A 72,089-nucleotide genomic window follows, 5' to 3' on the forward strand; every position below is an offset into this window, starting at 1 on the left:
ATGTCCCTGTGACAAACTATTGTTTGAGGACAATGACAAACATTTCAGACCATCTATGGAAGTCACTGGGGGGACTTTTGTTTCTCTCTAATAGCCCCTGAAGGCTTTCTGGCTAATAGTGTGTATAATGAGTCCAGTTTTCCAGCCCCTGAGAGGAGAGGCTTGGTTGCTTTCGTATGCGCAGGGAAGGCCTCTGAAATTTCAGCAGTGGCAAAATTTGGTCTTTTGTAAGGGAGGCACACAACCTCCTCAGCTGGGGAAGCTGAGGAGAGAGGGAGAAAAGGTGAGGGTCATAGGACAAGATGCCAATATAGGGCTTCACATCTGGGGCCCAAGTCAGGATCAGTTCTCAGGTTTACTCAGAGCATCACAGCCGGAGAATGGAGGGCCAGTCCAGTGCCAAGATACTGACTCAGGTTTGGAAGAGGCTTGGCAGATGCTGATGGCTAGGGGACACTCTAGTCACCTTCCCTTCCTTGTCCTCCCCACCCCCCATCCCAGGCTGTCTCTATGGGAGTCTCTACGTCACTGAGGTGAGATTCCAGATCTCCATTTTAATAAACCTCAAACCCCTCAGGTGATTCTGTGGCACACTCAAGCTGGACAGCCCCTGGTTGAGTTCGGGCCTGCCCAGGGCTGGGAAGGTGGCTCTATTCCCATGTCTGCATGGATCGCTGAGCTAGGAATTGGGAGGCCAGAATCGTAGTGCTGGATTCCAATATTTGTTTGTGGAACTTCAACATGCCACTGTTCCAAGTCTTGGTCCATTTATTTGTGAAGTCAGGGTATGGACCTGTGGCTCACAACCCTGGTTGCACGTTGGAATCACCAAGGAAGCTCTTAGAAAATGGAAAAGCCTGGGTCCCCTCCAAGCTCTGTGAATTGGAACTTCTACCTGCAGGTGGAAGCTGGGCATCTATAGATTTATTCCAGCCTGAGGCTCAGAGAAGTAAAGGCATTTGGCCAAATTCTTCCTAAGTAATTATTTATACAGTTGGGCTTGAATTGAGGCTTTCCTGTGCCCTGGAAGAGCACATCATCATCATCAACAATAAAAGATGAATCATCAGTGCAGGTCAAGTTGGCAGCCTCAGATCTGGGCTGCCAGTAGAGAGATGTAACAGAGGGTTGGAACACTATCCTGTTGGTTTGGTTACATAGGATTGGGATCTCAGCATTGGGGCCACAGGGCATGAAGAAATTTGTGGATGGGTGGAAGAAGAACTAAGGGAATTTAACCCAATTCTAGGACACGCACTGAGGTACTAGCAACAACTCAAATCACAGTGTCCTGGAAAGTATGGAGAATTCAGTCTTCAAGGTTGGTGACCATCCTTGTGGTGTCTAAGTAGGGGTCTCACAGTGAACCAGCAGGAGGCTTGAAGATGAATCAGGATCATCCTGTGTCATGATCTTTCTAGTTTTTCCAGCTAGGGTGAAGGCCAAGGTCTAGGCCGAGAAAGAGGAGGGCCTCAACCAAGGAAACTGGGATTCAGGAAGAGGCTGCCAACTCCAGGAGAGCTCTAGAACAGTACTTCTTTTTTTTTTTTTTTTAAACGTTTATTTATTTTTGAAACAGAGAGAGACACAGCATGAGCAGGGGAGGGGCAGAGAGAGAGGGAGACACAGAATCGGAAGCAGGCTCCAGGCTCCGAGCCATCAGCCCAGAGCCCGACGCGGGGCTCGAACTCACGGACCGCGAGATCGTGACCTGAGCCGAAGTCGGACGCCTAACTGACTGAGCCACCCAGGAGCCCCTAGAACAGTACTTCTTAAAGGGTGAGCCTCAGATCAGCAGCGTCAGAATCACCTGGTGAATCATTATACATGCAAGTTCTACTGAATCAGAAGCTCTGAGGGGTAGATCCTGCAACGTGTGATGCAAAGAGCCCTCCAGATGATTCTGATGTACACTGAAGGCTGAGGCCCACTGGTGTAGAGTTTTTGTAAGGAGCAAAGGCAAAGCAAATGTCTTGGGGGAACATATGGTACAATGGGCCTGTCATAACTGATCGCTGACTTAGAGACACAGGAGGAAACTTGCATCCCCTTGTTGGATATGGGCCTCTATTGCTATGATGAGGGTTATCAGGGCCCCCAGCTGACCAGAGCTGGGCACATCAGGGACTACTAGAGGCAGGGGAGGAGATGCCAATGTCCATGGATACACCTGGAGATACTCAGGTGGTACCTCCTCCCTCAGCGCTAGGGCTGAATTCTGCTCACCACACCGTCTGCTTCCCTTGCTGAGTGCTGCTGGGTCCAAGTGAGAATAAAGTCAAATATTTTTGAAAAGTTCTGTGTCCAGCCATATTCAGATGATACTTAGGCCACACAGATAACATCTTCTTCATGGTCAATAAAAGTGATGCACAGCAGACTGTGGAGTTATTCAACACAGTTTTCAAAGATCTCTTTTATTGCCTGTGTATAAAAGCATGCAGAGACTCCTTTTTTTTTCTGAGAGGGCAGCAATGATACACTGATTTGGTAGAAATAAATGATGGACATGTTGTCTCAGGCACAGTGGGTCCTCCATTCATGTGGATTATTTTGCTGCATAAAAAAAACCCATAAGTGAACAGGCTTAAAACAGGCACAACCTCATGTCTGTGAACACCACATGGAAGAAACCTTCACTGCTTTTTTCTAATATGATTGTGATGGCTACTTTTATGCGTCAACTTGACTGAGCTAAGGGATGCCCAGAAAGCTGGTAAAACATTATTCCTGGGTGTATCTGTGAGGGTGTTTCTGGAAGAGGTTAGCATTTGAATCAGTAGACTAAGTAATAAAGATTGCCCTCACAAATGTGGAAGGGCATCATCCAGTTAGTTGAGGGCTTGAGTAGAACAAAAAGATGGAGAAAAGCTGAATTAACTCTCTCTCCTGAAGCTGAGACATTTATCTTCTTCTGCCTTAGGACACTGGCACTCCCGACTCTTGGACATTTGAACTCAGACTGGGACTTATACCATGGCCCTCCAATGATCAGGCCTTTGGACTCAGGCTTAACTACACCGCGGATTTTCCTGGTGCTCCAGCTTGTAGATGGCAGATTGTGGGACCTCACAGCCTCCATGACCATGTGAGCCAGTTCGTATTATTAATCTCTTTTATGTACATCTATGTATATCGTATTGGTTCTATTTCTCTGGAGAACCCCAATACAATGATAATGGATATACTTGAAGTAGTAATGTTTGAGCAGTAGTTATTGGCATTGAAAGCCCCCATTATAGAGACATGGTCCAAACTGACCACTTGAGAAGGAAATAAGTAATTCTTAAGCTGTCTGTGGTTATTGGATATATTCAAGGGGGTGCCTCCAATTGAAACCACACCCTTGTCTTCGCCTCCAGAAGGTGGAGATATGCGTTTTGGCTTAAGCCAGGATGTTACTAAAATTTTTGTTTAGTTTGAGTGTAAGCAGACATATTTCTAGATCTTTGTGGCTTGATGGAACATTACTTTCTTTAACTCACCTTGACATGGTGTTCAGAGTTTGACTTTATTGTATATTTTTGGTGGGAACTAGACATGTGAAAACAGTCTCTACTGTGCAACTGAATTTCCTGCACCCGGGAAATTCTAATGTAGATATAACCACTTCCCTGCAGTGAGGAGACTGCAGAATCACAGCCTCTGGAGATGCCTGGAATTATTTTTTAACTTTCTGTTATGAAAATGTTCAAGTTCAGACAGAAAATGACAGAATGGTGCAATGAAGCCCTATGTAATCATCACCCACCTTCAACAGTCTTCAACAGAAGTGTGTTTTCTGTACCCCCATCCACTTCTCTCCAGTTCTCTTACCATGACTGATTTATTTTGAAGCAATCTCAACTATCATGTCATTTCATCCACATATATGTCAGTGTGTATTTCTAAAAGACAAGAATTCTTTAAAAAAGCATAATCACAATACCATTATCACATGTAAAAAAAATGACAGTATCTACTTATTAACATCAAATATCCAGTGTTTACTTCCCTGATTACATCATAAGTGGTATTTTTATTGTTGGTTTGCATGAATAAGGATACAATACTTAGCATCCTTCGTCTTCTGTTTGGGCTCAGAAATCCTAAATAAATTCTGAGGGACCGAGGCTGTTGTGTCATCCCTCCGTAGCCCAGTGATTGGCCCAGCAAGCACATCGTCTGCCAAATTCTGGCAGCATAAGCCAGAGGGGCAGGTGGTAGAAAAATCACATGAATGTAGGTTGCCAGGATCCCAGCTTGGGTCTAAGCTGTGTTCACTGTAAAATCTGGACATGATTTCAGCACTGGTGGGGAAAGGCCACTATGGAGTCTACCTGATGAGAAGCTAAGGATTCACTTGGGCAAAGGCTGAGATGAAGGATGAAAGAGTTGCTCCAAAGAATAGGTCCCAGGGTGGGGCTGGCTATCCTTGGCTGTCATCCAATGCCAGTAGATCCTACTTGCCTCCTGGAAGCATGCAGTGTGTGTGACCCAGTTTACATTCTGGAAGAATGCAGGGTGATGGCTCTGGGTTTGAAGGCTGGTGATAATAGGTACCTACTAGTCAGGTCCTTTCCTTACCCAAGGTCAGGGGCTCACTAAGATCTCCATGGGACTTTGAGAATTCAAGTTGCTGGCACTGCGAAAGCAAGGCAAAGTAGCTGATGAATTTGATTAAAGCCCATGGTCTATGAGTGGAGTATCAGATTATTTTGGGATACAATTATTGGCATCCCTGTCTCCTCTAAAGGAAGGTAGGGGAGAACTCACCTATTTATCCTTCTGTTCATTTATCCATCTAGTTATCCATCCATCCCCTTTCTGTTCTCTCTACTTTGTGGTTCTCCTCAATAAGCAGACAAGTTCTTTCCATGTGGCTAGGGACAATGTCTGTTGATAGCCCTAGATTATTCATACTAACACAAAGGGAATTTCTCTCTTACATCATCTGTATGTCAATTCCAGTGAGGAAATACCACTGGCCTTTTTGGAATCACATGCCCTCAGTTACTGTGTTCAGTAAAACAGGATACTCCAGTAGGTAAGCTCATATCAGGCACCCACCCTGTGGCCAGAGGAGAAGGGAAAAAGAGGGGAATATCTAGGGCAGGAAAAACAAACTCACTAATAAACTACAATATCTATCACACTCTGTATCACACGTTCCCTCACTCCTCCACTGACATGAGTTCAACTCCCAAGTTAAAGCCTCCAAGATTGATGAAAAGGAAGTATGGATAGATACTGTTCCCACTTGCACATTTTGAACTTTATAGTTTAGCTTATTCAGTTTTATTTAGTGTGACTACCTCATTTCCCACCATATTGATTTATTTATTGAGTCTCTCTCTAATACAAAGGAAGAAGCAGGTAGAGAAAGTTCTGTAGTCAACTGACGGAAAAATGGTTTTCTTCATGGAATCAGCGAATACCAGCCTGTTTCTTCCTCCTTAGTTGCACAAACCATCCCCACGTCGGGGTAAGTATTACCTTGCATCCCTCTCCTCTGTACCTGTCCCCATTTCTCCATGTAGGATTTGTAACAGTGTCATCAGGACAGAGAGAAGTGAGGAGGTGGGCTGGTGGGATGGCGTGTGTGTGAAGGAGTAGAGAGAAGTCAGAAGAGGAGAAAGCAGACTTCTGGTTCTCCTCTGTGTGTGAGCGTGCACGCGCGCACCCACACACACACAAACACACCTGCACGCACAGGCACATTCATGTGGATTAGCTGATCAATGCTTTATTAAAAAAAAAAACAAACTCTGAAGTTGAGGGTAGTTTTGTGATGACTGATAGGACTCTGAACACCATCCCTTGTTCCAGGAAACTCACAAGGGGGGTAATTTGGCACTTGGTCAACAATTCCTGAGAGATTTTAAAAACAAAATAAGAGTGTTTGCAACTTTCTTTACAAGTCTTTCTAAATCTGAAGAAACAAACCCAATTGTTAACTAATAGCCAATAATATATTGGTTTACAGTGGATGCAATAATAATCTGTATATTTGGTGTATTTATGTTCATTCTATAAGTATTATTTGTCTGTTTTTAGTTACCCAGAGGAGTTTATGATTGATCTTTTCTTTTAAAGATATTTGTTAATTTCTGATGCTCATCATTGGTCAGGAACCCTTATCCCTTTACAAAAGTGAGTCCAAGGGAAAAAGAGTACTTTTATGCAATGATCTACTTCAAAACAACATTCAAGAGCATTCTGTAGCAAACAATTGGGAACTGCTGGTACTCTTTAGATTCTAATATAAACATGGTCAAAAAGTCTGGGCATGAGTTAGAAACAACTGAATATTAAAAATGCAAATGGAACAGCTGAACTCCAGGGAAATGCTTCATAAGCAGACAAAAGTACCATCAAAAATGCTGTAGTGGTGTTATGAAATTTTAATTCATGATCAAAAAATTTTCTTGCAAGTCCCAATACTTCTTTCCAATATATCTTTCAAATTATAGTGGGACCCGGTGGATAACTTTTTAAATATCCCTCAAATTGCAAGTAGATGAACATTTGGCCCAAATACTTTAAAATTCTTACTCTGGCTAAGCTTGGGGACTCAGTAGGAAGAGTTACATCAGCACAGACCAGCCCTGCCTCTTATATCTTACATCTTCTAGCAACCAGAATGTGTTTCAGGCACGCATTTTGGAGTTATGTTTAACAATCCCGAGACATCATCTCTATTCAGCCTCACAGCCTCCGGTGGAGACGAAGAGAATATTAAATAATCGAGAGGGCCTGCCATGAAATCTTGCAGCTCTTGAGTGAAGCTCGGCATCAGGGTGACTGCTTTTTAAAAAAATATTATGTTTGCATTTTGTTTCAGAAATAATATGCTTTAAGCTCTTAAAATGAGCATTATTGGGTGCTCAAGGTCAGGCACAACCTTGAGTGTTAATGGAGTGTTAAAAGAAACCGGTTTAAGGTAAATTCCATTGGTCTTATACTGAAAAAATTTATTTAGGTGCAGCTGAGCTTGCAAGCTCAGGTAAATCATCCACACTTGACAGCGGTGTGGAAAGAAAGCGGAAACAAGTAGAAAGCCAGTGTTTTGAGGTTCACAAAGGGCTTGAGGTATGGTGTGACTAGAGGTCTGTTGGATGTCTTAGCTTTCTATGGCTGTGTAACAAATGACCACAAGTTTAGCAGCTTAAACAATTCCCGTTTATTAGCCCACAGTTCTGTAGGTTAGATGTCCAGTACATCATGCCAACTTCTCTGCTCAGGGCCTCACTTAGCAGAAGTCAGGGTGATCGCTGGACTGAGTTCTCACCTGAAGGCTCTAGGGATGAATCCACTTCCAGTCACATCACTGTTGTTGGCAGAATTCAGTTCCTTGTGGTTGCAGGGTTGAGGTTCCCATTTTGTTGCTGACTGTCATCTTGGGCCCACATTCCTAGACCCATGGGCCCCTCCATCTTCAAGTCAGCAATGGCACGTCAAATTCTTCTTGTGCTTTATTTTATTTTATTTTATTTTATTTTATTTTATTTTATTTTTTTAATGTTTATTTATTTTTGAGAGGGAAAGACAGAGCACAACTGGGGGAGGGGCAGAGAAAAAGAAGGAGACACAGAATTCGAAGCAGGGTCCAGGCTCTGAGCTGTCAGCCTGACGTGGGCCTTAAACCCATGAACCGCAAGATGATGACATGAGCCAAAGTTGGACACTTAACCACCTGAGCCACCCAGGCACCCCTCTTCTTGCGCTTTGAAATGTTGATCTCCTCTGTTGTTGACCTTTAGACCCAGATTTATTATTTAAAAAACAATTTTTTTTTAATGTTTATTTATTTTTGAGACAGAGAGAGACAGAGCATGAACAGGGGAGGGTCAGAGAGAGAGAGACACACAGAATCCGAAACAGGCTCCGGGCTCCGAGCTGTCAGCACAGAGCCCGATGTGGGGCTCGAACCCACGGACCGCGAGATCATGACCTGGGCTGAAGTCGGACGCTCAACCGACTGAGCTACCCAGGCGCCCCTAGACCCAGATTTAAAGGGCTCCTGTGATTAGGTCAGGCCCACTCAGGTAATCTCCCTGTCTTAAAGTTAATTGGTTTGGGATGTAATTATATCTGTAAAATCTCTTTATAACATAAATAATTATGGCAGTGATATCATATTCACAGTCCTAGGTTATACAGGGTATGCATACCAGGGGATAGGACCTTGAGGGGCATCTCAGACTCTTTCTACCACCGTGGTGTTTGTTGAGACCCACACCCTGCAACCAGAGGCACTGCCTTTTAGAAGACTGAACTCCTGATGAGTCTGTTGGAAGGAGGGGGACAAAGGAATAATGATTCAGGCGGGGGTGGGGGGTTACCTTGAAACCACATGTGCCTTTTATCGGGTCTGCTTCCTAATGTAGCAGGCACCTTATTATGTCCTTCTTCAGACCTCAAAGAATAACATGAACTATCTAGAAGTCTTGATAAGTGAATACATGAACCTAGCTGGAGATGCAGGAAAGAGGCTGGCCTCCTCTTGTGCCACCACTGGGAAGCCATGAAAATTGGGAAAAGATGTCATTTAATTGGATACAGTTTTGTGGGCACTGCCTGGTCAGTTGGCTATCAGATCCGGGACAGTCCCACTCACCCCTCAGCCAGGCACCTTGTGCACAGTCATGTGCAGTGTCCCTGTGTAGACTCTGGGTCCAATACAAGTGGGCCTGGGCCTGGGCCTGGGCCTGTGTGGGCCTGGGCAGTAGACACAGAATTTTGTTGCATCTAGAGAGGGAGAAATATAAACACTATCAATTTACACAGCAAAGGGCAAAGGGCATAGAGAAGAGCTTCTCACCTCAGCACCATTGACCTTTGGAGCTGGACAGTCCTTTGTGGTAGGGGCTGTCCTGTGCATTGTAGGATGTTAGCAACACCTCTGACCTCAGTAGCATGCCCTCTAAATTGTGACAACCAAAAATGTTTCCAGACATGGTAAAATATCCCATCGGGGGCAAAATCACTCTCAGTTGAGAATGGCCATAGATGTATAAATTCTAGAACATAGGAAATCCCTCTAATATCCCATGGAAGCTTTCTGTCTTTTAGGACTGGAAGTGAGGAATGTAAATATTTTAGAAACCACAAGCAGTTATGTGACTGTAGGGCAGAATGTATGAGAGAGTGAGACACAGAGAGAGAGAGTGATCTCTTTGCTGACGTCCTGATCAAGTGGCATCTGAATACTGGACGTCAGTGCTGGTAGTCAGTGCTATTCCTGAGCTTTTAAATTACATGAGCCAATATATATATATATACATTATATATATAAGCCAATATATATATATATATATACACATTATATATATATAAGATTAGATTATATTATATCTTATATATATATCTTATATATATTATAATCTTATAAGATTATATTATATCAGTTTATTATTAGATTATTATTAGATTATATTATATATAATATATATGTATGTATGTATATATATATGTGTGTATATATGTATGTATATATATATATATAAAACTTAAGCCAATTTATGCCATTACTTTGGCTTTCTGTCACTCATACCTAAAGAGTCCTACTTGACACAAGGGGCATTGCAGAGAGAATAAAAAGGATTAATAATTAGGACACATCAGGGCCTTGTCATGTCCTTCATGCATGGGAGGCTGGTTGGGGTCAGGTGGTCAAAGGGCCTTGTATGCCATCCTGAGAGATTGGAACCAACACCGCAGAGGGTTGGTAGAATAAAGCCATTCAGCATTTCTGAAACTCTGAGTTTGGCTTTTATAGCCAGAAGGTATTGGAAAGCACCCCCATTCTCATTGTCTTAGATGTTTCACTTCCATTGTAGTAAAATAATGGAACTGGTATTAGGAATGAAAATCCATAAACATCAAGAAGAATATGGATCCATGACCCATAAAGCTGATTTATTAAGAAAAATTTGCCGAGAAAACTTGATTGGTTTTATTGATGGAATGGCTAGAGTAGAAGATGAAAGGATTGCAGTAGAAGTCATAGATCTTACTTCAGTAATGCAGCTGATATATTATTTCACAAAATTTTGCTTGACAAATTAATTCAAATTGGGTTGGCAGGGAGCTGTCTGCACAGATTGAGAGCTGGACGAAGATTCAGAAAGCGAGGTAATGACAAACAGTCATGGATGGAGATACTATGAGCTGCCTGATGTGCTCCTGGAAGGGTGATCTGGCTCTGGCTTCACTGAATCTCTTAATTCCTTATTGAGAAGAAGGGGTCTTTTGAGAAGAAGGTGTAAATACAGAATGGTCAGCCTTAGCTGACGGGGTCACTTACTGGATGGGGAGGGAATTGAGTGGCGTGGAGGAGGAATTGGACAGACTGAGCCTACTTAGGTTGAAGCCTCATGGGTAATGTCAGCAAGCCGAGCTCACAGTGGGGCTGCAGAAGAAGCTGGGGATCTTGGCTGGAGTGGTCAGAGTGTGGACCATGATTATGATGATAATTATGTCTCTGTATCAGGGGAGTCGTGTGTCCAGATGTAAAAGCGCAAATCCAAATGCCTATAATAGGGCCAGGTGGAGAGATGACAGAAAGAATGTTTGACCCATGCAGCAATGAAAATAAATGTAATTTGTCAACCTCAGTGAGTCTCCCAACCATGATGTTGAGTAAAGTTAGCTGGACCCAAAACAAGACATTTGGTAAGAGTTCATGTCTATACAGCTCTCCAAACTATGTGCTTAGAGGTACATACATACACAGTAAAAATAAAGTGAAAAGTAAGAAAATGATTATCCCAAAGGTCAGCATGGGGGTGACCTTGGAGGGAGGTCGAGATTGTGATTGGAAGGACAGATAGGTCTTCTGGGGTGCTATGTTCCACTCCTTGACCTGGGACTTGATTATATAGATGTTGGCTTTCTAATTGCTATTTAAACTGTGGTGCATTTTATGCACTTTCCTGAATATATGACGTATTCTACAATGAGAAAAGGAAAGAGAAAAGAGTTCAGGAACCCTCCAAAGGCAGCAGCCACTGGTTAGTTCCAACTCACGGCCATGTGACAATGGGGTCAGTGGTGTCAGATCAAACTTTTCAAAGAAGTAAGATACATGAATTTTTAAAAAAAATGTGAAATAAACTTGTAACTAATTCCAAAATTATTTAGACATCATGTAAGCCAACAATGTGGACCAGATAAAATAGGTCTAAAGGCAAGACTGAGCCCATGACTGCCAGTTTATGACTTTTGTCTCAAAAGTCAAAGATGGAGGGAAGGAGAACATTTTTACCTGGCTGTATTTAGCAGCTTTGTTTGCACTGATTTTTATCTGAGGAACTTTATGATAATTGCTAAGGCACTGGTGGGTCCTCACTAAGCACTTCCCAAACATGTCAGTCTTTCTGCTTGCAACTATTCTATTTTAGCTGGAATTCAGAGAGTTTAAGAATTTTTCACAGTATTAGACAGCTAGTAAGTGGGAGGGCCAATATTTGAACCTAGGCTGATTTGATGGCACAGCCTGTGCCTTTTACTGATTTTGCAGGGTCTGTGAGTAGGCCGCAAACCTGGTGCCTCTTTTCTAGCCCTCTGCTCTGGCAGACATCATTAATCCATCAGTGCTCTTTCCTGCTATTTGGAGACCCGTCTCCTGTGTGCTTCACCCCAGCACTCCAGGAACCCATTCATAATTGATTGGACTTGGTGACTTAGATGAGATGCATTTACTCTTCTGACATCACAGACTACTTCTCCTGTGATTCAGGGTCAGGATAGACAGTTCCTAAATGGTGCTGTTAGCTCAAGTAATGTCTGTTACAGCCTGGTTCTTCAATAAAGAACTTGTCAACCTGTTGCTCTCTCACGGACCTGGATTATTTTTCCTGCTGTTGACATTGGTCCCATCGCATCTGCTCCAGAACCAGGATGCTGGCTATGGGCTCTCCAGAGACTGACATGTCCTCAATTCAGAGAAATCACCTTGAAAGCTGCTCCTCTCACTGTACTTTGAAAGAAGAGCATTATCAAAGGTGACTAAATGGGGTGTTAAATGATCTTTAGAAAAAGGGAAGGACAATGATGTACGTGACATCAGGAGGTTATTGCGGAAAGTAGAAAGGTGATAATGATACATCCATCTCCTGTATCCTGGTTAGAGACGGACCCAACCACAGGGGCTGCTCCAAGAAACTGCAGACCACTGGGTTCTGGTGGAGCCTGAGGGAACACATGGCCCACCACCCTCATTTCACAAATGAGGGCCAGGGGTGTAATGTGATTCATCCAAGGAGCAAGGATGCTCTTTCCTTCGCCTGGCCACTCTCGCCATGATAAGAACAAAATGGAGGGCAGTCGTTAAGAGAACTAGTCTTGAGTTTACATCCTGACTCTGTTAGGTTCTAGCTGTGTGACTTTGGTTTCTTAACCTGTCGTCTATAAGATGCACATAATAGCAGGACATATTTTATAGAGCTGTAGGGATTATAGGAAGAAATGCAGATGAAAGTATGTATGTCTGATGCCTGGTGTGAAGCAAGGACTCAAAGGATATCAAAGGATATACACATGTATACACATTTATATATTTACATAAAACCCTCACATCTAATATTCTGGCAGGTAATATGCTGTAAGACCTGTATTTCTAAGGGCTTCAATAGTTAAAATTGACTCTTACTTTATGAGGTTGGATTTATATGGCCATTTCAGTTCTGGCATGTGATCGTAGAAGGACAGCACTGTATCTTTTATAAGGAAATATTGTGTAAGTGTTGCTGTGAGAGGCCCCTTGGCCCTGTGCTGGCACCGTTGTCTAAGACATAATGCTTCTTAGTATCAGAATGGCGAATATAAGTGACAGTTTTCCTGCATTGGGTATCTTTTAATAATAGTTGAAAGTTATTTGAAATCAGGTCTTTATAAAGAGAAAAGAAAGCTTCATTTAGAACAAAACAGATATGGGGTGCCTGGGTGGCTCAGTTGGTTAAGTGTCTGACTTCCGTTCGGGTCATGATCTCGCGATTTGTGAGTTTGAGCCCCGTGTCGGGCTCTGTGCTGACAGCTCCGAGCCTGGAGCCTGCTTCCGATTCTGTGTCCTGTCTCTCGGCCCCTCCCATGCTCATGCTCTGTCTCTCTCTGTCTCTCAATAATAAATAATTGTTAAACAAAAATGGAACAAAACAGATACTATTCATAGAAGAAAATGAACTATGTCCTGATGACTATCTGGGGTCTTTCTTGGACAGCCATGGCCATATTGGTCCTAGTGGTGGGAGTGACTGAGCCTAGGCTTGTTAAGGATGGGGCAGTTACGGGGTGCCTGGGTGGCGCAGTCGGTTAAGCGTCCGACTTCAGCCAGGTCACGATCTCGCGGTCCGTGAGTTCGAGCCCCGCGTCAGGCTCTGGGCTGATGGCTCGGAGCCTGGAGCCTGTTTCCGATTCTGTGTCTCCCTCTCTCTCTGCCCCTCCCCCGTTCATGCTCTGTCTCTCTCTGTCCCAAAAATAAATAAAAAACGTTGAAAAAAAAATTTTTTAATGTGTAGAGACAGGAGGACCAGAGGGGCCAGCAGAGTGAGAAGTGAAAAAATGGCTCTTATGGCCCCGGCTGGCGTCCTTCTGAGAGTCCTTTATGGGACACCCACAAATGAGCTGTTCTCTGGAAATGAAGGTGAGCTGTTCTCCCAGGAGCCACCCAAGAGCAATGACGGGCCAGTGATTCCTGTCAGATACTTCACCCTTGCTGTCTAAAAATCAAACATCTCTGGGACTCCTGGCTGGCTCATTCAGTTAAGCATCCGATTTCGGCTCAGGTCACGATCTCATGGTTCGTGGGTTCAATCCCCACATCAGGCTCTGTGCTGACAGCTCGGAGCCTGGAGCCTGCTTCGGATTCTCTGTCCTCCTCTCTCTCTGCCCCTCCCCCGTTCATGCTCTGTCTCTCTCTGTCCCAAAAATAAAAAAAAAAAACTTTGAAAAAAAAAAAAAAAAAAAAAAAAAAGGATGGGGCAGTTAGGTAATTACTTACCTGTTGGGAGGAGCTGAGCATCCCAGGGTGGAGTCAGGATCCAGAGCTGAGCAGGCTATTTGCATGAGGGTCAAGGAGAAAGCAGAAGCCAGATGTGAGGCTTTGGGAAGAGACAGGGATTCCAGGGAAGGTGCAGGTCACAGAGCTTCCCATGGCCCGTGGGGTTGCTATCCAAGTTGTCACTGTTTGGTTGTTGTTGTTGGCCTTTCCCAGGAGGAAAACATGTGTGTTTGGGGGTAGAGGTGGGAAGTCAGGGAGAGAAGGCTGCTGTTAAGGGAACTGAGTCAGTTCAGGCAACAAAGATAGACAGATGAATAGATGGAAATACACATAGTAAATATATGCTATTTAGGCAATAGGTAAGTAAAATAGGTAAGGTGATACAATAAGCAATGATATATAAGTGACAGGTATAGACAACATAATAAGTGATAGATGGATAGATGGATAACAGATAAGTGGTAATAGAGAGTAGCTAAATAGTTAATAGAGTGATGGATGGTGCATTGGTTTTCTCTTGTTGCTGTAACATGTTACCACAAACCTAGTGGCTTAAAACAGCACAGATTTTCATCTCATAGTTCTATAGGTCAGAAATCTGGGCAGCTAGATTGGTTTCTCTGATCTCAGCTTCATGTGTCCAAAGTCAAGGCATCAGCCAGGCCTGTTGTCCTTTTCTGGAGGCTCTGAGATGAATCTCCTTCCAAGCTCATTCAGATTGTTGCTCGAATTCAGTTCCTCCTAGTTATAAGACCAAGGTTCCCAGGGAGCAAGGCAACAAGTAAGGGAGTAAGTCTCTCTTACTCTTGGAATGCCTCCTGCTTCCCACTTCTGTCTCATTTCTTGTACTTCCTCTTCTGCTTTAAAGGCACACCTGATTATGTCAGCCCCACCAGGATGATCCAGAATAACCTCCCTCTTTTAAAGGCAGCTGATTAGAACCGTAATTATATCTTCAAATTCCCTTTATAGCAGTAACTAGGTTTGTGTTTGTTCTATAACTAGGCTGTAGGAATCTTGGGGGACATGTTTATAATTTTGCCTATGACAGTTGGATGGATGCGTGAATGCATGGATAAATAGATAGCTAGATAAGCAGGCTATTGATAGGTAATAAATGGATGGGTAGCTAGCTAGAAAATGGATAGGCAGATATGTGAACAGATGGAAATATGACACTGATAAGTTAGGTAAATACCAGTTCATGTCTGTTATATAATTACCAATGCTTCCATGAATAGAGTTTGGGTAGAGTTCTTATCCAGGAGTGAGCATGATGATGCCATCAAGGTCTGGGTCTGATATTTCCTTTTTCATGATCCTATATTTATGACTTACTTATATGGCCACCACTTACCACATCCTGGTCTTGTGACACTTTATAATTGAAGCTGATATCAGAGTTGGATAGATTTTTTAGTGTTTGTAAGTAATTATCCTATTTTCCGTCTCTGCTTATTTATTCTTTTTTAAAAAATGTTTGTTTACTTATTTTTTGAGACAAACACAGAAAGAGAGCATGAGTTTGGGAGGGGCAGAGAGAGAGGGAGACAGAGAATCCCAAGCAGGTTCCACACTGTCAGCATAGAGCCCAGTGTGGGACTCGAACTCACAAACTGTGAGATCATAACCTGAGCCAAAATCAAGAGTTGGATGCTTAACCGACTGAGCCACCCAGGCGCCCCACTACTTATTTATTCTTGATCCACTCAAAAACATTTACTGAGCAACTACTTTGTGCCAGGCACTGTGAGACATACTAGTGATACAATATATAAGGCAGCTCTCACAAAGCCTATAGTCTAGGGGGAGAAACTGAGAAGTAAACTGGCAATACTGATCTCAGGCAGCATGTCCAACCAGAAGGAGAAATACAAGGTGAAACTCATCAGATGGGCACATAGCCTAGACTTTGGGAGTCTGGGAAACTTTGTAGAAAAAGCAACATCTAATCTGAAACCCCAAGAATGCATAGGGATTAGTCATATAAAGGAAACGGCTGCCTTGAACACCAGAATCTCATCAACTCTAATTCAGTTGCGCTGGTTATTTCTGTTCCTAATTGCTACTGCACAGATCTGTGCATACACTGCACATTTAGAATGTGTTGGTACTTTCAAATGCAAATGTGTTCTACAAAAATGTCCTTTGCTTGTACAACTCAGCAAAAGTTCTCTGTGACTTTGGTGGTGGTGTGGGTTTTGAGGATTTTATTTTTAATTTAATTTAATTTTTTCCTCCAAGTGGGGAAAGGATTCAGTGTTTGTCAGACTAGGGGCTGCCTGGATAATTCTTATGCATTACTAAGAGGGTTTTGGGCTCTGTCTACCATTGCTGTATTCCCCAAGTACAGAGGCTGCTCTTAAAGCTCTATTTGTAGAAAAAAATGCTGAGGCCACAGAGGTTTTTGTTTAGTTCTTCTCTGCTCCTTAAATATGGGGTCACACTGTGGGGGATAGAGCTGAAGGGTCTAGAAAATAAAGAACTGGGGATTCAAGCTCTCATTCCTTCTCTCTCCTGCCCGTCAAACTCTGGTTTCTGATCGTTGCCTACCTGACCACAGCATTCCAGTCAGAACTCCAGTGGTGTCCAGGGAGAAGTGGATCCTGAGAAAGGAACTGAGATCATGGGAAATCATCTTTCCCCCCCAGGTGTTGTGTGACCTGATGGGTGATACAGGTTCTTGGAATTAACAGCGTGTGAGCTTGTATAAACCCCTCGCCTCTCTGCACTTCCATGCCCTAATTCTTAACTCAAGGAAAAGAGTGGAATAAAGGGTGGCATGTCGCCCTGGGTCAGAGCATCACTTTTACAGTATTTGAATCACAGCCTCACCCCTGACTGGCTGTGTAGCCTTAGGCATGTTACATAACTCTTGTGAACCTCAGTTTCCTCATGTATAAAATGGAGGCAATATTATGCTTTCTAGCACTCAGAGGAACAATGCACATCAAGTAATTAGCCTAGTGCTTGCTAAAAGCCTCTTGGTTTTAATTATTGCAAATGTTTTACATGGCTCTGATTCCCTAATACAGCCACTTGCTTCACACACACACACACACACACACACACACACACACACACACATCATGATCTTGATTTATTGACCATGAAGAAATAGTGAGCTGTGGAAAAATGTGAAGCATAAAGCGGTGTTAAGAGAAGTTAATAATAAGCAAACAGAAAAGTGTATTTTAGAGGTTTAATTTTTGATCTTATTAACCCACTCTGGAAATTAAAGGTAGATATGGATGTGACATTATTTAATTTTGACAGTGGATTTTAAAATAGGGAGACGTTTCAAAGGCATACTTTCAAATTGTTTTTGAAACAGAATTTAGACTATCAAAATTCTGCCTGTGTGTGCCTTTGTAAAAAATATATTTATGGATAGATAAGCTTTATTCCAATGTCTGCATAAATATGAGTTGATGTTGAACAATAAAAGGTTTCTACAAAGGGCTAACATTTGTTTATTAAACAACAGAACTTGGTCCTGTCCTTCAGTTTGTCTCTGAATTCAGTTGATTGACACCTCATTATTAGTAATCCACTGTCAGAAATCATTTTCACCACATAAAGAATCTGCAGGCTTTGGGTGGCACTTAACCATTTCTCGCCCGTGTATGTTTTTATATTAGCAATGAAATATTGATAGTTTTAGAGTGGAGACTAGAATATGTCTGTAGAAAATGATTACAGATGTTGGCAGTGATGAAAAAGGTGGCAGTTTTTGAAGAGAGAAAGCTTAGTTTTTTTTTTTTTTTTTTTTTTTTTTTCAATATATGAAATCTATTGTCAAATTGGTTTCCATACAACACCCAGTGCTCATCCCAAAAGGTGCCCTCCTCAATACCCATCACCCACCCTCCCCTCCCTCCCACCCCCCATCAACCCTCAGTTTGTTCTCAGTTTTTAACAGTCTCTTATGCTTTGGCTCTCTCCTGCTCTAACCTCTTTTTTTTTTTTCCTTCCCCTCCCCCATGGGTTTCTGTTATGTTTCTCAGGATCCACATAAGAGTGAAACCATATGGTATCTGTCTTTCTCTGTATGGCTTATTTCACTTAGCATCACACTCTCCAGTTCCATCCACGTTGCTACAAAAGGCCATAAGAGAAAGCTTAGTTTTTAGGAAGGCGGCAACCGAGCATGTGGATACCTGAAGGAGTGTCTCTCAAGAAAGAGATTAAGGATAGGCTAGAAATATGATTGATGGAAGAGTGGAAGCGAAAACAAGTGAGATGGTGGCATTAGCCTTGAAGAGAAATAAGAGGCTTTTCTTCTTTGAAACAAAAGTAGAGAAAGTTAGGATGGTGTAAACGTGCAGAAGGAGGAAATTGGGTATGGATGTCCCATTCCTGGATGAATTGAGGTGAGAATTTGGATGTGATCGGCCAAGGATTAGAAAAAGGCAGTCAAGTTTGCTAGTCATTGGAAACAAACAAAGAAACAAAAATGTGGGAAACTAGAGATGATGCATAGAGTCTTAAATTTATTCTTCTAACTATTATTTATTATTTATGTTATGCTGGGAGCTAGAGATAAAGCCGTGAATAAAACAGAGGGTCCCTGATCTCATGGAGCGTGTTAAAGGAAGCTGGTATGTTTAGCCTGAAGATGCGAAGACCAGAGAGAATGCCAAAGATATATCCATATATTTGAAGAGGTGCCAAGCATGTATTGGGAAGAAGTCCTGCCTGTTCTATGTGTTACCAAAACAGATCTAAGACCAGTAGGTACAATTTATAGGAAGCAAGATCTTGACTCAAAATAAGTGAGAAATGGGTGCCGTTGGAGGGAGGGAGTCGCCTGTCATTCTGAAGATATTCAAACAGAGAACAGGTAGCCATTGGCCATGATTAATAGAGGTAGTTTGAGTGTTAGAAGGCAAGTTGCAGTTGATGAGCTTTTAAGACACCTTACAACTCTGTGAGTCTGTGAATCACTGGGTGTCATCGCACGATGTCACTTTCAGAAATTATTGCATAGATTGTCATCCTGCTTGAACTGTTGTCACTGTGCATTTACTTTATTTTAAGGGATGGGAGGAACCCGGTAGAAGGTACAAGTCTATTTCCTTTAAAGTAACTACTCTTCTATTTTCTTGTGATTAAGACATTTATTTAAAACCAGGCTTGCTAGTAAAAAGGCATATAATCACTGGTTCTCTTCAGCCCCTGTCATGACAGATTAGCATTAATAATTTAGAGAACAGCAGCATTAAAAGTAATTACAAACTGTCAGAAAGATACAAGAAATATGACATAGTTCATAGCTTCTTTTCAGACCTCAAATATTATTTGAGGGGAAAAATAATTACATTTTCCTGTTCATTTCCTAATACAAATAACTTAGGAAATCTCATAATTCTTGAAATTTGCAATTAATTCATTGAAAAACTAATGTCAGTTTGAAAAAAAGGCCTCTTTGGTCACAAATTTCCACTGTGGAATGATTCCTTAGGGCATATTCCCAATTTCCTTGTCAAGGCTCATTTTAAATGCATTAACATAGCAACATGAATAAATCAACTAGCATTTAAAAATATAAATCGTCTAAACTTCCTTTAATTGTGCACGCATTTAGCTTTTTCTTCTTTGTCTATCTAAATACTACAATCTCTTGATTTAGATGCAACTCCATACAAATCTAAGATATCAGAATCTAGTAAAATTCTTCCCTGTGAACTTTTGTCCAACCCAAGCCTTTTTTGTTCTATCTGTCCTATCCAGTGCCACATCTCATATGAAAAATGAGAAGGGTGTTAGTATTAATTTCTTAATAAAATCTGTAAGTCCTATTCCACGCCTCTTCTTTCTACAATCCTTTCTTCTTCATTGCATGTACATTTACCCTGAGAAGAAAAAAGACAGAGTGGACACTGTCACTCTGTGCTTCATTATTATTCTAGACATAGAAGGGAATTTGAGTACCATTCACTTAGAACCTAGACGCTAAGACACATATCTTGTGGTAGTCATGTTACTTTATGTTTTGTTGTTTTGTAAAAACAGAAAATTCTTAGTAAAAATAGTTGTTCGGATATCAGTGGAACAGTTTGACCTCAGGAACAGAGTGCATGTGGCCAACAGATCCAAACATATTGCAAGGAGTTGTTGCATTGATGTCCATGATCTTTTTACCCTTAGAGTACCTGGCATATTGCCAGGAGACAACAAATGTCAGGAGACGGCCAAGGATGTCACATGGAAAATGAGGGAGGGAGAAAAGAAAGAATACTACTGCGTTCTTAATATTTGTTGGCTCAAAAAGTCACCATATTATAGGACATATTCTTTAAAAAAAATTTTTTTAATGTTTATTTATTTTTGAGAGAGAGAGAGAGAGAGCATGAACAGGAGAGGGGCAGAGAGAGAGGGAGACACAGAATCAGAAGCAGGCTCCAGGCTCTGGGCTGTCAGCACAGAGCCCAATGCAAGGCTCGAACCCACAGACCTTGAGATCATGACCTGAGCTGAAGTCAGACGCTCAACCGGCTGAGCCACCCAGCCGCCCCAGGACATATTCTTTAGGTAGAAGGTCATATGGGTTAGTTCACATGCTATCTTGTGAAATACTGGTTTAGATTAGTTTTATTTGTATCAAATTATTAGAAGCTTAATTGGGTTAATATTCTTTTGAAAAAGAGAGCTAATTTGACTCCTCAGTATGTACCATAACCTGCACATATGCTCTTACTCTTTCCTGTTCCCTTTGTCTCTTCCATGATAACCTGTACTCTTTGGGAAAGTTACTTTTCATATAATGGTTTATAATGATGTGGATGCATTAGATTATTTGGGGATAAGACTTTATACTACAGCCTTTTTATAAAAAGTCCTGTGTTGACAGAGATGCATATGCACATATATTTTTTTAATTTACATCCAAATTAGTTAGCATATAGTGCAACAAAGATTTCGGGAGTAGATTCCTTAATGCCCCTTACCCATTTAGCCCATCCCCCCTCCCACAACCCCTCCAGCAACCCTCTGTTCTCCATATTTAAGAGCCTCTTATGTTTTGTCCCCCTCCCTGTTTTTATATTATTTTTGCTTCTCTTCCCTTCTGTTCATCAGTTTTGTATCCTAAAGTCCTTATATGAGTGAAGTCGTATGATATTTGTCTTTCTCTGACTGACTGATTTCGCTTAGCATAACACCCTCCAGTTCCATCCATGTAGTTGCAAATGGCAAGATTTCATTCTTTTTGATTGCTGAGTAATACTCCATTGTATAGATGCATATATTTTGAGATAAAAATATGTTACCCTCTTTAAAAATTTTTTTTATTGTTTTATTTATTTTTGAGACAGAGAGAGACAGAGCACGAGCAGGGGAGGGGCAGAGAGAGAGGGAGACACAGAATGCAAAGCAGGCTCCAGGTTCTGAGCTGTCCCAGAGCCCAACACGGGGCTCGAACCCACAAACTGTGAGATCATGACCTGAGCTGAAGTTGGACGCTTAACCAACTGAGCCACCCAGGCACCCCATGTTACCCTCTTTAACAACTGATATAACACAGCTCCCTATGAGGAAAGACTTTAAGAATACTCTTTAATGTTTGCTTATGATACAGGTCATTCATACTCACCATAGAACAGTTAGGATAAAGAAAACCAGATGATCACAAAGAAGAAAATGAAAATTCACTACCAGTGGTAATAACTATTATCAAGTTGTGTTTGGCCTTCTAAAATTTTTTCATGCACTTACATCTTTTAAAACAATGAATCATATTGTACAGCCTCTTTGGGACCAGCTTTGTTCTTTCAACACTATATAATGGATGTCTTCCCTTATTGACAAACACGCAGCTTTATCTCTGTTTCTTATGACTACTTAATTTAAGCCATTGTTCTTTAAGCATGCCCTATCATTGAAAATTCAGATAATTTCTACTCTGTTGCCATTAAAGAATTCTGCGGTGGACATCCTTATAGTTCTCCCCATTCCCGCCTCTGCATTCATTTAAGACACTCTCAGACATCCAGGTCTGTCAGGGAGTGACTGCCATCCCAGACAGAAATAGAGTCAAATCCAATTCTTAGTGCTGTGTGGGCAGGGTCTGACCAAAGGAAAAAGTGAACCTGAAGGATGAAGCTGTGGGCCAAGGAGAGTCTTCATCATATTTTACTCTTTCTGCTGAACATCTTCTCCTTCTGTTAATTCTGTATTAATAATGGTGGCCATCTACATAATCCTTTCCCTAAGAAAGTCATGGATTTCCTCAGCCATAGTTATTGGAGTGGACGTTACATTTACCCTGAAGGGCAGTTGACCTTGTTAAAAAACAAAACTATCTATCTATCTATCTATCTATCTATCTATCTATCTATCTATCTATCTATCATCCAATTATCTATCACCTATTTTATCAATCTATCTGTATGTCTGTCTAGCTGAAATTTGTAAATAAAGCCAAAAGAACCCACCATGTCCTTTCTTCTTTTTCTTGGTGCAGAATTTTATTTTTCTCAGCTTTATTGAGATATAATTGACATATAAAATTATAAGATGTTTATTTATTTTACATGTTTATTTTTATTTTTGAGACTGAGAGAGACAGAGCGTGAGTAGGGGAGGGGCAGAGAGAGAGGGAGTTAGAATCTGAAGCAGGCTCCAGGCTCTCAGCTGTCAGCACAGAGCCTGATGTGGGGCTCAAACTCAGGAACCGCGAGATCATGATCTGAGCCGAGGTCTGACGCTTAACCGACTGAGCCACCCAGGCGCCCTCATACTGTAAGATATTTAAATCACTGTGATGATTTGACATTTGCATATCCTTTCAATGTCATGCTAGAATACTCAGTAGCAAGCCCACCTAAAGTTTATTTGACTATTTAAGGCAGGGGTCGGCAAACTTTTTCTATAGAAAACCAGGTGACAAATATTTTAGGCTCTGAAAGCCATATGGTCTTTGTCACAATTAATCAATTTTGCTGTTGTATTGGAAGCAGCCACAGACAGTACATAAACAAATGTGACTATATTTCAATAAAACTTTATTTACAAAAACATGAGACAGACCAGAATGGCCCATATGCCTTAGTTTGATGTGTCCCTGCTCCTGGGGAATGTAATTTTGTTTGACTTACTATTTACTAATAACTGACAAGGTACAAACTGTTTTTGTCTGGTAGAGATGCAAACGATTTATGTGCAATAGAAAGAAATAACCCCAGTGGTTATGCTTTTATTGCCTTGTAGGACATAGCTAGTTTAGAATCTGATTTAGCAAACTTCACCCAGCAGTCCCCCTCCTCTGTGTATCGATTTCTGTATCCAGCTTTGTCATCCTGCTGGTTCTCTCACTCATAAGTTAAGTAAAACTTTGGCATATGCCCATTATTTATATGGGAATCATGTTATTAACTTCTTGAAAATTGTACTTCGACAGCCTGACAGCCCTTAAGAAAAAGAACTTTGTAAGCAGCACGACCTTCAAAGGTCAGCTCAACCTTGCATCTGCTGTTTTCTGCCAACAGATCTGTCTGGCTTTCTGTTTGTCTCTCCCTTGCTGTGACCAGATTACTTACTGTCCCTGTGGCCTCACCTTTTGTCCCTAAGAAGCTCCACTTTTTGAGGACAGGTCATCCTCATCGACAGAGGGATAGTCTTGTTTCTAAACATTTGTGACAGTTCTGCTAAGTACATGCTGTGGCTGGTGGGATAGTTCCATTAGCAACTCGCTTAGGAAGAGTAACACATTTAGCTAGATTATTAAAAAAAAAGTCTTCACACTTTTTCCTGTTCCAATTTCATCCTGAAAACAGAACCAAGTCTGTTAATACCCTTAGGGTTTGGCAGAGAGCCTTGTATTCAAGGGTCACACTGCAGCATACTGCCTTAGGGGTTCACTGTCCCCTCCAGTGACCAAGCATCAATGCTCAACATCCCCTTCTTGCCCAGAGCTTTGCCATGTTTTTTTTTTTCCTTTTTAATAAGCTGTTCTGTGGTTACTGAATACAGGATGTGATTCTCCACTCTTTCCCTGCAGCATCTCATTTGATTTCCCCCTGCCACGGCCGTCCCAGCTACCCTGTGAGGCTACCACTGTTTGTATTACCACTACCTTGCACCTGCTGCTGTCTACCACTGTTTATAAGAGAGAGATCTGAGAATTCAAAAAAGGCTAGTAACTTGCTCAAGGTCACATGGCCAGTAAATGGTAGAGCTAGGGTTTTGATCTAGTTCTGTCTACCCCCAAAACTCAAGCCCTTCGTCTATATTGTATGGTCTCCCCAACTTCCCTCTCCTAGATCAGCTGCCTGGGCATGTCCTCAGATCAGACCTAGTTTCATTCTTGGGCCTTTATGATGATGACAGATAAGATTATGCTAATACTAAAATTTATTTCTTCTTTTTCTTTTTTAAAAATCAATACTTTAGTTGTTTTTTTTTTTTTATACTTTTAGGTTCACGGCAAAATCAAAGGAAAATTACAGAGGTTTTTCATATACTCCCTGCCCCAAACATGCATAGCATTTCCTATTATCAATATCACCCACCAGATTGGACTGATTACAATTGATGAACCTACAGTGATCCATCATAATCACCCAAAGTCCATAGTTACATCATAGTTCACTCTCAGTGTTGTACATTCTGTGGGTCTGGACAAATGTATAATGACATGTATCTATCATTATGATATCATTCAAGAGTAGTTTTACTGCCCTCATCATCCCTCCCTCTCCTCTAATCTCTGGAAACTACTGATTTTTTTACTGTCTCCACAATTTTATCTTTTTCATAATGTGATATAGTTGGAATCATAAGCATGTAGCCTTATCAGATTGGCTTCTTTCACTTAGTAATATGTATTTAAGGTTCTTCTCTGTCTTCTTATGGCTTAATAATGCATTTCTTTCTTTTATTTTTATGTTTTGTTTATGGAAGTAATGTCTGCACCCCATGTGGGGCTTGGACCCACGACTCTGAGATCAAGAGTGCACACTCTTCCAAATGAGCCAGACAGATGGCCCTGAATTTCTTTTTAGTGATGAATAATATTCCATTGTTTGGATGTACCACAGTTTATTTATCCATTCACCTACTAGAGGACATTTTGCTTGCTTCCAAATTTTGGGAAATAGGAAGATAGCTACTGCAAATATCCATGTGCAGGTTTTTGTGTGGACATAAGTTTTCAACTTCTTTGGGTAAATACCAAGGACTACACTGGCTGGATTGCACGGTAAGAGTGTGTTTAGTTTTGTAAGAATCCACCAGACTGTCTTCTGAAGTGGCTGTGCCATGTTACGTTCCCACCAGCAGTGAATGAGAATTCCTGTTGCTTCACATCTTGCTAGCATTTGGTGTTGTCAGTGTTCTGGATTTGAGCCATCTTAATAGGTCTGTAGGGATATCTCATTGTTGTTTTAACTTGTGTTTCCCTGATGGCATATCACATGGAGCATCTTTTCATGTAATTATTAGCATCTACATATCTTCTTTGGAGTGGTGTCTGTTAAGGTCCTTTGTCCATTTTTAGATTGGGTTGTTTGTTTTTTTACTGTGTAATTTTCAGAGTTCTTTGTATACTTTGGATGAGTCATTTACCAGATAGGTGTTTTTCTTTTTATTTATTTATATTTTTAAAATGTTTATTTATTTATTTATTTTGAGAAGTGAGGGGCAGAGGGAGAGGGAGAGAGAGAATCCCAAGCAGCTCCATGCTGCCAGTGCAGAGTTCGATGAAGGGCTCCATCCCATGAAACAGTTGGACACTTAACTGACTGAGCCACCCAGATGGCCCCAGATGTGTGTTTTTAAAATATGTTTTTTCCCCAGTCTGTATCTTATCTTCTTATTCCCTTGACACTGGTTTTTGGTTTTGTTTTTTTACAGAGCAGAACTTTTTAATTTTAGTGAAGTCCACCTTATTATTTATTTTATGGATTGAGCATTTGATGTTATACATAAAAAGTCATCACTATACCTAAAGTCCTCTATATTTTCTCCTATGTTATCTTCTAGGAGTTTATTTTTCCCAATTAACATTTAGGTCTGTGGTCCATTTTGGGTTAATGTTTGTGAAGGGTATAAGGTCTGTCTCTAGATTCATTTTTCTACCTGTGGATGCTCAGTTGTTCCAGCATGATTTGTTGAAGAGACTATCTTTTTTCCATTGAATTGCTTTTGCTCCTTGGCTCCTGTATTCTGTTCCACTGATCTATTTGTCTGTTCTTTTACCAGTGCCACACTGTCTTGATGACTGTAGCTTTAAAATAAGTCTTGAAGCCAGATAGTGTCAGTCCTGCAACATGTTCTTCTACAATATCATGTTGGCTATTCTGAGTCTCTTGCCTCTGCATATAAACATCTGCAAAATTACCTGCTAAGAATTCAATTTGGATTGCACTGAATATGGATCAAGTTGGGAGGAACGGTCATCTTGCCAATTTTGATGCTTCCTATCCATGAATATGGGATATCTCCTTATTTATTTAGTTCTTTTTTGACTTCTTTCATCAGGGGTTTGTAGTTTTCCTCATATAGACCTTATACATATTTCATTCAATTTATACCTAAGTATTTCATTTCTGGGTGCTAATGTAAATGATACTGTTTTTAGTTTCAGATTCTACTTGTTCATTGTTAGTGTATAGGAAAGGAGTTGACATTTGTATATTAACCTTGTGTCACACAACCTCACTGTAATCACTGATTAGTTTTAACTTTTCTTGTGAATTATTTTGGATTTCCTATAAAGGTGATCATGTCATCTGAGAACAAAGACAGTTTTATTTCTTCCTTCTCAATCCATATACTTTTAATTTCTTTTTCTTGTCCTATTGGACTAGGTAGAACCTCCAGAATAATGTTGAAAAGGAATGTTGAAAGAGGACATACTTGCTTTGTAACTGATCTTAGTGGCAAAGCTTTGAGTTTCTCACCATTGGATATGACATTAGTTATATTTTTATAACTATCCTTTATCAAGTTGAGGAAGTTCCCCTCTTTCTAGTGTGCAGAGAGTTTTTATCATGAAAGAGTATCAAATTTAGTTAAATGCTTTTTTCTGTGTATTGATATGATGATGTGATTTTTCTTTTTTAGTCTCTTGGTGTAATGGATTACATTAATTGACTTCCAAATGTTGAATCAGCCTTGCATACCTGAGATAAATACCACTTGGTCATGATGCATTATCCTTTTTATACATTGTTGGATTTGATTTACTCACATTTTGTTGAGGATTTTTGCATCTGTGTTTATGAGACATAATGGTCTGTTTATTTTTTCTTATAATATATTCCTTTGCCTGGTTTTAGTATCAGGGTAAAGCTGGCCTCATAGAATGTGTTAGGAGATAATCCTTCTGCATATATATTCTGAAAGAGATTATAGACACTTTGTATAATTTCTTCTTTAGATTTTGTTAGAAGTCACTAGTAAACCCATTTGGGCTTGATGCTTTCTTTTCATTTTGCTTTAATTTTTGTGTATGGAGCTAGGTAGGGGTTGAGGGTGTGTGTGTGTGTGTGTGTGTGTGTGTGTGTACAATGTGTGTGTATATATATGTAAATGTGTATGTATATACAAATACATGTATATTTGTATGATTTTTCTAGCATCAGTTTGTTGAAAAGACTATTCTTTCTCAACAAACAAACAAACAAACAAACACAAAGACTATTATCCCTTAAATCACCTTTGGATCTTTGTAAAAACTCAATTGTCCATACATGTGTATTTCTGGGCTCTCTATTCTTTTACATTTGTCTTTTTGTCTACCTGTTCACTAGTACCATACTGTCTTGATTGTTTTCTACAAGTAGTCTCACAGTTGTAGTGTGAATCTTCCCAAGTTTTTCTTCCCATTCAGTTATTTTGGTTATTCTGAGTCTTCTGCATTTCTAAATAAATTTTAGAACCAGATGGTGAATTTCTAAAAAAAAATATCTGCTGGGATTTTTATTAAGAATGGTTTGAATCTACATATCCATTTGAGAAGAAGATTTTACATATTAACAATGTTGAGTCTTTTGATACATAAGCATGGTATCTCTCCATTTACGTAGGCTTTTAATATTTCTGAACAATGTTTTGTAGTTTTCAGCATACATGTCCTGCACCTTTTGGTCAGTTTATCTCTATGTATTTCATAATTTTGATGGTATTGTAAATAGTATTGTTGTTTAATTTTAAATTCTGATTATTTGTTACTAGTATGTAATACAGTTTTTAAATATATTGATCTTATATCCTTAATCATTCCCAAACTCTTGGATTAGTTTCAGAAATTTTTTTGTACGTCATATGAGAATTTTTCTTTTTACATAGTTGATCGTGTCCCTGGTGAATATGGGTAGCATTACTTCAGTCTCAATGTTTTTATTTATTATTATTATTTTTTTTTGGCCTTATTTCACTGGCTGTAACCCCAGGACAATGTTTAATAGAAATGGTGAGATTGTATATTCTTGCTTATTCCTGATTTTAGAGGTAAAATATTTAGCTCTTCACCATTAAGAATTATGTTAGCTACATTATTTTTGTAGATATCCTTATCTGATTGAGGAGTTCTGTTCTTAGTTTGTTGAGATTTTTTTAAAAATCAGAATTAAATGGTGGATTTTGTGGAACACTTTTTGTGAATCAATTGAAATTATTAAATGGCTAAGTTTTAAATTTTTCTATCATTAATTAGTTTAATTTTCAAATGTTAAATCCAACTTCTATTCCTGGGATAATCTCACTTGGTCATGATGTATTATTTTTTTATACATTGTTGGATTCAATGTGCTCATATGTTGTTACTATTTTTTTCATCTATACTCATGAGAGACACTGGCCTGTGGTTTTCTTTTTTTTTATCCTTTTTCTTTTGCAATGCTTCTCTTTCTCTTTTGAAGCAGAGTAAAGGGCCTCATAGAATTAGTTCAGAAGTATTCCCTTCTCTTCAATTCTCTGGAAAAGTTTGCCTAGAATTGGGATTGTTATTCCCTTAAATGTTTGGTAGCAGTTCCTTTGCAACCACCTGAAACTGGAGTTTTCTTTGTGGGAGTTTTTAACAACTAATCTGTTTGCTGTTTTGCTATTTAGGTAATCTAGCTCTTCTTGAGTAAACTTGGAAAGTTTGTGCCTTTTGAGTCATTGGTCCATTTCGTCTAAGTTGTCAAATCTATTGGCATAAATTGTTTACAGTATTTTCTTATTATCCTTTGGCTATATATAGAATCTTTAGTGATGTCACCTGTTTTATTTCTAATATTGGAAATTTGTGTCTCTTTTTTTCCTGATGGCTAGATTTTTTTTTTTTTTTTCAATGTTATTGAGCTTCTCAAGGAACCAAGTTTTGGTCTTATTGTTTTTCTGTGTTGTTTTCTAATTCACTGATTTCCATGCTGATGTTTATTTCCTTCCTTTTGCTTACTTTGGGTCTTATTTGCTCCTCTTTTTCTAGTTTTTGTGGTGGAAGTTGAAGTTGTTGATTTGAGACCTTTCTGTTTTTCTCATATAAGCATTTTAGTGTTATAAATTTTCCTATAAGTACTGCTGTAGCTACATTTAGCAAATTTTGAATAAATTGTGTTTTCATTTTCATTGAATTGAAAATACTCTTGGTTTCTTCTTGACTCATTATTTAGATTTTTTTTTTTTTTAAGTTTTTTTATTTTGAGGTGGGGAGGGGCAGAAAGGGAGAGAGAAAATCCCAAGCAACGTGGGGCTAAAACCCATGAACTGTGAGATCATGACCAGAGCTGAAATCAAGAGATGGACCCTTAACTGACAGACCCACCCTGGCGCCCTGACTCTTGGGTTATTTAGCAGTGTGTTACTTAGTTTCCAAATATCTAGAAGATTTTCGACATCTCTTTCCGTTCTTAATTTGTAATATAATCCCACTGTGGGCAGAGAACACACATTATATGACTTGAATCCTTGTAAATTTGTTGAGACTTATTTTTTGGCCTTTAATATGAGCTGTTTTGATATATATTACATGTACATCTGAAAAGAATGTTTACTGTTGATAAGTGTTAAAGTAATGTCACTTAGATTAAGTTGGTTGAGTGTTGTCTAAGCTTTTTTTCTTTTTTCTTTTTACTGATTTTCTGTGGTTTATTGATAATTAAAAGAGGAGTATTGAAATCTTTGACAAAAATGACACTTTATATATTTCTCATGGAAGTTTCTATCACTTCTGGATTTACTTGGTTTAGGTATGTGAATATTTAGAATTGTTATATATTCCTGATGAATTGACTTCTATCATCTGAAGTGGCTATATTTAATTTTGGTGAAGTTTTTTTTAAACTTTGTCTGATATTAATATAGCCTCCTCATTTTTAAAAAAGATTTTATTTTTAAGTAATCTCTACACCCAACATGGGGCTTAGATTCAAAACCTTGAGATCAAGAGTCACATGCTTTTCTGACTGAGAGCCAGGTGCCCCTAGCCTCTTCCCTTTTAATCTCAAATAGTATTAGCATGATATATATCTTTTCATCAATTTACCTTTAATTTTTATATTTAATATGAGTTTCTTATAGGCAGCATGTAATTGGGTATTACTTTTTTTGTATCCAACTTGACAATTTGATTTTTAATTGAGGGATTTAGGTTATTTACATTTAATTTGAGTATTGTGCTTGGGCTTACATACATATATTTGGGCTACATCCTTTTCTTTGTTTTCTGTTGTCTCCTTTTAAATCCTTTTTTACTATTTTTCCACTTTGTTTTTGGATTAATTTTCCTGATTCCATTTTTTGTCCTTTGTTGGTTTATTAGCTATAACTTTTCATTGTGTTATTTTAGTGGTTGCTTCAGGGTTTAAAACTTTACATATGTGTGCCTATATATGTATGTATGTGTATGTGTGTGAATACTTTAAGCAGTTGTTTTAATAAATATTTAAGTGATAAAATTAAGTGGTGAGAAAAAAATTATTGTATTTATACAGGCAGTTAAAATTTCTGAATCCAGGTTTATATCTGGAATAATTTTTTTCTTCATAAATGACCTTTTAATAATTTTTGAGTTACAAGTCTGCCGTTATAAATTCTTTCACGTGTGGTGTGTCTGAAAAAGTATTTGGCTTAAATTTTTTTTTTTTATTTGATTGTGGTTGTCACACAATGTTACATTAGTTTCAGATGTACAACATAGTGATTCAACAGGTTTATACATGATGCTATGCTCACCACAAGTGTAGCCACCATCTGTTACCATACAATGCTATTATCATATCATTGACGATATTTCTTATGCTGTGCCTTTTATATCTGTGACTGATTCATTCCATAGCTGGAAGCCTGTATCTCCCTCTCCTCTTTACTCATTTTGCCCATCCTCGTAACCCCCTTCCCTCTGGCAGTTATCAGTTTGTTCTCTGTATTTACAGATGTGATTCTGATTTTTATTTGTCTATTCATTTTTTTTTCCTTAGATTCCTTATATAGGTGACCTAATATAGTATTTGTCTTTCCCACACTGATTTGTTTCACTTAGTGTAATACCCTCTAGGCCCATCCATGTTTTCTCAAATGTCATGAGCCCATCCATTTTTTTTAAGTTTATTTATTTATTTTGAGAAAGAGAGAGCACAAGTGGGGGGAGGGGCAGAGACAGGGTGAATCAGAATCCCAAGCACGCTCCCCACCATCAATGCTGAGCCCCACACAGGGCTCAAACACACTAACTGTGAGATCATGACCTGAGCCAATATCAAGAGTCAGATGCTTAACCGACTGAGCCACCCATGTGCCTCCCATGGTATTCCATCTTGGCCAGAAACCGAAATCAAACCAAGATACTATTCAGTTAAAGGAAGCTATACTAACAAATATATCTGGTAGTAGGCATAAACTAGACTGTCTCAGACAAACTGGGATGTGTGGTTACTCTGTATGTATAAAGTACCTAACCTGAATTAATTCAATTAGTTTAAACAGTAACTCTTTGGAATAGGTGATAGCAGTTAGCTTCATCCACCCATGAGATAACGTGAGGTGGGTAGATGTTAACTCAGATTCCACAGGCAAGTTGTAAGTGGTGTAGCAGGGATTTGAACCCAAGAACACTGCTCCTGAGCCCAGGCTGATTGGCCCTTGTCACCATCACTACTGTCAACACACCTTGGGAAGGTTAGAATTAGATGATGTTACCTACAAGACCCAGTTTCCAGTAGACCCTGCATCAGCGCTGGGCCCTGGGAGCCTTCTGAGGTCCAGATCTTTTTTTGTTTCCTTCTTTATTGATTTCATGGAAGCTCTGAGCTGTGTTCCCCTCTCACTTCTTCCATCCAGTGTGGTTTGCTTCTTTCTCCTGCCAGTTAACCTGAGGACTGGGACTCAGCTTAGTGTCTCCATGCTCCTCTGACCTCAAAACTGGCATCCCCTGCTGAATCCTGATCAAACCACGGCAGGATGTGCTGTGCTTATTGAGTTTTGTATCTGTCCTTGGGGTGCTGGTTCCCTTGAACCTATTGGCTACCTGGCCAACCAGCTCTGCCTCACTCACCCTCTCTATCAATCTCTCTGTTGTCCTCCTGTCCCCTCATGCATCATACATATTATGACACCAATTATATCTCATAGACAGACTACTATAGTCGTCCCCTGAGAGATAAGGCCACCTTAGCATTGAACACACTCATGAGACTAAACTCCCCATTTGCATTCAGTCCTGTCTCTTCCATCAGTCCACCAGCTGGGGGGAAAAAGCCACACCAAGCAGGCCGATTTAAAGCAGCACACTGATTATACAAGCTTAAGCACTTTTCCTCCAAGTTTCCCCTACCCTCCTTCCCATCATTCAGCTCTCCTCCTCTCTCCCTGCCCATCACTGTCTCTGGAGGCCACCCACAGTGGTCTCTTCTTTGTTTCCCTATCTCTAGTCAGCCAAGGATATGCCTTTGTTCCCTTATCTTGCCTTGTTCAGGAATGTTATCTGTGTGGAGGCCTAATTTGTTTCATCACCTCCTTCACCTCCCCAAGACCTTCACTCCACTGCTTTCTTACAAAGGTCAACTCTAGTCCCCTCTCTCAGGAATTTGCTCCTTATCTATGTAGCAAGGATGCATTTTATTCCCCAACACCATGGGGCAAGACATGGCACATTCCCGTAGTTGTGTAAATCAAGTTTAATCTGCAGTAGCGGAAAATTCAATCTTTGTCCTTACCTGAGATTCTTCTACTTCCTACCTCATACAGTCCAGCAGAGGCTCAGGAAGTCTTTGCAGGGCAGCATTTCCCAGGAAGGGTCCACTTGCCTTGGCCTACACTGGTCACCACTTACAGGCTCATTTTTCCAGCCTTGAAGTTCACTTGAAGGGAAAACCCTGAGGTTTCCATGCCAAGCTTGGACATGGCTCTGCGGTTCTTGGGACTAAAGTTTCCACTGTTCAGTCACGACCCCAGCCACCAACAGCCACCAGGCGTGGACCAGCTCATGTGGGAACTGCAAAGGCCTTTGTGCTTGTTGTCTTGCTGAATAAATATTTACCTGTCTTCAAATCAAGTTTCCTGAAAAAGCCCAAGCATCTAACTTTCCCTTCTGTCTGTATAGTATAACCTACTGTAACATTTCTCAGAGAGGCAAGGCTTTTGGAAAAAAATAGCTAGGAAGGACATTTTCTTCTCTGCCTGGCAGACCTGCTGTTTTTTTGGTTTTTTTTTTTAAGTTCTGGCCCACTAAACACAACCAAGGCAACATTATACAAAGAAGGGACTACCTTTCTGAGTCTGCAAGAGAAAACTAACCTACAGTAGGGAAGACAAAACACACATTTATATCTTTATATTCTGGTTCCTGTTACTTGTTAGCTACGTGATCTTGGGCAGGTCTGATTTTCTTTATCTATAAACTTGGGATTATAAAAACTCTGCCTTCCTACTTCTTAGGGTTGTTTTTGAGAATTTAATTAATGGAGGTATAAATGTGTAGGGCAGTGCTGTAAAGTGTTAGCCATTGTTACTATTTGCTAGTTATACTGCTTGTGAGATTTTCTGTGCTGTCCATTTTCTGCAAGCCATCACATTTTATTCAAAGTCAGCACTTAAGGTGAATACCTTGTATAGCCCAAATTACCTCCAAATTCCCCTGGAGACTAGCCCTCATATTTTCTGATAAGTCAACCCAGGCGGTTTTCCTGCTAGCACTAAATCCAATTGTGTTGTTGTGGGTTGAGCTCCAGATAAAGGCATTGCTTACAGATTTATACTTCCCTCTCACAGTCAATCTGGAGCAGGCATTCATTTTTTGAAAAATGGTAGGATAATCCACACTGCTTAATTTTGCCCTCTTTCTCTGTACTGAGTGCATATGGTTGAATTCACATAAGTTAAACACGAATAAACTCTAATTCCAAGGCTGCCTGACGTCCATCCTATCCTAAGCACAGACAGGTAAGAAGCTGAAGTCCCTTTCTATTTCAGGGGCGGTCATGATAACATTTGCCAGGCAGGGCAGAAATGAGAAGTTCAAAGACTCATCCTTCAATACCCTCATAATGCTCAAAGGCAGGTGATTTGCTCCTCCATTGGAATCTTCACTGGGGCCTCATCTCTCCCTTGTCACAATATTTAGTGAAATCTTTGGGTGGTTTACACTAGGCATGAAGGGGTGTGTATTAAGCTTCACTATGGTATGTTCTTCATCCTTGGTAGAGAGTGTACAAGGATTATACAACTGTATGTTACTGTTGAGCATAACCTGTAATTTCTGCTCATATCAGGGTAGACTCTTCTTTTTTTTTTAAATATTTATTTATTTTGAGAAAGAGAGTGAGAGGCAGGCAGAGAGAGAGAGATAGAGAGAGAGGGAGAGAGAGAGAAGCAGGCAGAGAGAGAGAGAGAGAGAGAGAGAGAGAGAGAGAGAAACCTAAGCAGGCTCCATGCTATCAGCACCCTATGTGGGGCTTGAGCTCATGAGCCGAAACCGAGTCAGACGCTTGACCGACTGAGCCACCCAGGTGCCCCAAAAATAGACTCTTCTAAAGGGGTTGATGTAGGCAAATATTAGCCACATACACTTGAATGGAGGGAAAAATAAAAACTGAGATAACAATCTACTGGATCAGGCACCCAGAGATTTTTGGTTTCTCCTGCCTTGGTCATTAATTCACCATGTTGTCTCTGGTGAGTCCTTTTTCCTTCCTGAGACACAGTTTTCTCACCTGTGAGATGAGGGAGTTGCACATGATGACTTCCCAGCTCTACTGTCCTATATTCTGTGACTCCACTTAATTAGTATTAGCTATTCTTTGAAGCCTCCCTATGATAGAAAAGACTTTGGGGAATGGACCAGAGAATGTTAATTGTTTCTTGGGAAAAGTCACTCGCTGTAGGCAGCATGGTAGTTTCAGTTTCTCTTGGGGAACCACTCCTGCTCTGATTTTTGTTTATGTAATTGGATGAGGCTCAGTTCACCACTCAGCTGCAAGGTTTATTCCAAGCCTCTTACCACAGTGATTTGTTCATGCATAGGCATGTGACCACTATGATCCAATGAGAGACGCTCCTGGAAATTTTGATGGGGCAGTTAGAAAAGAGATACTCTCTTTTCTCTGATACTAATAAATGGTTAAGCCTGTAGGTGGTGGTGGCCATCTTTGACATAACATAGAGATACCTTGCAGGAAAATGATGCTGACCAGAGGTGCGCACAAATACAGAGACAGAAAGACAGAAACACACAGAGATACAGAGTTAGTATCCTGCTGACATGTTGAATCCCTTGATTCTGCGCCCCTTTCCCCTAGACTTTACAGTTGCAAGAGCCACTAAATAGTCTTTTTGCTTAAATTGTTTTGAGTTAGGATTCTGTTGATTGTCTCCAAATGGCAGTGGACTGAGGCTTGGGAGTGAAGAGAAGTGGGGGGTGTGATTTCAGATCCCAGAGTGTTGTCTGCAAGAGGGGAAGAACTCACAATATGCCAAGCACTGTGCTATGTTATGCTTTTCATTTTTTTTCCGTTTCATCTCATAACTCTATGTAGATGGTGCTATTTTTATTATCCCCATTTTGCAGAAGAGGAAACTGCAGTTCAGATCAAGGACTTGCCTGAGGTCATACGTACAACAGGTGGCAGAGTTGAAGTATAAATTCTTGGTCTCTAGAGCTTGAGCTCTTGACTACTGAACAAAAATTCCCTGAGCAATTTTTCTTTCCTAATTCTCTGCCTAGCTTAGCACTAAACCGTGGTGGAGTTTTTTTTTTTTTTTTTTTTTTTTTTTTTTAACATTTTTTATTTATTTTTGGGACAGAGAGAGACAGAGCATGAACGGGGGAGGGGCAGAGAGAGAGGGAGACACAGAATCGGAAACAGGCTCCAGGCTCCGAGCCATCAGCCCAGAGCCTGACGCGGGGCTCGAACTCACGGACCGCGAGATCGTGACCTGGCTGAAGTCGGACGCTTAACCGACTGCGCCACCCAGGCGCCCCAAACCGTGGTGGAGTTTTAAAGTGAGTCTAGGCTGGCTGAACTCCAGCACATGAGCAAGTGAGTTACAGGAGATAAACAGATGGAGAAGGTCTCTCAGGGGGTGAGTGATGGGGTTAAAATAAAAGCGTGGAAAATAATTACCCCCCTCATGCTCCACCCCCTCACATTCAGGTAGTTCTATTTTAATATTCTAAAGACCAAGAAGGAAAAAGAAGGAAAAAAAATATATCCAAAGAAATTAATTTTTTTAAAAATAGAAACCATTTTTTGCAACTTTGACAAAATTGTGATCTATACACACAGTTTTGAATTGTTAAATAATTTAGCAATAAATTTTGAAATGAGAATATATTACGTATAACCACATCAACATTTTATGAAGCACATTGCAATTTATTTGTTATCAGTGCAATGTGTTTCGGCATATCTGTTTGTGATAGTCAAATATATCATTTTAATATTTCTTTTCACATGCAATATACATGAACCTACAGGATGTTGAGGCTGCCTCTAAGAATTTCTAATATTTCTTTTTTCCTTTTGTTTTCCTCCCCCCCTCCCCACAGTGCTTCATGCTTCATTTACTGTGCATTTATTCTTATATAGTCTCCTCCATTTGACTGTAAAGGAAAGGCCATGAAGGGAAGGCCATGACTGCACATTAGCTCTTGTATATCCATGGTGTGTGGCATATAGAAGGTATTCCATAAAGTTAGTTAAGTGAATACATTATATAATAGTTCAGTTTATTTCAGTTGTAAGTGTTAACAAAGTATGGCTAGGTAATCTTTAAACTAACCTTCCTAATTGAAGTTAGCATCTATCCAGACAATTGTATAATTTATAAATATGCAGGTTGATGGGGCGTCTGGGTAGCTCAGTCGGTTAAGCATCTGACTTCAGCTCAGGTCATGATCTCTCCATTGGTGAGTTCGAGCCCCGCGTTGGGCTCTGTGCTGACCGCTCAGGCCTAGAGCCTACTTTTAGATTCTGTGTTTCCCTCTTTTCTCTGCTCCAGCCCTGCTCTGGCTCTGTCTTTCAAAAATGAATAAACATTAAAATTTTTTTAAAAAAATATGCAGTTTGATGGATTATCACAAACACACTGATAGAACCATCACTGAGACAAAAAATTAACTCATTACTAGCTTCCTAACAGCCCCTTACTTATCTCCTCCAGATGACCACTGTTTTGACTTTTACTTCATGAATCAATTTTGTCTGTTTTTGAACCTAATATAATTGAAATAATTTGGTATATTTTTTCATGTTTGGCTTTTCCTTTTTTCCATTATCATTATTTTTGGGAAATTTATCTATATAGTTCAGTGCAGCAGGAATTCATTCCCTTTTATTATACAGAATTCTAAGTATATACCATAATTTACTTATATATTCTGCTATTGATGGACTTTGGGTGGTTTCCAGTTTTTTTTCCCCTATTATGCATAATGCCACTATGAACATTTTTGTACATTTATTTTTTGTGCACATAGGCACTCACGTATGCTGGGCTTATACCTAGGATTAAAATTTTGGGGTCGCTGGGCATGTATATTTTCAGCTTCAGTAGATCCTGCCAGACAGCTTTCAAAGTAGTTATACCAATTTTTATTGTCAGTGGACAGCGGAGGACCACCAGGAATACCCCTGTAGGCCAACAAAATTAGGTTCACAGATTTGTTGCAACAAATGGGAGAAGGTACACCCTAGGGATTATGAATGTCTCAGGAAACAAGTGTTGTAGTCAGGGTACAAGAGCACCTGTCTCTGGGGGTCCCAAACGTGGTGTGGCCACTCAAAGCTGACAAAATCCAAAGGCAGAGAGACAAGTGGTGGATAGGTAAGAAAGGGATTTATTTCGGTAAGACCAACAACGGGAAGACAGTAGACTAGCGGCTCAAAGACTGTCTCCAAAGTGTCAAAAATACTTCCAGGTTTAGGTAAGGAAAATGTGGGGCAAAGGTGGGTGGATACATGCAGGTGGGCATTGAAGGTCAAATCCATCATTGTCTTGGAATCAGTCCCCAGTGGGGTCTTGTGGGCTCTGGGAAGTCTTTATCGCTTAAGGAGGCAGCTTCTGTTCCCATCAGGGGATGGTTTGCCCACAGGGTCTTTCACCTGAGCCAAGAGACAAGCTGGAAAGAAGAGCTCCAACTAGCGAGATGGGGGTCAAAATGGAGGCAGCCAAAGTCCTGTTTCAAGAGGAGTGAGGACATAGGAAGTTGGAACCTGTTCTGGCTGCCGTGGCTGCACACCAGACCCCCCAATCTAAGGGGTGTGAAAACATCACTGCTTTATTATGCGCACACATTCTGCGGAGCAGGAATCTGAAATAGGCTCAGCAGGGCTAGTCCTTTTCCGCTCCACTGTATCTGGGGCCTCATCAGGGAAGGCTTGAAAACCAGAGGTGACTCCATGGCTAGGGTCATCTGCAGGCTTGCTCGCACACATGTCTGCGGGTTGATGCTGGCTGCTGGCTGGGTCTGGGGCTTTCACTTGGGACATCTTGCATGACCTCTCCATGTGGTCATTCCACATGACCCAGGGGGGATTCCTCACAGCACGATGGCTGGTTCCAGAAGCAGGCCTCTCAGAAGCAGTTGGAAACCATTTCACCTTTGCGACTGATCCTTGTGGAAATAATAGAATATACATACAGGTCTCTGTCCTGGTTCCCGACACAGAACTTCTAAAACCCTTGTAGTTTCCTAGGTAATAAGAGCACTAGGAATATTTTTGGCTCTAATGTTTGGTTTTTCATACAGGTTCCTAACACGTAGCTCCTAAATTTCTTGAAATTTCCTGGGTGATAGGAGTGTCTTTTGTTCTAATGAGGCAATGGTTGATGGGCTCCTGGGTGGGTGCTGTCAGCAGAAAGACCAAGTCATATTAGAAGTTTGGAAATTTCAGCCTCTATTCCTCGGAAGGGGAGAAGGTCTGGAAATTGAATTAATGATCAACCATGCCTATGTGATGAAGGCTCCATAAAAATTCCCAAAGCATAGGGATGTGGGGAGCTTCTGGGTCACCAAACAGGTGGAGATGCTGGGAGAGTGGTGCTCTTGGAGAGAGCGTAGAAGCTCTGTGCCCCTTCCCACATGCTTTGCCCTATGTATCTCTTCCATCTGGATGTTCATCTGTATCTTTTATCATATTCTTTTATAATAAACTGGTGAACATATTTCCCTGAGTTCTGTGAACCATTCTAGTAAATTGTGGAACCCAATGAAAGGGTTGTGGGAACCTTGATTTATAGCCAGTCAGAAGTGTAGGTGACACTGTGAGAGAAATGTCATCTAAAGTGTGTGTGTGTGTGTGTGTGTGTGTGTGTGTGTGTGTGTGTGTGAGAGAGAGAGAGAGAGAGAGAGAGAGAGAGAGAGAGTGTGTGTGTGTGTGTGTGGTGGGGCATTCCTGTGGAATTGAGCCCTTAACCTGTGGAATCTGATGGCAAGTCCGGGTAGGTAGTGTCAGAACTGAATTGAATTGTAGGACACCCAGCTGATGTCCCAGAGATTTGCTTGATGGGGAAAAACCCACACACATTTGGTGGCCAGAAGTGTCAGAAGTGAAGGATTATGTGTCAATAGTAAAGGAGAAACACGGGAGGTGTGTTTTTAGCTACACAATTGTGATCACACACCATCTTTTCCACCACAGTTACAGGCCCATTGAGGTTCAAGGGAAGGGGATTTAGTCTCTGCCACTCAGTTGGAGGGATGTCAAGGTCATTTAACAAAAAGGGTGTGTGGGATAGGATGAGTTGTCATGGTTAGGTTTGGAAAACCTAATCTGCCACAGATCCTAAATCCATCACATACGTCTGTGTGTTTCTGGAAATTCCTTTAGCCTTTTGTATCTTAGTTTTATCAGCTATAAGATGGAGAAAATAAATAGCTTCTTCAAGGACTTTATAAACAGGTAAATGTGGTAGATAATATAGTACTAGTGACCTATAGTCTCTAGAGCTGCAAGGCTGTGGATATTCCATAGTTGCTTGGTTTATGCTACCTCCTGCTTTCCTCGCTGGTCTGTGAGCTACACAGAGCAACATTTTGTGCTGAGGACAACATCTGGTACCTAGTTGGGCCTTAACTATCTGTTGAAGGAATAAACAGGTGATCCCCAACTTTTCTTGCCTTCTCATTGTGCTGACATAAAATCCAAACTCAGCGTTCTCACCTGCATGTCTAGCCCCCGACTCCTGTAACCCAATCCACCATCACGCTTTCTCTTGCTTATCTCCCTCTATCCACATTGTTCTTTCTGACTCACTGACTGTGTTGCCTTTCCTTACGTTACTCCCATCTTTTTGGAAGAGTTCCCTTTCGTTGTTGCCTTTCTTCCTTTCCCTAATTAATGTCTCATCTTTGGGTCTTCACTTAAATGTCTGTCCTCCTAAAAAATCTTCTCTTGGCTTCCCAGACTAGACTACATCTTGAGGTATCCAGTAGTCTCCTTTTTGGCAAAGCTCTTATCTCAATTGAGATCAAGTAGTTATTTGTGTGAGGTCTATCTTCCCCCATTAGACTGTAGGCTCTTCTCCATTATGGTATCATCCAGGCTTAGCCCAAGGACTGACACAGGGTAGGAGCTCAGCAATAGTGGTTGAATGAATGTTGGGACACTGCCTTAAATTTGTTTAATACAATATTTGAAGAACCAGAATGCCCACTTGTTTACATGGGCCAGAGGGATGAAAACATTTTTACCAATGGTATGTTTTAACTTTGTCTATATACCCAGTTTTGGGTAGACACAGACATAGGTCCTACCTGATCCTGCTCACCATTAACTCCCTGACCTCATCTCCTGCTTCTCTACCCAGATCCACCCTGCTCTAGCTAAATACACTACTTCCTTTTCCTCGAATTATCTTTCCTTAGATATCCTCATGGCATGCACACCTCCCAGGTCATTGTCTAAATGTAATTTTTTAATGAGGACTCCCAATGCCATATTTTAGAAACTGCATACTTCACCTCCAGAAATCTCTATCCACCGTTATTTTTCTCCACTCCAATCCTTACCGTCAGACATAATATGTGTATGTGTACTGTCTATCTCCTCCTAATAGAACATGAACTCCATGAGGATGGGAGTTTTTGTTTGTTTTGTTTCCTACTGTATACCAGCTAGCCAGTGAATATCTGTTGATTAAAGGAAGGAAGGAAAGAAGGAAGGAAGGAAGGAAGGAAGGAAGGAAGGAAGGCAGGCAGGCAGGCAGGCAGGCAATCATGTGTTACTGATCTAATGTGGAACTCAAGATCTGATGTGGGGTTTATGGATATCACTTGGAAGCTCTTGTAGGACATTAATCAGGATTATATTCTGAGATTGAAGCCCTAATGTCAACATATAATGTTTCTGAACAACTGGAAAAGAGGAGATGGGGGGCGCCTGGGTGGCGCAGTCGGTTAAGCGTCCGACTTCAGCCAGGTCACGATCTCGCGGTCTGTGAGTTCGAGCCCCGCATCAGGCTCTGGGCTGATGGCTCGGAGCCTGGAGCCTGTTTCCGATTCTGTGTCTCCCTCTCTCTCTGCCCCTCCCCGTTCATGCTCTGTCTCTCTCTGTCCCAAAAATAAATAAAAAAATGTTGAAAAAAAAATTAAAAAAAAAAAAAAAAAAAAGAGGAGATGCCTTCTAGGCTACAAGATTTCTCAGCAATCTGATTGAATGAATAAGCACATTTAGTAAAAAAAACAAAAATGTAAAAAAAAAAAACAAAACATGTTGGTCAAAGGGATTTTAATGTGTTCACAAGAGCAGTGAGAAAGGATTGTCTTGGAGGCAGTTTTTGGTACTGCACATATAGACTCTGCCCTGGGGGAAAAGGGCATTCCCAGCCACCTAGAAGAATTCTACTCCCATTGGCAAGGGCATCCCTTATGGAGGTGATGAGGAAGTACTCAGTTGAATTTGGTCCATTGGCAAGGCCATCTTCAGAGTGCATGGGCTCTATCAGGTTATCTCATGTGATGCTCTTACAGATCCAGTGCCTTTTGATTCCATTAAACTTTCAGATAAAATAGATTTGCCTCCTCCTCATACATTCGGCTCTATGAAGAGACTGGATTAATTGGGAGAACTTTTAAAAGTTCTTATGCCAGTCATTTATCATTTTGCATTAATAAGTTGACATTTCAGTTTTATAACAAGTCCCATGAGCTTCAGTAATATGATTCCATATCTGAAGAAGGAACTGATCCTTCTGTGTTAGAAAAGTCAGCTTTCTGAGCCCCTAAGACTGAGGGATCAGCCCTTGGAGACTAGTAAATTTACCAAGGGAATAAATTCCACTTTGTGAGGTCTTTTGAGGCTTAGACTACTGGCCTGTTTTTTTGGTGCTTGACCCAGATCTGCATTTGAGAGACTGTGTTAATGTTTCTAGAAGTTTCTTCTGTGTGGACCATCTGACTTCCATCTGTAGTCTTACCAGATGCCCTTGCTTGTGAGCTAATGCTCATTTGAGTGTTTTAGGTCTTAGTCTTAGGGATCATCAGGCATGTAACACTCTTTGTAGATGTGCCTTTGGGAAGCTCTAAAATGCTTAGGCCTTGGGTTAACTGCTTCTCCTGACTCAGTGATCCTTATGTAATATTTTTAATATGTTCTTTGACCACTTTATATTTAGATTTCTAATTTACTTATCAGATGCAAAGCTATAGTAAAAAAAAAAAAGCCTTATGTTAGTTATAGTCTAAACTGGAAACTGTGTGATTAAGCCGCCATTTTTAATTAGCAATGCCCATGGAAAGTATGGCTCCTGATTCTCTTCTCACTTTTTCTTGAAATCATCTTTATACTGGAGATTTCTTCTTATTTCACAGCTGGGAATTCTAGGATTTTTTTTTTTTTTTTTTTGCTTTCTGCATATTTTCTACATAATAAGATCTGGTCCTGATACCTTGCTGCATGGCCCAGATAGGGAAAAGGGAGAGAGATAATCAAATTCTACAATATTGGGTGATAAGAACCATCAAGTGCTACAATATTTGGGTGTTAAGAGCCCAGAAATGCACTTAATAGACTGCTTAGGGAAGGTAGAAATCTTGTTCAGTAAGTAAGCTCAGTGGGGGAACTCAGCCTCCCAAGATACATAACTACCATTTGGGGACTGTTAACACTTGAAGTCATTTTATTTATTTGTTTTTTAGATAGGGAGAGAGGGCACAAGTGAGTGAGGGGCAGAGAGAGAGAGAGGGAGGGAGGGAGAGAGACGTGGAGACGTGGGGCTTACTTGGGGCTCCTGTTTTTACCTGATTCGGGGCTGGAGCTCACCTGAAGTGGTGCACAACCTCACCTGAAGCAGGGCTTGTGCTTACCCAATGTGGGACTTGAACTCACCGACTATGAGATCATGACCTGAGCTGAAGTCAGATGCTTAATGACTGAACCATCCGGGAGTCTAACACTTGATGTCATTTTAAAGGTTGTTCAATAAGGTGCACCCACCATATCTATACGTACAATTAAGAAAATTTTTTTTAATGTTTATTTATTTTTGAGAGAGAGAGAGAGAGAGAGAGAGAGACAGAGTGTGAGCAGGGGAGGGGCAGAGAGAGAGGGAGACACAGAATCTGAAGCAGGCTCCAGGGTCTGAGCTGTCAGCACAGAGCCTGATGTGAGGCCTGATCCCATGAGCCATGAGATCATGACCTGAGCCCAAGTCAGATGCTTAACCGACTGAGACACCCAGGTGCCCCCACACAATTTTTAAGGCAGGCATAGGGAGGGTTAAGTTTTATTTAATAGTTCACCTAGAAAGCAAAGAGTTAAATGGTGTATCATTTCAAATGCATTCAGCTGCAAGTAACAAAATGCCTAATGAATAGCAGCTTAAATAATAAAGGTAGCTAAAAATATCACATAATAAGTTTAGCAGCTCAATGAGGTCGGAGTGGGGTTCAGTGTTTCTAAGATTATTTTTGGCCTTTACTTCATGGGGAAAAAATGGTTGCCACTGCTCCAAGCTTCAATCTCTCCATTCCAAGCAGAAAGGAAGGGAAGCAAAGACTTTTTCCCCTGAGGTTCTATTGTTTTGTCAGCAAAGAGAAGCTTCCCAGCAGACTTATTCTGATATCTCATTGGACAGAACTTGGTTACATGCCCAAACGTAAGCCAATGGCTGGCAAAGAGGGAAGGAATTACCATGGTAGTTTAGACCAACCTGAAGCTCAGAAGGGGCCTGATTCCTTTCATGAGATGAAGTTTCTACTGTCTTCAATAATAAAGGGGTTACTAGCTGAGTGGGCGGAAATGAAAATTTATTCCATAAGTATATTTTGATTAATTGTATGAACGAATTAAAAAAATTATCCTTAAATGTGTAGGAATAAATGTCAAAGAAATTCTTCATAGGGGAGGAGGGAAGAGGAGACAGTGGGTGGGGTGGATGCTGGGATGGGCAGGTATCCAGGTAAAAGTTCAGCACAAATTGTCCTGTCTCTAGGAAACCCTGTTGTGTTTCCTCCAGGTAGCCTGTATCTGCGGTATAAAATACATGGAAACTTCAGCCACTATGAGCCACATAGTGTAACTGTCACTTGTCACAGATGACTGCCCCTTGCCGGCTTGCAGTCCAAAGCTGAACCACCCAGTAAAGCTCTTGCCTGTTGTTCTATGAGATGTTGTGGAAGCATGGAACACCAACTTCAAAAATCCCCATGACTCCATCCAGGGAGGCACCCTGCAGACAAATGCGATGTCCAGGGAGTATGAGGCTGAAACAATTTCTGTCGAGTTAAACTAGAACATTAAGTGTTGAGTGGAATTTGGCAGAAGGGAGAAACAATCACATTTTCTGAAAGAACATGAAAAGCCATAGTTATCGGATAAGCCAGGGAAAAAAGTGAAATTACATAGGTATGAAGAGGAGTGTTTGCTTCAAGTGGCTGAAAAATACAGACCTCGTAGATGGGATAGGGTTACTCTGGAGGCAGAGTGATGTTAGCAATAAAGGCAGATGATGAAAGGGAGGCATGGCCAACGTACAGAAATTTGGTTCAGTCGTCTATTCCGTGGAAGTGCTTGACAACATCTTTAAAACGGAGGTGTTGGTGTGAGAATCTGCTGAGAGGTTCCTTCTCTGAGTCTGGAGCCCTTTCTAAAGGAGCTGAATAAAATGTAGCAGTTAATTGAGACACATTGTATGTAAAATTAGTGTAATGCCAGAAGGAAGGAGTCACGTCTGCAGCCTGGTGGAAAGAGCATTGTTTAGGGAGCATCGACATTGTACTGCGAGCATGGTACATTCATTATCTCATTTAATTTTTACAAGCACCATCTGAAGCAGGTGCTTTTATATCTCCATTTGTCAGGTCAAAAGGGTTGTAGTTTAAAAGTCTTAAATGGTGAGTGGAAAGGTCAGGATGTAGACACAAACTGTCTGAATCCAAAAATCTGTGTTCCTAACCTCTGCTCTGTACTGTGAGCTGAAATTAAAAATACTGAAGTGACACAAAGAAGTTAGAACTCTGATTGGATGAACTGAATACAAGGGTTTGTGTGTTCCCCAGAAGTAAAATGATGTGGATTTAGTGACAGATTGCAGCTTAAACTGGCTCAAGCACCAAAAAAAAAAAAAAAAAAGAATGCATTGACTCCTGGGATAGGCTGCACAGTGGCATCTCCAAAGTGTCCACATCTGATCCCTCAGAACCTATGTAGATGTCACCTCCAATGGCAAAAGGAGCTTTGCAGTTCTGATTAAACTAAGGATTTTGAGATGAGAGATTATTTTCGACCATCTGCGTGATCCCAGTGTAATCACCAGGGTCCTTCTAAGGGAAAGATGGAGATTTCACTGCAGAAGTAGGAAATGTGAGGTTGGAAGCAGAAAGGTAGAGGCATGTGAGAAACTGGCCACAAACCCAGGAATTCAGGTGGCCTCCAGAAGCTAGAAAAGGCAAGAAAATGGATTCTCCCCTGAAGCTTCTGGAAGGAACACATTGCTGCCAACACCTTGATTTGACTTCTGACCTCCAGAACTGTAAAAGAGTAAATACATATGTGTTATTTTCAGTCACCAAATTTGTGGTGGTCTATGACAGCAGCCATAGGAAAATAACTCAACTCCTATACCTAAAAAAGTCCAGGGCAACGCTGGCTTCAGGCATGGCTAGGTCCAGGTGCTCTAACAAGGTGGCCATCAAGCTGTTCCTCATCATACTTTAGCTCTATTTTCTTCTGTGATAGACTTGTTCACAGGCAGACTTTCCCTGAGTTGGGGCCCTTCAGTAGCTTACAGGCTTCCACTTTGCCACTTTAGCAATCCTGGTAGGCCAAAGAACACTCTTTTCCAAATAATATCAGCAAATGTTCCTAGAGTGACATGTAGGGGCCTGGCTTTAATCTGAATCCAACACCTTGATTCTGATTGGCTAGGCTTGTGTCACTGACCCTCCCTTGGTGAGGGAAGCCGGGGAGGGGAGGGGGCATGGTGTGGGGTGGAGGGGGTGGTGGGAGATCAAAGTCAGGGACTCACCAGGTGGAGGGTGCTTTCCAAAGTGCTGTAAGTGCCTAGGACAGGATGCGGCAGGTGCACTGGGACATGGGCTTTTGCTGTTTTTAAGGAAAACCCGTAGTAGAAATGGAGGTTTCTCTCTGACCTGCAGAGACAGTTAAAACACACACACACACACACAAAGCTCCTAAAGGAAATCAATTACAGATCACAGTTATGGGGTGAATCCAGGGACTTAGCTGAGATTGACAACGGGGAGGTGTGACAAGAAGAGGAAGTTGAGAGATAGCTAGCAAAGGAGGAAGAAGGTTCTGGGATTTTGGTGTCAGTATATGGTCCTGAGGAGGGAGGACCACTTGCTTGTTGGACGGGAGAAAGACGGCCGTGAGGGGGATGTCTTTGGTTACCTTCTAGCTGATGGCCCCCCCCTTGTCTCTAGCTCCTGCATGGCTGGGCCCTGGTTGCTGAAAAGGGACTTTTCAGAGCAAATCTTCACACCCCGACAAGCTCTGTCTGCCTTGTAAGTCTTTACACACACCAAGAGACCCTGACAGAGAGCTCTGGTCTCTGAGACGACTGTCAGATTGGGGCTAAGATTGGCAGTGCTCACCTTCTAGGCGGCCACTCCTTAACCTCGCATTTATCTTTGAAAATGACCATGACTATAATTAACAATACCGCACATTTAAAAGTTGGTTCCCATCATAAGAGAAAAAGTTTGTAACTGCGTGGGGTGGTGAGATTGATGTTAACTAAGCGTATTGCAGTGATCATTTTGCAATATGTACACATACTGAATTGTTAGGCTGTACACCTTCAGTTAATCCAGTGTTGTATGTCAACTATGTCTCCATAAAACTGGGGTAGAAATGAGCGAGGAGACAGGTGATATCATTGGTGCTATGGCAGCTAAACTCTGAAGTCAGTTGATTTAGAGTACGGTTCAAACTGCTTTTTCTCTACCTGACTCCCAGGGAGAGCCTCAGATACCTGTTTCTTTCATTCTTGCCCTGGGTAAGGGATCATCTCTCTTGGTGCTTATGTAACTGGACAGGATGGACACTAAAGCCCTTAGCTCTCATATCTAGGTGAGTTTTCCTGATTCTTTAAAAACACAAGCCGGATCATGTCGTTCTTTGTTCAGAGCTATCTGATGGCCTTTTATCTTTCTCACAGTCAAGCCAAGCCCTAACAAGGCTCATGCTTGGTCTCATTCTGTCCCCCCTCACCAGCTGCCCTTGACTCTCTGGCTTTCTCACTTTCTACTCTTGCCCTCACTCACTGCACAGCAGCCACCGGGCCTCCTCACTTACTGATTTTATTGTCTGTCTGCCCTGTCCCCCACCATGTGGCCAGCTTCGTAAGCTCAGGACCTTTTTTTCCTGTTCTACTTGCTGCCCCTGGAGAAATATCTACGCATAGTAGGTACTCAGTAACTATCGTCTGAATTGAGTTGGTGCATTAACTCGTGAACGTGTGCATGCATTCATTTCTGCAACATTTAGAATGTGCACAAAGTGCCAGTTAGTGAAGAGGAGCTGCCGTGAGCAAGACAAGCTCCACATGGTCTGGGCCCCCAGTAGCTCATACCCTAGTGAGAAGAGCAGGCAAGCCAACAATAGCAATCCAATGTGATAATTACCACGAGGTTGTGTAAACCCCGGGTGTGAAGGGAGCCTGGGGAGAGGGGAGACCAGCCAGGGGGGCTGAGGGTCCTTCCTGTTTCCGCACGTGATTCCATCTGCAGACCCAACACGTAATTAATTGCTAGTTCATGTTTATTTCCTGTTGGAACTGCCTCCAGGTGTGTGTGCCTCTGTTATGAACGAATGCATTCCAAATCCAGCAGGTTTCCCGGCTCCCATGTTCAGTGTTAACTCCTATGCCATTTAGTCTCCACTTAACTGGGTTTGCTGGTGGAAAATGGCTGTTTCCTCTCTGTGATGAGGAATGAAGGAAAACCGGAGACCACTGTTGCCTCTTGATTCCAAGGAACAGGAGCAGAGAGATGCCGGAGGCACTTCTAACCCCCAGTCCAGCACAGGTGATTGGCTCAGGTGGGGCAGGGAAGCCAGATTCCAGCTTCCGCCTCTGATCTCCGCCCTTGTTCTCCCCCTAGTCACCCTCTTCCTGTTATTCAAGCCTCAATTTATTTATTTATTTATTTATTTATTTATTTATTTATTTATTTATTTATTTTTTTACATTTTTAATTTTATTTTTGGGACAGAGAGAGACAGAGCATGAACGGGGGAGGGGCAGAGAGAGAGGGAGACACAGAATCGGAAACAGGCTCCAGGCTCCGAGCCATCAGCCCAGAGCCTGACGCGGGGCTCGAACTCACGGACCGCGAGATCGTGACCTGGCTGAAGTCGGACGCTTAACCGACTGCGCCACCCAGGCGCCCCTATTCAAGCCTCAATTTAAATGCCACCTCCTGCCTGGAGTGGGGGTGGGGGGTGCCTGGATGGCTCAGTCAGTCAAGTGGCCGACTTCAGCTCAGGTCGTGATGTCACAGTTAGTGAGTTCGAGCCCCACATCGGGCTCTGTGCTGACAGAGCCTGGAGGCTGCTTCGGATTCTGTGTTTCCCCTCTCTCTTTCTGTCCCTTCCCCACTCACGCTGTCTCTCTCTTGCTCACTCAAAAATAAATAACCAAAAAACAAAACAAAAAATTTAAATGCCACCTCCTCAGAAAGGCAGCCCCTGACCACCCTATCTAACATTATCACCTTCCAGGTCCTCCTAATACATTTTCTTCAGATCACTAGCTACCGTTTGAACACATCCTGTTTTCTGTCTCCCTTATGAGAAAGTCAAGTTCTATATAGACAGGAGCCATTTCTGTCTTGTTTGTGGCTGTGTCCCCCATACACATGGTAGGTGCTCCATAAATACTGGACAAACAGTTGATAGCGGAACACTTCAGCTACAGCATCATGAAATCTTGAAATTTATAGGACTAGAAGGAGCCAGTACTGTTTGTTTTTTTTGCTTGTTTGTTTGCTCCTGAGAAGGGCGAGGCCCAGGAAAGGAAGCAGCTCCACTCAAGCTACCCCAGAAGAATCATCCAGGCTGACACGCTGTACTATAAGCCTGTGGGTCTCTACTGAGAAGGCTGCTGACCAGGGTTGTGTCTCCAAAGCCTTCCGGAGCCACAGCTCCTGGGCTGGTCCCAGCAGAGGCTCCCAGGGGTGTCCTCTAGTGGCAGCTCTGTGATAGACGCTCAGCTGTCCCAAGCTCCCCGGAGTCCATGAGGAGAGTTGATGGGACACACCCTTCTCCTTCAGACTCACTCAGTTGGCTCCTTCTGGAGGCTTGTGACAGATTCCACCGGGGCCATGGTTGGCAAACACCAAAACCACAATTAATTCCAAAAATGACCATCAACAGCGATCAATAGTCCTTTTAGAGCCAAAAACAAATTTTGAGTACTAAATCACCTCAGCCTGTATTTTGCTCACTGCTCTTGTGTGTGCTGTTTCAAGAGCTGCTCAGATATTTTAGCCCTGTATTCTTTTTTTAAATGTATTCTGTTTAAATTGAGATATAACCTTCACAAAATAGATGGCAGACATTTAAAATGTGCAGCTCACTATTTTTTTTTTTTCATATGTGTGCGTTTAGAGAACCACCACTCTGGTCCAGACATTTCCACCCCAGATACAGACATTTCCACCCCAGAGGGCAGGCTCGTGTGTACTCTCTCACAGATGATATGCTGCCCCCACCCTGGCCCCCGCACCACCAAATGTAACCACCATTTCCACTCTCATAATTTCATAGATTAGTTTTGCCTTTTCTTGCATTTTTATATAAATATCACTATTCAGTGCTATTTTTTAATAGCTGGATATTTTCAGTCAATATTTTGACTATGCCATTGAATAGTTTATTTTTCTCCATTGCTGTGCACTGTTACATAGTATGAACACATTGCAGTTTCCTTATTCATTCTACATTTAGGACACTTAGCTTGCTTTCAGTTTTTGTCAATTATGAATAATACCACTCAGAACATTTTCATACACGTATTTTCACGGACTAAGCATTCACGTAGACTGTGTCTATGCCCAGGAGAGGAATTGCTAACGTATTTAGTTTTAATAAATATTACCAGACATTTTCCCGAAGGGATCATACCCATTGACCCTGCCATCCACAGTGAAGGAGAGTTCCAGTTCTCATATACCTCTGCCAACTCTTGGTATTGTTCATGCTTTTGAATTTAACCATCTGGTACCTCAGCGTGATTGCATCATGCATTTCCCTCGTGGCATATTTCATTGTTTTCTTACCCCTGCATTCTGAACAACTACACATTCCTTGTCCAGAGCTTGCACACTCCCAGAGTTTACAAACTGCCTTTAAACTCTTTTGACCTTTTCCATGAACTTTTTTCTGTGTCTCCCCTGGAATGCAATGTCATCACCATCTATGTAAGAATGTAGACTGGAAACCTTGACTCTCTTTCTCCTTTACCACCTGTACACATACGATTGCTAAGTCCTAACGCCCCTATTTCTAAAAATATGCCCTGAATTGTTTGCTTCTTTTCATTCCTGTTGTGATCATCCCAGCTCAGTTTTGTCATTTTTTTGGTCCCTACTAGCAGAACATTGCCCTTATTATTCTCTTAGCTGGAGAATGGGCCCCGTCTATCTGAGAAAGTGTCCTCTTTGACTTAGCGTGTAACACACCTGGAATCACAGACAATAATAACAGCAATGGTGACTGCTAACATTTTTATTTTTTAAATATTTATTTATTTATTTATTTATTTATTTATTTATTTATGTTTATTTTTGAGAGAGAGGGAGAGACAGAGTGTGAGCAGGGGAGGGGCAGAGAGAAAGAGGGAGACACAGAATCTGAAGCAGGCTCCAGGCTCTGAGCTCTCGGCACAGAGCCTGATGCCGGGCTCGAACCCACAAACCACGAGATCGTGACTTGAGCCAAAGTCAGACACTTAACTGACTGAGCCACCAAGGTGCCCCAACTGCTAACATTTTTAGAATGTTCAGTGTCTCGCAGGACTTTTAAAGGTTCTGGTTTACTTGTTACAATATCCCTGTGTCCTCTTGCTACCCTTCCCCCTCCCTCCCCCCAGTTTCAGATGAGGGAAACAAATTTACAGAGGTTAGGTAACTGGAGTGAGGGCATGACAGGGTTGAGCTGGGGTTGGAAACCAGAGAGTCCGTCTGCACAGCAGACTGCTTAGCTACTCTATTATAGTTGCCAACAATGTTTAATCGAAAGTTACAAGCTCCTATTTAATAAACAGATTTTGCTTTTCTACACAATTATAGTTTGGGGATTTACAGTAATGTAACTGGGATTGAGGGAGTTCTGACAGCTGCCATCTTGGCTCGAGAGGCACTCTCTTACACTTGAAAATACAGTGGTATCCAGGCCAATATTCAGGTTTGAGCCTCTCCAGAGTCAGCTAGTTTCCCATGGAGGAAAACCATTGATGACAGCAATGAATCACAGGGGAACTAGGTCAAGGAGTGTGCATGCATTCCTGAAAAACATCTCCACTATCAGAGACCTGACTTGTACTGTAGGCACTGCTGATAATAGGGCTCCAGTGCTCTCTTCACATGTGAAGATGGCCTTCTGTATATAACCACGGAGATGGGTATTTCTAGAGCCAGCAGTCTCAACAATAGGTGCAGTAGAATTGGGTACCATTCCGGGCGCCTGGGTGGCGCAGTCGGTTAAGCGTCTGACTTCAGCCAGGTCACGATCTCGCGGTCCGTGAGTTCGAGCCCCGCGTCAGGCTCTGGGCCGATGGCTCGGAGCCTGGAGCCTGTTTCCGATTCTGTGTCTCCCTCTCTCTCTGCCCCTCCCCCGTTCATGCTCTGTCTCTCTCTGTCCCAAAAATAAATAAAAAATGTTGAAAAAAAAAATTTAAAAAAAAAAAAAAAAAAAAAAAAAAAAGAATTGGGTACCATTCCTTCTGTATAGGTTCAAAATGGGGCTCAAAGCAGTCAACAAGCAATGTGACAGTTCCTGGGAGTCCCAGGGGAACTTTCCCTTAGCATCCTGGGTTCTTATGGGGCTTCACAAAGGATGCAGGAATTTCATCCTCTTTAAATTAAACCTTCAGGACCTAGCCCTCTGGTATGATAACCCACCAGGGATTAAATGCAAAAATAAGGTTTATTGAGCAATTACAAAGTCTCAAGCACTGGGCTGAGCACTTTCTTGCCACAAGCTTATTTAAAATTCACAATAATCTTATGAAAGAGTTACTTTTATGATGTCCATTTTGCAGATTGGGTTTCTGAGACCCAGAGAAGTTAACTAATGAGTCCCTAGGGGAGTGCTTCTCAGAATTTTACGGGTTTATGAATCACCAGGGGATCTGGTTGAAATGCAGATTTTGATCTCATGGGGCGGGTTAGGGCCTGAGATTCTGCATTTCTAATAAGCTCCCAGGTGATGCCTAGGCTGCTGGTTAGGGGACAGCACTGAGAGCTGGTAAATGGTGGAGTTGAGATTCTCTTACAGGCCGCAGGACTCTGGGGCTTTGTCTCTTCATCACCATGCTCTCTTGTTTCCTGTTGCAGCTCTTTAACACATTAAGACCCATGAGTGTTCTCCCTTCCTGTCTATACCCCTGTCTCAGTAGCCTATTTGCTCTTCTGCTCACCTCCGGTCCTTCCCCTTCCCCACACATCCACAAGGCATATTCTGTCGTGTGCCTTTCTGGTTTCTCCTCAAATGTCTCCTCCCCAGGGAGGATGCTATCTGAAATAGCTCCCTTTGCCTCTGCAGCAACCTGATGCCTCTCTCCTGTAATCCTCTTGTAAGCTTCTTCATAGCATTTATGACTCCAGATAGAATGTGAAATATATGTATGGTTTATTGTACATTGTCTATCTCCATCACTAGAATAAGAATGTAAGGTCCATGAGGACAGGACTTTGTCAACTTTGTTCACTATTTTATCTTTAGCATCTAGAACAGTATTTGTAACATGGTGAAGCTCAATAATTGTTTGTGAAATAAATGAATGAGAGAATGAATGAATGAATGAGTGAATGGTCTAATTTCCTAATACATAGTAAAAACAGAAGCACCTAACATTTACTGAGCATATTCAATGCCGGAAAACATACCATGCACTTTAACCAGATAGTGTCATTTGATTCTTGTAAAAACTCCTAGGGCTGTTGTTATTATCCACAATTGTCAGAAGAGGAAACTGAGGCTCAGGGAGGTCTACTGATGTGCCCGAGGTCACACAGCTCTTAAATGACAGAATTGGACTTTTCACCTAGATCTAACTCTCCTAAAGTCACCAAGAAGTCACTCTACTGGGTATGTGACCTCACCATTGTTTCCATGGAAACAGATCATGCAGATAACTCAGCAGAAAATCACCTGGATGGGAACATTGAGCTTAGAGAGTGGGACCCCATGCTGGAATCACAGATATTTAAACAAGCTAGAAAAAAAATCAGGTGCCTGGCTTAGTAAATTCATCCTTATTTTCTTCATTTTTTATTTTCATCCTATAAGCCTCCTCCTGGTCAGGAAAAATGATTCCACTTGATGTTTGCTTTTAATTTTACAAAAATGACCTCTGCTATGTGGAAGGATGTATTTTGTCATCAAGAATGTGCATGTTTAACCCCAGTATGGCAGGTCATACTACTTCTTACAGCTGGCATGTTATCTCAGAGTGGAAGGAGAGAATGGGGAGACTGGATTGCATTTTGTACTCGGTGCCCTCAGCAATTTGTGGTGCATTATAAACAGTTAAATAGGAATAACCTCTTCCTAATCTTGGAAGCAGGTTAATGGGTTTATTTAATCACTGACAAAAGAGTGTATTATGTAGGTGGAAGGGAGAACAGACAGAGGTGTGCGATCAGCTAGAATGGCAGAGGCCTGGGATTGAGGCTCTGGGCTTCTCCATGGTTTGACAATGATCCTGAAAATCACACTTTAGAGGGGAGAGCCACATACCCTCTCTTGCCAGTGATCAGAGACGTTCTCTTGCACATAAACAAGTCTGTGATTTTTCAGAAGCTGGGTCAGTCCTGGGTCCCCCCAAGTTCTGTGAGTGTCACCACTTGGCTTAAGAAACTGGGGATCACCAAGGCTTTTCAAAGTATTGTTTTCTTTCTTTTCTTTTTTAAAAAAATTTTAATGTTTATTTATTTTTGAGGGACAGAGAGAGACAGAGAATGAGCAGGGAAGGGACAGAGAGAGGGGGAGACACAGACTCTGAAGCAGTTTCCAGGCTCTAAGCCATCAGCACAGAGCCCAACATGGAACTCGAATTCACAAACCTTGAAATCATGACCTGAGCCAAAGTCAGTTGTTTTTTGTTTTGTTTTGTTTTTAAATTTTTTAACGTTTATTTATTTTTGAGACAGAGAGAGACAGAGCATGAACGGGGGAGGGGCAGAGAGAGAGGGAGACACAGAATCGGAAACGGGCTCCAGGCTCCGAGCCATCGGCCCAGAGCCCGACGCGGGGCTCGAACTCACGGACCGCGAGATCGTGACCCGAGCTGAAGTCGGACGCTTAACCGACTGAGCCACCCAGGCGCCCCCAAAGTCAGTTGTTTAACAGACAGCCACCCAGGAGTCCCAAGGTATTGTTTTTTTCTTCAAAGGAAGGAACCCAAGTTAAGGACTGTGGAGGTTCCTGCAAGAAGCCAGGAGAAGCACAGCTACAGGGCTCAAGGACGCATGTGGTTGTATTCTTGGAGGTCTTTGCATTTGGATTATGTGGGAAATGGAGGTTGACTCTATTGAGAATGGGTAGATGTTTGAATCAATTAATGAAGTTTATAATACTAGTGGTAGTAAGCACAAAGGCAGTAACAGCATCAAAAACCATGTTGAGCTTCCCACCTTTCGGTAGTCCCTTTACCTCCACAGGGGCCCCGGTAGGTATAGGACCAAGGTGCCTCATTTATTAAGAGTCTTTAGCTCCATTCCCTGGCCATGTAAGTTGGTTGGGATCCCAGAAGGATACGGATAATGTATTCAAATTAATTTGAGGAGTATTTAGTGAGGGGAAAATATGTGGGTGGGGTATAGGGACACCAGAGGGATAGTGCTAATGTTCAAGGGTTAGCAACAGCCAGTCTATTAAAACCGTTGGTCCTGAAGGGACAAGAAGAGGGAATTGTTACTAAAACCTGAGAATCCTGCAAAGAGGGTCTCTCTGAATGAAGCTGTTGGCCTTTGGTAGAGGGATGAAGCCAGCCCCAGCTGACTATGAAGGGAGGGAGTCCTGGCCCCATCCACTCCCTTCCCCTAGTGTCCTGCTGTGGCTCCCCATTGGTTGCCCCTAGGCAGAAGCCAAAGTCAAGGAAGGACATGAATGCAATCCTCACAGGGCAGAGGGAAGGCAGCCAGGGCTTGACAGTGGATCTGCAGGGGCCAGTGGAAAAGAGCCAGAAAGCTGAGGGCGACTGGGCCAGCATGGACTCCTCACCAGAATCAGCTCAATCAAGTCTCTTCCGCAGGGATTTAGAGCCAGGGCTGAGGGTCAGCTGGCAAGTGAGGTTGGGTGACTGGGAATTACTATGATTGTAGTATATTCAGGAACTATATTGGGTGATCCACAGTCTACTGTGTGGACAGTAAGACAGAGACAGCCAGTGCTCAGAGAGGGAAGGAGGATGGAAGTGTGCAGAAAGAGGCACAACCAAGAGATGGAGAATGGATACCACCCGGGATCCTGCTTGTGGTCTCTTTCTGAAGATTGTCTACGCATAACTGTCCCCTTTTGCCTAAGCAGCTTTAGTGGGATTCTGATTTCCTAATTAAAATAAATAACCATCATCTTGGAGCATTTACTATGAGCCAGGAAATAGACTAAGTTATTTATTTATTTATTTATTTATTTATTTATTTATTTATTTATTTATTTATTTAGTAGGGGCTCAAACTCATGACCCTGAGATCAAGACCTGAGCTGAGATCAAGAGAGGGACGCTCAACCAACTGAGGCTCACTGGTGTCCCAGGCTAAGTTCTTTATAAACATTATCTGATTTCAAACAATTCTATATGATGCTTCTTTTCCAGAAGTGCAGATGGGGCCTTGGGAAGGTTAAATAGCTTGCTCAAGGTTACACAACAGGAACAAGGCTGAACTGGGACTCGATCCCAGGTCTGTATGACTATAAATCCCAGAATCCTGACTGCTTCTCTCCCCTGTGATGAGAAGAGTCTTCACTGTCCTTCAGGTTGGCTTCAGGACATCAATGGGACATCACTGTGGTGCTGTGATTGACCCGGGAGCACTCATATTCATCTGTCAGCCCTTCACACTTCCCTCACCCTCTCCTCTAACACTCTGAGCCCTTGAGCTGTAGGGGCTGGTTATTAATCTTTGCTGCACCCCCAGATCCACTCTCTGCCTTCTTCTACTATGTGCTAGTCCCAGGAGTCTGACTCCTGTGGGCTTCCTCTGGCTTCCACTGGGGTTCAGCCACTGGGGCAATGGCAGGGGTCAGAGGGATGGAGGAGAGAGAGGGGGGTATTTCTTCACCTGCACCCTCTGTGCTCTGGCTCCTAGTAGGCTCTTGTAGCAGGATTTCCAGCCTGTGTCCCTCCAGTGCTGATGCTGCTAACGCTGCTCTCTGGTACCTGATCATCCCTTCCCAGTCCCCATAACCCTGCCCTTACCTGTAAACAGGCCCTTCTTTAAATTCTTTTCAGGATCTAAATGTGTCTTCTCTTTCCTGAGGGACCTTGTGCTGTAAACCGTGTTCCTTCCTGTCTTCGTGAATGTCCAGTCATGTGGTCAGGATTGCTGGTCTAAAATACGGAAGCCCAGTACCTCAGGGCCACTCCACTGGCACACTGACCCTGCAGTTGCAAACCCAGCAACTCTTTTGGCTCATGACAGCCAGGCCTTTGCCCTGGGTCCCGAGCATTAGGCCTGCAGGGCCATCAGTGATTCTGGCTCAGGACATGCTGGGAGGGGCTTTCCTTCTGTAGTCCTCCTTAATAATGCACATGACAGCCATCAGGACATTTCAAGAAACTCAGTGACAGCTCCCTGGATAGCTGTGTCATTATAGTAATAATTTGAATCAATAGTGTAGTAAAGCTGCCATACATTTATTTCACCCAAGAGATTAAGGGAGCAATTATATAAACATTCTTTAGGAAAAAAACTAAACACCCCAGATGCAAAGGGAGACTGTGTGCTTGTCCTTAACCAAATGCTCTTCCTTTAATACATTTATTTTTTGCTGCTTTGTTACCAGACCCTGAATTCCCACACTCAAAAGGAATCAACATACAAATTTGCTGCACTTTATCTTCCAGCCAGGGAACTTACAGTGTGTGTGTGTGTGTGTGTGTGTGTGTGTGTGTGTGTATCTGCATGTTTTGTCAACATCCCAGAATGCACAATGCCAACCTCACCACCATGTACATGGCAGAAACTCACCAAGTGCTTGTGAACAGTGGCTGCAAGAGTTACTGTCTAAAAGAATCACAGTGGCCTGGCTTCTGAGCACAGTGGTTTCTCCTGGTGATGAGGCTCTCCTTTCTGCCTTCCCCTTTCAGTATACTGGACCACAAACACCACCATAATATGTTTGAAACTTCCATGGTGACAGTTTTATCTTTACATTGGTCTGAGGGAGCTGCAGCTGGGAACATCGCAGGCGCTGGAAACAGCATTAACTTTCGGAGGCCAGATTTTCCTTTCTCCATACTATCTAGAGGATTCTCCAGTGTTCATCTGGTAGTTTGAACTTGGCCATAATTATAGTCTTATTATCCTTTCCAGCTTTACTTATCTCATTATCTCCTCCCTCCTGTGTTAGAGGTCAGTAGAACATCCCTTTTATTAGCCACTTAATCCTTCTATCTAGTAGTTTAACCATGATGGATCCACTTAAGGTCCTTCTTTGTAGTTAACTTTGCTGACCTTTGCGATTCCACCCTCCCTCACCCCCTGAGCCTTTTCACTGGGCACAAGCAGCCTGGTTTTCTAGATCAGAAGTTTATTATCATGAATGTTATTGTAAGGAAGTCAAGTTTCATCATTGGTGAATGAGCACTGCCTTATTTTTATGCTCCTTTCCCCCCTGTACTTTTTCTGAAGGTTGGCTCTTCTCTCTTTGCATATTTGTTTTTGAACTGTTCTAAACTTTTGGTAACAGAAGGGCTAAGACTGATGTCTAAAAATCCACTTTCATAGGAAAGAGCGGGACCTCATGGCCAGTCATAGATAGATTGGAAGAGCCTTGTTAAAGTGTGTGTGTGTGTGTGTGTGTGTGTGTGAAAGAGAGAGAGAGGGAGAGAGAGAGACAGAAGGGGGAAGGGAGGGAGAGGGAGAGACTGAGATGAGACACAGGTGTGACTGTGAATAGTCCATTTTATTGATTCATTCAACAAATAATTATTGGACATCTCTTCAATATTGACTGATAAAGGCACTAAATGATCCCAGATCATCATTTCTGACTACTCCTAACCCTGTACAACCTTTCCCAGGAGAATATGCTCACAATCTGTCTTTGTTTTTAACTTCTATTTCAATAATTTTGCAGTGTATACACTGTTGTGGAACAAACCCCACCATTTTTATTTTGTCTATTTTACAATTTACAAAGTTGCCTTTATAGCCTTTTGATAGTTCTCTCCTATTTCCAACCACCACTGTTGGAAATTCCCCGCCTGAGAATACCGGTGTGGGGGCAGGTAAGACAAATATTATGGCTCTAAGAGACGTTTAGGGCTCAAGGGGTATCGCTGGCATCTGTGTAGCATACCCTGGTCGTGGCGGTGGTGGTGGTGGATTTGGGGGTACAGAGGCACTGAGAGGATTTGGGAGATTAAGATCTCTGTGAACAAACAAAGAATTATTCTGGAGTTATGGTCAGATACTGTCCTACTAAGCGAAATTCACAAGAGATGCACTCATCACCCTAGTTGAGGCTAGTCCACCCCACCAAGGAGGTTTGGAAGAAGTGAGATTGTGGTTTCTCCTGGGCATACTGCTGAACTAGTGCTCCCAGCTTCCCCTGTGCGTAGTTAACAGGGTTATTAGGGAGAGTGGCTATCCCCCCCTGAGGCTGACAAAGACACCCCCGCCAGTGGCAGCATCAGTATCGCAGACGCAGACACTCAGCTGCATAGGTTACTGGAACCTCAGGCCACTGGGTTCTTCACTTGGTTCTGAGTGACAGCCTGGGCACACATCAGAACCCCCTGGAGGGCGTGCAAAACAGGGTGCCTGGCCTCAGCCCCAGAGTCCCCATTCAGTGGGTCAGGGGTGTGGCTTGAGAGTTTGCTCTCCTAACAAATTCCTGGTCCTGCGGCTGCTGGCTCCAGGACCAGACTTTGAGAATTGCTGGCATGTATTTACCCTGTTCTTCTCTTCCTTCTTTGGTGGCTCCAGAAGGTTAATTTCCTTGTGAGCTAGGGAGATAGCCAGAAGGGTATGCCTTTGGTTGGGGAAGTTTTCTTTTTCTTTTCTTTTTTTTAATGTTTATTTATTTTTGACAGAGGGAGAGACAGAGAGAGAGAGAGACAGACAGAGAGACAGAGAGAGAGACAGAGCATGAGAGGGGGAGGGGCAGAGAGAGGGAAACAGAATCTGAAGCAGGCTTCAGGTTCTGAGCTGTCGGCACAGAGCCTGATGTGGAGCTTGAACTCACAGACCGCGAGATCATGACCTGAGCCGAAGTCGGACGCTCAACCGAAACACCCAGGTGCCCTGGAAGTTTTATTTTTCTTAACTGTAATTATTTAAAACCCAAGAAAATTCTACTGAACACCACTGAGCCAACTCCCCTTTTACCAAATGTTAACAGTTTTCCTGATCCCTAACTAAAGGTATTGCTTATGTAGGTGATTTGCATGGCATAAATTACTACTTACTTACTTCTAAGACAACTGTAGGAGAGACGTTTTCTTGCTGACCCATATTGCAGAGGAAGAGATTAAGGCCCGTAGAGGTTTACAGATGCTTGCCAGAGGGCCCACAGCTAGCAAGCAGGATCCTCGATTTGAGCTCAGGGAACCTGTTTTCAGGGAATCCGTGCCCTTCACCAACACAGTAATCTACCCACAGAGATTTAAGAGCTTTCTTTCTCTTTTTAAAAATTTTTTTAAAGGTGAAACATTAGAGATTTAGTCCAAATCCTGTCTGTACCCTATCCCTGACCTCAGTTCCACTTATACAGGCATTGACTCTCCTACAGTTGGTTGAATTCAGGGGGAAAGTTTTTAGAGTCTCATTTGGGTCCTTTGTGGAATTGTCTTGCCATTGCCTGCGAGTCTGGTCATTTTTTCCTCCGGCCACAGAGCAAATGGCCAAACTTTGGTTCTAAGCCTTTAACAGCTCAATTCTCACCCACAGAGACGTTTTCAGGTGTCCTAGAGAATGTGGCCAGCCTCCTGCCCAAGTTTCTGTTCCGTTCCTCTCGGGTGGTCTCTCCAAGCCCCAGCCACTGTCATCCATTTCTCCCCACTGGCTGGTTCCATTCCACTGTCCTGGCCGTAGTGTGCTGCCCGACTGCCTCATCCTTGCATGTGGCCTCTCCCCTGGTCTCTTCCACCCGGTGCTTCGCTCATTCATTTACTAACATTTATTGAGCACCTGCTGTGTGCCAGGTACTCTCATTGGCCCCTGGGGATGCAACAGTGGGGGCCAGATTCACAAATCCCTGCCTTTCTGAGTGCTTATAATCTACTCCCCCTTGGTTCTCTCTCCCCTGCTGTTGATCAGGTTTTTTTCCCCAAGATCTGTGTTCTGCAGTCTAAACATTAGCCTGTTGTCCTCCCACAACCTGCCTCCAGAATCAGACCCTGGTTCTTATATCCTGCTTCCACTTCTCCAGAAAGACACTCAGGGTATCAGTTCCTCTCTGAGCATGAGGGCAGGCATGAACTTCAGACATTGTATAAACCTGGGGGTTTCAAATTTGGTACCTACTTAGGACAACCTTGTCTTGAAGCAAAATTGTAGGAAGTCTGAGCTGCTCGGGTGTAAGCCGGGCAGGACAGCTGGGAGTTCTCTGTCTGGCTCATCTTTTTTTGTGGTGATGCCCAAGGCTCTGGCATGACACAAAACACAGGTTAACAACCACGCCTGCCCAAGTCACCTGCCCACTGAAATTGACATCCTGGGTATACCACCCCACCCCCACCCCGGCGACCCTGGCCAGTTTTCCGAGGCCACTGTCTCAGCCTGCATTTAATTGATTTTTGCTCCCGTTGACCGACATCCTGGGCTGCTGGTTTTGTCATTGTGTTCTTTTGTTATTGTTGTTGTACTTGTCAGGACTTATTTACTTTGAGGAAAAAAGGCTCAACCCACGTACTATGAGAAATTGGCTCTGACGTGTATTTCTGTTCCTTTTCCAGAGAAGTTTCCTTATACATTTTCTCAAAGTGTCATTAAACTCTAATAGGCTTCCACCCAGAACTCCCCCCGCCCAAGACTGACTTAACCAAGCATTTTCTGAAAACAAGGTGACTCTTATTTAAGGATTCTGAATGTATTCCAGTTCGTGGCAGTCTTAAGCACACAGCTGAATGCGTGCTAAGTCTAGCATGGATAATTACACCAGCTGTGACCTTTTAGAAACATGTATTTGGACTAAAGCAGTGTTTAGTCACTTTTGATTGACTTAGGTTTTACCTAGTTTATGTTTGGTAAACTTCAAATATTTGCTCCCGTATAAGCTGGTTAAGCTTCTCAAGAGGAGTGCCGTGTGTGGCCTGCTGGGTGGGACAGCCTCTCTGTCATGTCAGTGACACAGCAGACCGTGTGTGCTTTTGCACGTGCGCGTGCACACCCATGTGTGTGCACACGATTAGAGGCAGGTGGAGTGGAGGATGACATTTGGAAGTAATGTAGCCTGATGCTGCCACGGGTGGGGCATGACCTCCAGAAGGGCACTGGCTGTCTGGAGACAGACTTGAGCTGTTACTGCTTTAAAGACAGTTTGCAGCTGCCCAAGAGGCAGGGGAGAGCTGTCAGAGAGGACCCGCTCTCCCATTTGTGGTCGCTAGCCTCGAGTGATCTCGGACGACCCTGTCAAATTCTCTGAGCCTCAGCATTTCCGTCTGCAAAATGGGAGTGTTGTGACCCCCTACCACCTCCATGTGCTGTTGAAGAATTAGGGATCTTGCAGATCCACTGCTGCACATAGTTGGAATTCAATAATGGTATAAAACCTCCATACTTGGGTTTCTTGACACCTGCTCATCTTTCTGCAGAAACTCTGATTTGGAAATTCTTCTTTAAAAAATTTTAAGAAAACATTTATTTCTTTATTTTGAGAGAGAGAGAGAGAGAGAGAGAGATAGAGAGTAAGCGGGGGAGTGCAGGGAGAGGAAGAGAGAGAGAATCCCGAGCAGGCTGTGCATCATCAGCATGGAGCCCGATGCAGGGCTAGAACTCGTGAAACATGAGATTGTGATCTGAGCTGAAATCAGGAGTGGGAGGCTTAACCCACCGAGCTCCCCTTGTGCCTCTGGGCATTCCTCTTCTGCCACACTCCCTATTCTTGATTGCTTGGTGTAGACTGCAGATGGTGCCAGAATTCTGCCCACATCCCCTTGCCCTCACCATCCCAGTGGAAGCCCTTTTGTCTTCTAACTGCCCCAAACCGCATCTTCCCCCCTGGATTTCCCTGGCCACCGGAACCCACTCCACAGACTGGCAATCTTGAGGAACTCACGTCCTCCTCACCTCCTATGCCAGGGACATTTCTCCCCCAGCGGCGGATGGGACCTGGTGTACACACCCCAGCCTCCTTAGCTCTCAGTGTGGTGAGGCACGTGTTCTACAATGAATGCCAGAGTTTCCTGAAGGGAATAGCTTCAGTGGCCTGCAGTGTAGCTGGCTTGAAAACATTCCCTTTATTGCTTCTTGAGCGTCTTCACAACAGGGTAGTTGGCATCCAGAAGATCCAAGACAGCAAGGTGGAAGAAGCAGTGTCTTCTCAGCCCTGTGTGTTTCCTGTGGCCGCCATAGCAAATGGCTAAAAACTTGGTGATTTAAACAACACACATCTATTCTCTTACAGCTCTCTAGGTCAGAAGTCCAAAATCAATTTCGCTGGGCTAAAAGCAAGGTGTCAGCTGGGCTGTGTTCCCTCCAGAGGCTCAAGGGGAGATTCGTTTACAGATTCTTGAGATCATCCTCATTCCTCAGATCACAGCTGCGTCATATCACCTTCTTTCTCTTTGTTGGTCAGATCCTCACCGCCCTGCTCTTACAAGGTCCAGTGGTTACTTAGGACCTATCTGAATAGTCCAGGAAAATCTCCCCATGTGGAGATCCTTAATCACATCTGTAAAGTCCCTTTTGTCATTTAAGGTAATGTTCAGAGGTTCCAGGGGTTAGGATGTGGACATTACTCAGCTGACCACAACCTACCCTCAGGTTATCTCCTGTCACCTCCTCCTCCTCCTCCTAGTGACTTAGAAATGAGTCACTAGGTCCAGCACATACTCAAAGGAGGGGAATTAGGGTCCTCTTTTTGAAGGGAAGACTATAGACATACTTTGAAACCACAAATTTGAATGACCCCAACTAAGACATCCTGGCACAAGCAAACATACACCCCAGTTTCTCATCCTTTCTCTTCCCCAAAGTTCAGTTGCTAAGAGACCTGAAGTCTTGCACTGGCCTTCCTGCTCTCTCTCTGAGCTGGGTGGGTTATACCCCAACCTAAGGACACTCAGGGTATCTCATTCTCAGCTGCCCTTCCTGGGACAGAGTGCTCATAAGGACACCAAAGTCAAAATAATCTTAAACTCCGCTGTCTGTTGCCTCTTTTGCCTTTGTGTGGGGGGGGTCATGATTCATATGGTTGAAAAATAATTTCCTATATAAAGACTGGAGGCAGCAGGAGAAAAAACAAAGACTGGAATTTTATGTTATCTGCCACTCTTTACTCCTTTGTGTTAATCAGTCGGTATTTATTGAGAGTGTACTACGTACCAGGTGCTGGGACAGCTGGCACAGAGAGATGAGCATGCGGGCATGGGGCGTGCTTCCAGTCCCAGGTGACTTCAGACAGTGACACAATGACCCCCCCAGGTGCATTGTGACCACAAGTGCCCCCCTTTCCCTCCCTCTTCCCCTCCTTTTCCCTTCCTTTTTCTTCTTCCTTTGTGGTCCAAAAGCGTTGGGATTTTCACAAGTAGCCAGGAAAGGGGCCACTAGTATGCTTTTACTATTGGTACTATAAGGCCAACCCCATTTTAACAAGGGCCCTACAGCCCCAATTCCTGAAAAGCAGACAGATTGAGAAGCTGATCGCAGATGAGGGAGGTGTAAGGCGACCCTGCCATGGAATGCATTTGGGCAGTTCCATTTGGAGCCACAACAGGAACTGACCTCCCGTGGTCTCAGAACTGACAAAATCCTAGGGCCCCAAAGAGACCATGCAGATGAACATCTTTGGGCCATTAACTCGGTTTTGTCAGATGCTTCAGATTAGGGAAGAAGCCATTCTGCCTGCTGGGTTTGGCTATCAGCCTTGATGAGGATCTTCAAGTCAGCGACCCCCGGTAGCAAGAGTTGCCCCAGACAAACCTTTGTGGCATCCACTGTCAGCCTGTTTTTGCCTCTGCTCAGGCCTGTTCCTGGCTTGGGTGTCTCATGCTGATCCTGCTTGCAACTTTTTTTATAACAGCTTTATTGAGATATAGTTCACATACTATACAATTTACCAATTTCAAGTGTACAATTCAATGCTTTTTTCTTGATTTATTCACAAAATGGTACAACCATCCCCACAATTAATTTTGGAAAATTTTTATCCTGCTTCAAAGGAGTCCCCTACCCTTAGATATCACCCCCTAATACTCTTATCCTCCCCTTCCGCACAAAGGAACAACTAATGTAGTTTTGGTCTCTGTGGATTTTCCTGTTTAGACATTTCATATACATGGAATCATACAATATGTGGTCTTTTCTGTTGACTTCTTTCTCTTAGCATAATGTTCTCAAGGTTCATCCGCATTACAGCATTTTTCAGTACTTCATTCCTTTTTATGGCTGAGTAATATTCCATTTCATGGATACACCAGATTTTATTTGTCCATTTATTTGTTGATGGAAATTTGGGTTGTTTCTACCTTTTGGTTCTTATGGATAGTGCTGCTATGAATATTTATGTATGTGTTTTTCTGTGGGCACATGTTTTCATTTCTCTGACAGTGGACCTGCTGGGTCATATGGCAGCTCTCTGTTCACTTTTCTAAGGAACTGAAGGACTGTTTTCCAAAGTGACTGCACCAAAGTGGAACTTTGCAATCCCATCAGCAGTGTAGGAGAGTTCCAGTTCATCCACACCCTTGTCAACACTTTTTGTTGTCTGTCTTTTTGGGTATAGCCATCCTAGTGGGTGTCGAATGGTATCTCACTGTGGCCTGCTTGGAATTCAACATCTCTTGAAGGTTGATTTTTCCATGTTGGCGGTGCCCATGTCTCCTTTGGTGCCATCTCCCTGCATCTTGCCCCGTATCTAGCTCTTGGTACATTCTCAGGCACCATGTGGATTTTCCGTATTTGCTATTCACGGCGACACCCATCTCCTGCTTCACAAACAAGACTTTTCATATTCAATCCGTGATCTCCTTTTACCATGTGAATACTCACCCTAACCTTTAGCTCTACATTCCTGTCCAAGGATGGCCATTTTTTCCTTGGAATTCATGCTAACTCAGTTTCTTAGGAGAGAATCTACTTCAGATGCCCAGAATGCACCACAAATGCCCAGTAAAGTAGCTGATGTTAGTTCTCCCAGCCCAGTATCTGGCCCAGAGGTGCTTCCTTCTGAGAAATGCTTCCTTCCTTCTCCTTGCCTTATGTATTAGTTTCCTATGGCTGCCATCAGAAATTACCACAAACCTGGTGGCTTAAAACAACGCAGATTTATTTCTTGAGAGTTGTGTAGGTCAGAAATCCAAGAAAGGTCTCAGTGAGCTAAAATCAAGGTGTGAGCAGGGCTGTGTTCCTTTCGGGGGAAAGAATCTAAGGGAAAGGATCCATTTGTTTTGTTTTCTTTTTTCCTTTTTCCTCTGTCTGGAAGACACCTATTCCTTGATGCTTAGTGACTACCTTCATGTTCAAAGCCAGCAACATTACATTTCTCAGAACCTGCTTTGTCACATCTCTGACTCTCCTGCCTCCTTCCTGTACTTTCCCCCCCTTTCTTTCTTTCTTTTTATTTTAGAGAGAGAGAGCCTGAGTTGTGGAGGGTCAGTCGGAGAGAGAGAAAAAGAGAATCTTAAACAGTCAGCTCCACAGTCAGCTCAGCACAGAACCAAATGTGGGGCTCAATCCCACGACCCTGGGATCATGACCTGAGCCGAAATCAAGAGTCAGATGCTCAGCCTACTGAGCCTCCCAGGTGCCCCTCCTGCTTGTACTTTTAAGGATCCTTGTGATTACATTGGGCCCCTCTGGACAGTCAAGGATAATCTCTTATTTTAAGGTCAAGCGATTAACAATCTTAATTCCATTTGCAACCTTCCTTGTCCTTTGGAAGGTAGCAACATATTCACAGGCTCTAAGGATTCCCATGTGGACGTCTGTGGGAGCCATTAGCCTGCCTAGCACACCTTGGTTTCATTCTTCCCTCTCACTTTTTACCCTTCTTGCCTTCCTTTGCTCTCTCTCCCTTGCCTCCCACTTGCTCCTACCACATTTTAATAGGGGAAGAAGTCGAGCAGACTGTCACTTTACCAAGCAGGCAATGCTGGCAGGTCAATAGCCGTTCTGGGGTCATTACTGAAATGCCAAAGGCAATAGAAGCTGTCTGTCAAAATCGGCCTTGTAACTTGTAGGTCTTTCAGAGTGTGTTTTTAAATGGAACGCTAACTCCACGAAGCTCATGTTTTTTGAGAATATTATGAATTTGCAAATCTCAGAATGCAATTCTTTCATCCTTTAATCAGAACCATTCAAAAGGCAAGTTATTCAGGCTTTGTGCACAAGGAGGATAAATTGCTGGGTGGCGCAGTTGTATCTTGGAGCCGCGAGGAAAACCGGGAGGGAAGTCCTTCCGTCCTGTGACCTTCACTTCAGCCTGTGAGTGAAGGCTCGCGCCGTGGACACGGAAGGAAGGAAGGGGTGTCAGGGTCGTAATGGGCTTAAACCTTGAGAAAGATAAACCTGGAAGGTGAACGGGAGGGAAAGAAAAGGAAGCAATGGAATCACAAAGCAATCTACACTTTCTTTTTCCTTTTTTTCTATGAATACATTTGCAGGATGACAGATGAAAACAGTCTTATTCATTCAACACATCTTTCCTTGGGTGTGTGCAGTTTGCAAGAGAAACATTATGCAATCGGTGTGAAGCAGCAAAACTATAAGACAAAGAAACAGAGGGCGGTACCTTTTCTTTCACTGAGCGGATACTGACGTAATCACGCCCTGGGCACCACAAGGTGGCAGGGGCACGCTGAGGTCGTCTGTGGTGGACGGTTCGCACCCACCTCCTGTGCCTCCTGCACTCAGCTCCGTCTCCGGACCAAGTAGTGTGGGCGGTGCTTAGTACCCCGCTTCCTACTGCAAGAGACGAGGCAGCGTGATTCTGAGCCAGCAGAGAATGTGCCCGGGCTGGTCAGTCAGGACTGAATGGGCCAGATGAAGGGATAGTTGGAACTCCCTGGCCGCCTGGTAGCGCCCTGGTGGCATCCAGCCAGGCTGCTCTGCCCAAAGATGCTACCTCTTGCTCCTCTAAGACTGACTCGGCTCACGCCTGTCTTCCAAGTTGGGTTTTCCGTCTTCTCATTGTGCGAACCCAGTTTTCTTCTCCAAATTGCTTCTCCGCTTAACATCGCAAAATTTGTTTTGTTGTGGCTTGTGACTCAGAGCCCTGGTGGATCACACTGTTTATTAGCCCGGAGAAGATGAGCTTAGTGGCTGCAGACTGTAAACATGCAGGAAGTCGGGACACGAGGGCTTAGGGAGCAGCGTTTCCCTCCGCCAGGAGGGATCTTCCTGGACATTCAGGTCCTTGTTAAATGCCACCATCTCAGAGAGGATTTCTACAGCCAGCCTGCTCAAGCCACCCACCCTCTTGCTCTCTACCAAGCAAGTCTGCAGCCCTGGAGATACATTGGAGTAGCTTGAGAGCTATAAAAATATTAGTGTCCAGGTCCTACCCACCATGGATTCTGATTTAATCTGGTGATCGGCTGGCTCACCTGGATTTCACATATCACCCTAGGTGATTCTAACGTGCAGTTGACGTAGAGAATCCCTCACCTGTCACACCACCCTGTCTGGATTCTCTGCAAGGCGCTTACCCTCTCACACGTACATTTTCTACTTTTCGGATTTGAATACTGGTTGTCTTCCTGCACCATGATGTGAGCTCAGTGGGAACAAAAGCTTTCTCTTGTTCACGTGCTTTGTAGTAAATAATACAACAAATACCGAATGAATGAATCAACAGCACAAACATTTCTTTCCTTTTCTCAGTTTGTTGCCTTCCAGTGTGCTCAGATTTGCTTTGGGTGGTACCTGAGCATTCTGTCTCCATCTCCCTCCCTTCTGGGTTTTCGTGTCGACTCTCAGCCTGGGATCCGTCCCTGCCATTGCTGCATGGACTTGGAGGCTTGGACACAGACATTCCAAGCCTCATCTTGGGAGGGCAGTCATGGAACTTTAGATTTCTCAGGTGAGCCAGGGCAGCGGAGGGGCTTAGCTTTTCCACCCTTCAGTGAAGGATTAACAGAACAGCACACTCTCTGAGGAGGCTTGTTTCTTCCAGTCTGGGTATAGGGGTCAATTGTGTGGGCTTGACCCAAACTGCCTGGGTTTAAACTTTGGCTCTGCCTCCTTGAAGCTCTGTGCCCTTGGGCAAGTGACCTCACCTGTTTGTGCCTAATTTTCTCCATGGGTAAAATGGGGGCATTAATAATGAACCTTATTTCACGAGGCTGTTTATACGAGATGAATTGACTGTGTTGATAGCCTAACTTAAGTGCTGTGCATTGTGCTAAAAGAGTCACCAGCCCTGAAGTTAAGCAGGAGTGTATATGCAGTGGTTGTGGGGAGGGGGCAGTGCAGTAAAGGGGTGTGGGGCGACTGTGATGGTCAGCTTACTGAGTGACCACTGGGAGGTGGGCCTAAGGCTCAGTGTTTTCCTTGGAACTTCGTATTAAATTTTCACAACCGCATAAGCCAGGCACTATGATTATCTCCAATTTTGTAGATTTATGAGCCAGAATCCAAACCCTAACAGGTCTGCTGGACTCCAGAACCCAAGGTGAGTTACTGCTGCGAGGGCCTGAATTAAACAGCATTGTGTGGTGAACTCAGGGTGGGGCGTGGGCTGAACTGGAGGAAGGATGTGAGGAGCTGGGATGGATGTGGGCAGACTTCCCGTCGAAGGCGTTTTGAGTGGTAACCTCAAGCAAGCGGGGAGGCCAGCGAGGACATTGCAGGCGTCCATAACTGTGCCCACCCAGGGGGAGGTGGGCGTGAGCCGGAAGAGGAGGCTGCTTCATTAGCGGCTCTCTACCTTGCCGGGGATGCCCCGCTGGCAGAGTGTATGCAAAACCTCCCCTGCGAATTTCTACTTTCCTTCCTGGCTTATTCTCTCCTATCTGAGGGCTTTCCCTGCCCCCCCCCCCCCATATTCTCCCTTCCTTTCTGCCCCACTCCTCCTCCAGTCTGATGATAGAACAGTCGATGTATTCATCCTAACATCCAACGAATATTACATCTATCGAGGGCCTGCTTTGGGCCAGGCAGTTGCTACAGGTAGGACAGTGAGAACACTCTCATTTCAGTACTCACCACCCCCTCAGCTCCCCCCAGCTGCAGGTGCCTTGGTTACAGAGAGCCCCCAGCATACCCCTGCCAGTCTCCGTGTGCTTCCCTGGGTGAGCCTCCAGTTCCACATCAGAAACTCAGCTGGGGACCAGGAAAATGCACAAAGGAAAAAATCACAAGCTGCAGGTAGACTCATGCCAGTTTTCCTCCCAAGACCCCCTTCAGACCCATTATTAGGTGAAACTATGGGCCACAGGGAGCCTGTGTCTTCAAATGCTGCCCAATTTCCTCAGAAGTGTGCCTAGCCACCGGGGATTAGGTAGGTGGGACTACAGATCAGAAAATGATTGTTTCTCCTCTCTCAAGGAAACATCCCACTGTGTGTTTTTCTCCAAGAGAAAACTCTTGCTTTGCATTCTGTTCTAGGGCAGGCTGACTCTTACTGGAAACCACCCACTTGCGTGGATTTTTGCAATAATCCTCCCGTGAAAGCCCCCTCCCCGTAGCCCATTAGTAGCCAGATGTTTCTAAAGTGGGAATCTAGCCATGGAATCCCTGTCTCCACTCTGGCAAAAAGCTTCTCAGGGCTCCTAGAAGGAGCAAGGAGGTCAGCACCTTGCACCTACAGGGCCTCATGGTTGGCCCTGCTTCAGTCTGGTCTGATTTACACCTCCCTCTTCTGCTGGGAAACACTTTCTTCTCCTTTGTTCATCCCATCATCCACTCTTTCAGCTCTGCAGTTGGTTCCCAGCTTAGTTCCTGAATCCCTTTACCACAGGCACATGATTTCACCTGTATTAGTGTGGCTCTTTCATTAATATCTGTGTCTCCTGTGAGCACAGTCAGAGTTGGGAGCTTTTGTCTCATTCTTCCTCCCCGCTACGAGAGAATTCTAGACTTACGGCTGTTTCCCAACATTCATTTGTCTGTCCTACCCTAATAACTGAGCCTTGAATTCTCTCAGAGCAGCAACATGCTCAGTTGAAAGACCGTGCTTCTCAGCCTCTCTTGCACTGAAATGCGGCCAGGTGAGAGAAAGTTATGGATATAAAGGATTGTATGAAACACATGGGAAGACTGTCAGATGGAATATGACATCATCAGCGAAGGCACTTTTGACCTTCTTCTCATTGCTTGGGATGTGGAGATGATGGCTGGAACTTGAGCAGCCACTGTTAGACCATGAGGTAAAGCTGTAGCTTGGCGGAACATCAAGATAGAAGGAGGCTATACCCCTGATAACTGTCAGAGTCCCCATACCAACTCTGGACTACCTGATTTCAGGCTTCTTTTGTTTTACCTTAAAATATCATTTTTGTTGATTCTTTCCCATATAAGATTTGTTCAAATTATATCTATTTCAAGTGGTAAGATCACAGCTACAGAATAAGCCATCCTGTAAGAAATCCATTTATAAAACTCATAAACACTTTTTTCTCTTTTATATATTGTATTATGTACTTTCTTTTTTAAAGGGCATACAAAAGG

General features: G+C 42.7%; 1 long non-coding RNA gene across 1 annotated transcript; it reads right to left on the reverse strand.

Annotated features, from left to right (window-relative positions):
• Positions 1 to 9,863: 9,863 nt before the first annotated feature.
• LOC131499354 (uncharacterized) lies at positions 9,864 to 33,429 on the reverse strand. The gene is made up of 4 exons (XR_009255820.1): positions 33,121 to 33,429; positions 13,982 to 14,036; positions 11,827 to 11,962; positions 9,864 to 10,515 (listed from the first exon to the last, which is right to left on the reverse strand). It is a non-coding gene; the product is annotated as an uncharacterized LOC131499354 (long non-coding RNA).
• Positions 33,430 to 72,089: the final 38,660 nt, after the last annotated feature.

The sequence above is a fragment of the Neofelis nebulosa genome, chromosome 17 (assembly GCF_028018385.1).
Source record: "Neofelis nebulosa isolate mNeoNeb1 chromosome 17, mNeoNeb1.pri, whole genome shotgun sequence".
Lineage (NCBI taxonomy): Eukaryota > Metazoa > Chordata > Mammalia > Carnivora > Felidae > Neofelis > Neofelis nebulosa.